The following is a 59,150-nucleotide window of genomic DNA, read 5'->3' as shown; positions in this document are numbered from 1 at the left end:
ACAAATCAGAAGACATTGGGGGCTCATTTTCAGCATCCTTAAAGAAAAGAAATTCCAACCAAGAATTTAATCCTCTATCAAACTAAGCTTCATAAACAAAGAAGAAACAAAATATTTTGCAGACTAATGATCACTAAGGGAATTTGTTACCACTAGACTAACCTTACAGGAAATCTTTAAGGGAGTTCTAAACATGGAAACAAAAGAACAATACCTGGTCCACAAAAACACACTTAAGTACATAGCTTGCAGACCCCATGAAGCAGCTACACAATAGAAACTACAAAGCAGCCAGCTAACAACTTCACAATCAAAACTTCACATATCAATATGTGGGCTTGAGTGTAAATGGTCTACATGCCCAGTTTAAATGGCACAGAATGACAGGTAGGATGAAAAAGCAAGACTCATCCATCTGATGTCTTCAAGAGACCCATCTCAAATGTAATTACAATTATAGGCTCAAAGTAAGGGGTTGGAAAAGGATCTATCATGCAAATGGAAAACAAACAAAGTGGGAGTCAATATTTTTAGATAAAATAGACTTTAAATCAACAAAAACTAAAAAACAAAAACACCAAAGAAGGCAATTACATAAAAATAACACATTCAATTAAACAATAAGATTTGACTATCCTAAATATATATGCATTCAACATTGGGGCACTCCAGTTCATAAAATGAGCACTTCTATGTATATGTAAAGAACTTAGACAGCCACACAATAATAGTGAGGACTACAACACTCCGTTGGCACTGTTAGACAGATCTTCGAGGCAGAAAACTAACAAATTCTGGACTTAAATTGGACACTTGATGAATTGGGCTAAGAAACATCTACAAAGTACTTCACCCATCAATCACAGAATAAATTCTTCTCACCTGCACATGGAACATACTCTAAGATTAACCACATGCTCAAACATAAGGTGAGTCTCAATAAATTTTAAAAAATTGAAATCATACAATTTATACTTTTGAACCATAGAGGAATAAAAACAAAAGTCAATACTAAGGAGATATCTCAAAACCAAACAATTACATGGAAATTAAACAACTTGTTTCTGAATGAATTTGGGGAAAATAACAAAATTAATGCAGAAATAAAAAATTCTTTGAAATAAATGAAAACAGAGATGAAACATCCAAAAAGTTAACAACCTAACATCACACCTAGAGGAACTAGAGAAACAAGAACAAATTAATACCAAAGTTAGAAGAAAAGAAATAACTAAAATCAGAGTAAAACTGAATAAAATTGAGATCCAAAGCCATACAACTTCCCAAGACTAAATCAGGAAGAAACTGAAACCCCGACCAGACCAACATTGAGTTCCAAAATGGAATCAATAATACAAAAAATCTACCAACCAAAAAAAGCCCTAGACCAGATGGATTCATAGCTGAATTCTACCGGAGGTACAAAGAATAGCTAGTACCCGTTCTACTAAAACTATTCTAAAAAATTGAGGAGGAAGGAATCCTCCCTAACTCATTCTATGAGTCCAGCATCATTCTGATACTAAAAATCTGGGAAAGATACAATGAAAAAGGAAAATATAGGTCAATATCTCAGATGAACAGACACAAAAATCCTCAACAAAATACTAGCAAGCTGAATCCAGCAGCACATCAGAAAGTTAATTAACCACAGTTAAGTAGGTCTTATTCCTGGCATTTAGGTTTGGTTCAACATATGCAAATCAATGCGAGTGATTCACCTCATAAACAGAATTGAAAACAAAAACCTTATGATTGTCTCAATAGTGCAGAAAAATCTTTTGATAAAATCCCACATCCTGTCATAATAAAAAACCCTCCACAAACTAGGCAATGAAGGAACATACCTCAAAATAATAAGAGCCATCTATGATGAACTCAAAATCAACATTATACAGAATGTGTAAAATCTGGAAGCATTCCCCTTAAGAACCGGAACAAGACAAGTAGGCTCCTTCTCACCACTCCTGTTAAATCTAGTACTGGAAATTCTAGTCAATCAGGCAAGAGAAAGAAATAAAAGACATCCAAATAGGAAAATAATAAGTCAAATTATCTCTTTTCTCTGATTTTGTACCTAGAAAACCCTAAAGACTCTGCCCTAAGTCTCCTAGAACTGATAAGCGACTTTGGTAAAGTTTCAGGATACAAAATCAACACACAAAAATAAGTAGCACTTCTACTCACCAATTATGTTCAAACTAAGAGTCAAATAAAGAATGCAATCCATTTACAATAGACACAGAAAAATACCTAGGTATACATCTAACCAAGATGGTGAAAGATCTCTATAAGGAAGACCAAAAATCACTACTGAAAGAAATCATAGATGACATAAAGAAATGGGAAAACATTCCAGGCTCTTGGATTGGAAGAATCAATGTCTTTACAATGACCATATCACCCGAAACAATCTACACTTCAACACTATTCCTATCAAACTACCAATATAATTTTTCACAGAATTTTAATAAAAACTACTCTAAATTCAATATGGAACCAAAAATGAGCCAAAATAGTCAAGGCAGTTCTAAACAAAAAGAACAAAGTTGGAAGCATCATATTACCCAACTTACACTATACTGTAAGGCCACTAACCAAAACAGCATGGTACTGGTACAAAAACAGACATATAGACCAAAGAAACAGACACATTACCCAGAAATAAAGTGATACCTCTATAGCCAGCTGATTTTTGACAAAGTTAACAAAAATAAGCAATAGGGAAAGTATTCCTTATTCAATAAATTATGTTGGGATAACTGGCTATTCATATGCAGAAGAATGAATCTGGACCCCTACCATTCATCATATAAAAAATTAACTCAAGGTGAATTAAAAATGTAAATGTAAGACCTCAAATTATAAAAATTCTGGAAGAAAACCAAAGAAATACAATTCTGAACATCAGCCTTGGCAAATAATTTATGATTAAGTCCTCAAAGGCAATTGCAACAACAACAAAAGTCAAGTGGGACCTAATTAAACTAAAGAGCTTCTGCACAGCAAAAGAAACCATCACAGAGTAAACATACAACCTACAGAATAGGAGAAAATATTCACAAACTGTGCATACAACACAGTTCTAATATCCAGAATCTGTAAGGAATTTAAACAATTCAACAGGCAAAACCCCCCCACAAATAACCCCATTAAAAAGTGGGCAAAGGACAATACAGAAACTTTTCAAAAGAAGACATATAAGCGGTCAACAAACATTTGAAAAACATTTGATATCACTAATCCTCAGAGAAATGCAAATCAAAAACCACATGAGATGCCATCTCACACTAGTTAGAATGGCTTTATTAAAAAGTCAAAAGTAACAGATACTGGCAAGGTTGTGCAGAAAAGGAAATGCTTGTACACTGCTGGTGAGAATGTAAATTAGTTCAGCCACTGTGGACAGCAGTTTGGAGATTTCTCAAAGAACTTAAAACAGAAGTGCTATTTGACCTGGCAATCTCATTACTGGGTATATATCCAAAGGAAAATAAACTGTTCCACCAATAATAACAATAATAATAATAACCCATACATTCTTAAGTTAATCACAGCACAATTCACAATAGCAAAGACATGGAATCAGCCTAGATGTCCATCAACAGTGGATTGGAAAATTATAACGTGATACATATACACCATGAAATATTACACAGCCATAGAAAAGAATGAAATCACATCTTTTGCAGCAGTGTAGATCCAACTGGATGCCGTCATCCTAAGAAAATTAATGCAGGAACAGAAAACCAAATATTTCATGTTCTCACTTATAAGTGGGAGCTAAATACTGGATACACATAGACATAATGGTGGCAACAATAGACACTAGACAACTAGAAGGGAAGAGAGGAAAGGACGCAAGGAGTGGAAAACTACTATTGGGTACTATGCTCAGTACCTGAGTGAGGGGATCATTTGTACCCAAACCTGAACATTGTGTAACATACTAATGTAAAAAATCTGCTTGTATACACCTGAATCTAAAATAATAGTTGAAACTGTAAAAACAACATCAAAAAATTCTGTCAAAATGTCATTGGAAGTTTGATAGACATTGCAGTAAATCTGTAGATTGCTTTGGGGAATACGGACAATTTATTCATTTATGTATTTTAATGTATATTGTTTTTAATTGACAAACCAGAATTGTATTACATTTATTGAGTACAATGTGTTGTTTTGATATTTTGTGTAGTGATATATTTGAAATTTGCTCTCTTTATTTTGAACTATACCATACATAATTATTGACTATAGTCATTCTCCTGTGGGAAAGATCCCCAAACATATCCCTGCTGTCTTGTTAAAAATTTTAACTTTTTGATTAACAACTCCCCAAGTCCCTTGGTGCCCTCTCCCTCTAGCCTCTGTTAACCACCATTATACTCTCTGCTTCTATGAATTCAACTATTTTTAGATTCCATATATAAGTGAGATCATGCATTGTCTTTCCATATCTGGCTTATTTCACTTAGTGTAATGTCCTTTAGGTTCATCCTTGTTGTCACAAATGACGGAATTTCCTTCTTTTAAAAGGCTGAGTAGTACTCTGTTGTGTATGTATGCTACATTTACTTTTTCCATTGATAGGCACAGGTTTATTCCATATCTTAAATACTGTAATTAATGCTATAATAAATATGGAAATGTATATATCCCTTTGATACAATGATTTCAATGCCTTGGATATATTTTCAGAAGTGAGATTGCTGAATCATATTTTAGTTCTATTTTTAAATTTTTCAGGAACATCCATGTCATTTTGCATAATGTTTATAATTTACATTCCCACCAACAGTATACAAGTGTTCCCTTTTCTCTGCATTCTCACCAACAGTTTTCTTTGCTTTTTTTTTTTTTAAACATATTAGCCATTCTAACAGGTGTGAGCTCTTATCTCACTATGGTTTTAATTTTCATTTTCTTGATGAGTAGTGATGCTGAGTCTTTATTTTTTCCTAAACCCATTGGTCATCTCTAGATCCTCGTTTGAGAAGTGTCTGTTAAAGTTCTTTCCCTATGTTTAATTTTTTTTTTCTTGCTACTGAGTTGAGTTCATTATATATTTTGGATATTAACCATTTATCAGATATATGGTTTGCAAATTTTTTTTCCACTCTGTGGGTTGTCTGTTCACTTTGTTAATTGGTTGTTTGGCTGTGCAGGTTTTTAGTTTAACTAACAAAAGCAGTCCAATTTGTCTGTTTTTGCTTTTGTTGCCTGAGCTTCCAGGGTCATATTAAAAAAATTATTGCCCCAAGCAATGTCATGGAGCTTTCACCTTATGTTTTCTTCTAATAGCTTTAAAGTTTCAGGTATTATGTTTATGTCTTTAATCCATTTTGAGTTTATTTTTGTGCATGCTGCTAAATAAGGATCTAATTTCACTTTTATGCATGATAACCAGTTTTCCCAGCACTAGTTATTGAAGAGACTGTCCTTTCCCCATTATGTGTTCTTGATACCTTTGTCAAAAGTCAATCAACTGTAAACGCTTAGATTTATTTCCTGGCTTTCTACTCAGTTTTTCCATTTGTCTATGTGTCTGTTTTTATGCAAGCACTGTGCTGTTTTTACTACTGTAGCTTTGTAGTAGATTTCAAAAATAGGTCATGTCATACCCCCAGCTTTGTTATTTTTGCTCAACATTGCTTTGACTATTTGGGGTCTTTTGTGCTTTCACGTGAATTTAAAGATTTTTTTTTCTATTTCTGTGAAAATGACTGGAATTTTGATGGAAATTTTATTGCATCTACAGATCACTTTGAGTAACATGAACATTTTAACAATGCTAATTTTTTCAAACAATGAACATGGGATATTTTTACATGTTTTCTTCAATTTATTTGATCAGTGTTTAATAGTTTTTAGTGTACAAGTTTTTCACCTCCTTAAATTTACACCTGAGTATTTTATTTTCTTTTGTTGCTGATGTAAGTGGGATTGTTTCCTTAGTTTTCTGTTTGAGTAACTCATTATTAGTGTGTAGAACACTACTTATTTTCATATGCTGATTTTGTATCCTGCAACTTTACTGAATTTGTTTATCAGTTCTGACAAGTTTTTGGTGGACTCTTTAGAATTTTCTTTATATGAGGTTATATTGTCAGCAAATAGAGACACTTTCATTAATTCCTTTTGTCTTAGGATTCCTTTTATTTCTTTCTCTTTCCTAATTGCTCTGGTTAGGACTTCCAGAACTACGTTGTAAAGAAGTTGTGAGAGTGGGCCTTCTTCTTTTGTTCCTAATCTTAGAGAAAAAGCCTTCAACTTTTCATGATTAAGTACGATGTTTGCTACAGGTTTGTCAGATATGGCTTTTATTGTTTTGAGGTGTATTTCCTTTATACCTATTCTATTGAGAGTTTTTATCATGAAAGGATATTGAGTTTTGTTATATTCTTTTTCTGTATCTAATGAGTTGATTACATGGCTTTTATTCTTCATTTCATTAGTGGAATGAGTCATATATATTCATTTGTATATTTTGAACCATCCTTGCAGCCCAGGGTTAAATCCCACTTGATCAGGGCAGATGATTTGTTTAACATGTAGTTGCATTTGGTTTGCTAATAGTTTGGTAAGGATTTTTGCATTTAGGCTTTTCAAAGACATTGGCCTGCAATTTTCTTTTCTTGGAGTGTCCTTGTCTGGATTTGGTATCAGAGTAATGTTGTTTGATCAGAGTAATGAGTTTGAAAATACTCCTCTTCTTCAATATTTTGGAAGAGTTTCAGAAGGATTGGTATACAATCTTCTTTAAAAGTTTGGTAGAATTTATTTTTAAAGCCACCCAGTCCTGGACTTTTCTTTGATAGGATAGAACAGGAATTAAAAGAAATTAAATAATGTGTAAGCAAAAACTGAGTTGTATGTAAGAAAACCCAGTTCCCCCTGCAGAAGAGAAGAAGCTAGAGTCCTTTAAAATTAACTGCCTGTTTTTCTGTGACTAGTGAGCCTTATCTCTCCCTTTCCTAGGCATTGTAAAGACCCTGTTTCTCTAGCTGTGCAGCTGCAAGGTCACTAGACAGATAATGTCAAGTCATAAAACATGTTGCTCCTTGAAAATTAAGAAATGATGTAATGTGTGTCTTAATTGAATAACTGTCTTTGTTTCTCGCTTCCGTAATATGCTTCCCCCTGCACAGATCTCCCCCCACCCCACAAAATGCTTTAAAGGTAACTGAACTCTTTGTTCAGGGCTCAGTCCTTTGGGTGTTAATCCGACTGGGTCGATGCACCTAAATAATTAAATAATTCCTCCTCAACCCCTCAGTATCTCTGATTTCTTAATCATCCCGCTGCAAGGAGACTGTTACTGATTTAATCCCTTATTTATTGCCGGTTTAATCCCTTTTCTCACTATTGGTCTGTTAAGGTTTTCTATTTCTTCATGATTCAGCTTTGTTAGGTTGTATGTGTTTAGGAATTTATAAATTTCTTCTAGATATCCAATTATTTGGCATACAATTGTTCATAGTAGCTTCCTATAATCCTTTGTATTTCTGTGGCATCAGTTACAATGTGCCCACTTTCATTTCTGATTTTTATTTCTTTGAGCCTTCTTTTTTTTTTTTTTTCCTGGTTAGTTTAGCTAAGGTTTGTCGATTTTGTTTATCTTTTTAAAAAACCAACTCTTCTTTTCTTTAATTTTTTTCTACTGTTTTCCTAGGCTTTATTTTATGTATTTCTGCTCTGATCTTTGTTATTCTTTTCCTTCTCTTAACTTTGGGCTTAGTTTGTTCTTTTTCTAGTTCCTTGAGGTGTAACATTACACTGTTTATTTGAAATCTTTTGTCTTTTTGATATAGACATTTATTGTTATTATTTTCCCTCTTAGCACTTCTTTTGCTGCATCCCACAAAATTTGTTTTGTTTTGTTTTCATTTTTGTTTATCTCAAGGTGATTTTTGGTTTTCTTTTTTATTTCTTCTGTGACCCATTGGTTGTTTAAGAGCATCTTGCTTGATTTTCACATATTTTTGAATTTTATAAGATTTCTCCTGTTACAGATTTCTAGTTTGATGTCATTGATTGATTGATTGGTATAGTGTTAATCTTCTGAGATTTGTTAAGAATTGTTTTGTGGTCTAACATAGAGTTTATTTTAGAGAATATTCTATGTGCTCCGGAGAAGAAAGTATATTCTGTTGCTGTTGGATTGTATGTTTTATATGTGTCTGTTAGATCTCTTTGGTCTGAGGTGTAATTCAAGTCTAGTGTTCCCTTATTGATCTTCTGCTTAGATGAGCTGTCTATTGTTGAAAGTAGAGTATTGAGATTTTCTGTTGTTATGGTATTGCAGTCTATCACTCCCTTCAGATAATTTAATAATCGCTTTGGTTATATGTGCTCTTATATTGGGTGCATATATATTTACGATTATATTCTTTTGATGGCTTGACACTTTCTATTCTTGTAAAATGACCTTCTCTGTCGTTTTTATAGTTTTTGACTTAAAGAATATTTTATATGCTGTAAGTATAGCTACCATGCTCTTTTCATTTCCATTTTTATGAAGTATCTTTTCCCATCCTTTCACGTTCAGGCTATGTATGTCCTTAGTAGGAAAGTGAGTCTCTTGTAGGCAGCATATGGTTTGATCTTTAAAAAAAAATCTATTGAGCCGCTCTGTCTTTTGATTAGATAACTTAATCCTTTTACATTCAAGATAATTTTTGATAGTTATAAACTTACTACTCTTATTTTCTTAATTGTTTTCTGGTTGTTTTGGAAATCTTTGGTTTCTTTCTTAATTTCTTGCTCTCTTCCTTTGTGGTTGATAGTTTTCTATGGTGGTTTCTTTGAATTTTCTTTTTATATTTTGTTCTACAGGATTTTGCTTTGTGGCTACCGTGGGGCTTATATAAAACATCCTAAATTTTAAACAAGCTATTTTAAGCTAATAGTGACTTTAATCACAAATGAAACTGCACATTAATTCCCTCCTTCCCCTTGTATACTTTTGATATTTACCTAGTTTTAAAATTTGTATTCCTTATTTATTGTAGCTACAGTTATTTTTAATAGTTCTGTCTTTTTAATCCTCATAGGACAGATAAAATTGTTTTATGCTTCACCCTTACAGTTTTAGAATATTCTGAATATGATTACATAGTCATATTACTTATACCATTGAGTGATTTACTTTTGTGTTTTATGTTATTAATTAGCAGCCTTTCGTTTTAGCTTAAGGAACTCCCTTTAGCAATTCCTAAGGAGCAGGCCTAGTGATAATGAACTCCCTTAGCTTTTGTTTGTCTGAGAAAGTTTTTTTCTGCCTGATTTCTGAAGAACAGACTTTACAGGTAATGTATCCTTGGTTAGCACTTTTTTCTTCAGAATTTTGAATATATCATTCTACTCTTTCATGGCCTGAAGAATTTCTGCCAGGAAAGCTGTTAATGGCTGTACTGGGACTGCTTTAAATGTGATATATCTTATCTCTTGGTGCTTTTTTTTTCTTTTTTTGTCTTTAATTTTTGATAGTTTTATTCTAGAATTTTTTGATAATTTTATTCTAGAATTCATCTTTGGGTTGGATTTACTTGGAGACTTTTGAGCTTCCTGTACTTGAATGCTGTCATCTTTCATCAGACTTGGAAAATTTTTAGTCATTATTACCTTAAATGTGCTTTCTGGGCCTTTATCTCGCTCTTGTTCTTCAGAAACTCCTATTATGTGGAGGTTAATTCTCTTAGTAGTGTCCCATAATTTCTGTAGGTCTTTTCTATTCTTTTTTCTTTTTACTCCTCTAACTGGATAATTTCAAATATCCTATCTTCAAGTTATTCTTTCTTCCACGTGATCAAGTCTGCTGTTGAGGCTTTCTATTGAATTTTATAGCTCTGTTATTACATACTTTATCTCTAGGATTTCCATTTTTATTGTTTCTATTTATTTGGCAATATTCTCATTTTGATTTATAAATTATCTTCCACATTTAATTTAGTTTTTTATCTGTATTTTCTTGTAGTCCCCTTTAAGTAATACAACTATGTATCATATTCAGAATATTCTAAAACTGTAAGGGTGAAGTATAAAAAAACTTTATCCCTCCTGTGATGATTAAAAAGACACAACTATTAAAAATAACTGTAGGTACACTAAATTATTAAGGAATACATTTTACAAAACTAGGTGAACTACTGTTTTTTTTTTTTTTGGAGATGGAGTCTTGCTTTGTCACCCAGGCTGGAGTGCAGCGGCACAATCTCAGCTCACTGCAACCTCTGCCTCCTGGGCTCAAGTAATTCTCCTGTCTCAACCTCCCGAATAGCTGGGACTACAGGTGCATGCCACCACACGTGGCTAATATTTCGTATTTTAGTAGAGACGGGGTTTCACTGTGTTTAAGATAATTATTCTGAATTCTTCATCAGTCATTTTATAAATTTTCACTTCTTCAGGGTCCCTTATTGGAGCTTTATTAATTTCTTTATGATAGTAATGTATTTTTTCAGATTTTTCATAATCCTTGTGTCCTTGCATTAGTGCCCAATCATTTGCGGAAATGGCCATCTCTTCTATCTTTGTTTGTGTTATTTGGCCATGGTATACCTTCACTATTTGATCAAACCTGGAATTCTGATTAAGCTAGTTGGTTAAGACCTTGAATGGGAAGACCTTGCTGTCATGCTCTCTAACTGGGCTGAACTACTAACTGTGTTGGTTGAGTAGAATTTCTGACTGTGTTCCATGGTCTGGTGAGAGCACTAACTGGACTCTATAATGAGACAGAGCTGCTGGCTGAAATTGCCTCTGATTGAGCCGTATTGTTTTTTGTCTTCCTTGGATGGCCAGTACTACAGTTTTGAATCTGTAGTTGGGCAAGGCCATGTTCTAGGTGTCAAGGCTGAACAAGGACTCTGAGATTGCTACATATCCACGCAGGGTGACAGGACCAGAGGCTATGCTCCACAGATTTACATGGGCATGGATTCACCTCTAATCCTAGGATGACCTAAAGCAGAGCACCATGGCTTGATATATTAGCCACTTGGAAGCTGGGCCTGGATGGGACAGATGCTCCTTCTACAGTTAATTGCCACCATGCCCCTGTTTTCTGGCCTTGGGAAGCATTAAGGAGCACTGCTGAGATCAGCTGGGTAGGGGAGACCCTAACCCAGCAGCGCTAGAGGAATTAAAGACACACACACAGAAATATAGAGGTGTGAAGTGGGAAATCAGGGATCTCATGGCCTTCAGAGCTGAAAGCCTGGAACAGAGATTTACCCACGTATTTATTAACAGCAAACCATTCATTAGCACTGGTTTTATAGATATTAAATTAACTAAAAATATCCCTTATGGGAAATGAAGGGATGGGCCAAATTAAAGGAATAGGTTGGGCTAGTTAACTGCAGCAGGAGCATGTCCTTAAGGCACAGATCACTCATGCTATTGTTTGTGGCTTAATAATGCCTTTAAGCGGTTTTCCGCCATGGGCAGGCCAGGTGTTCCTTGCCCTCATTCCGGTAAACCCACAACCTTCCAGTGTGGGCGTTGGGGCCATTATGAACATGTTACGGTGCTGCAGAGATTTTGTTCATGGCCAGTGTTGGGGCCAGTTTATGGCCAGATTTTGGGGAGCTTGCTCCCAAGAGAGCACAATGGGTGGGGCTTGACTGGGTGAAAGCTTGGCAGCTGGGAATGAGTGGGGCCAGATGTTCTCTTTGTGGGTAATTGCCATCCTACCCTTATCTCCTGGCCTGGGGAAGTTTCAAGGGGAGCACTGGGGCTGAATGTGGAAGCTGAGCAGAGATTCAAGCCTGGGAGACTAATCAACTGTGCTTCTTGTTGAGCATTGCAAGCCTCTCTGGTAGTGTGCCTCTGCTGGCCAGAATGCAGAGCAACTGTCAAGACCCCTGAACTGGTCACTGTGAGTCTCACCCTGTTCTTAGTTTCTAAATAAACATTGCTAATGTTTCCTGTGAGATAAGACAAGAGAGTTTCTTCTGCAAAGGATCCCAGAATGGTGGGAAAGCTGAAAGTTCGTTCTCAACTCTCTCTTCCCTCTATAAAAGTCATGGGTTCTGGGAATCCTCTTTTTTTTTTTTTTTTTTTTTTTGAGACTGAGTCTCGCTCTGTCGCCCAGGTTGGAATACAGTGGCGCAATCTCGGTGCACTGCAAGCTCCACCTCCTGGGTTCATGCCATTCTCCTGCCTCAGCCTCCTGAGTAGCTGGGACTACAAGTGCCCACCACCACGCCCAGCTAATTTTTTTGTACTTTTAGTAGAGACGGGGTTTCACCGTGTTAGCCAGGATGGTCTTGATCTCCTGACCATGTGATCTGCCCATCTCGGTCTCCCAAAGTGCTGGGATTACAGGCGTGAGCCACCGCGCCCATCCCTGGGAATCCTCTTATGTGTGATGCTGTGCTGGCTTGGGGGAGGGACAGTGTGGTCAAAGTAAAACCTCCTCTTGCCCTATGTGTGTGATTTTTCTCAATACTGTGGTCCAAGGGGATGTCTGTGCCTCATTTCAAGTTCTGAGATATTCACAAGGGTATTCTTGTCTGCTGTTGGTTGCTAGTTGGATTTCTTTGGTGAGACTCTTGGAGTCAGAGAATTCCTATTCTGTTATATTTCTAACGTCTCCCCTAGTATGAACATTTTAGCAATATTCACTTTTCCAGTCTGTGAACATGGAATATCTTTCTACTTGTGTCTTCATTTTTTTCCTCAATGTTTTATAGTTTTTAGTATACAGATCTTTCAACTCTTTGGTTAAATTTCTTCCTAAGTATTTTTTGGATGATATTATAAACGGGATTTTTAACTTCTTTTTTGGATAGTTTTTATGGTATATATAAGTGCTACTGATTTCTGTATGTTAATTTTGTATTAAAGTCTTAAACATAAGACTTGAAATTTTAAAACTACTGGAGTAAAACACAGGGGAAAACTTATTGACATTAGACCTGGGCAAATATTATTTTTGAATTTTGACCCCAAAAGCACAGGCAACAAAATAAAAAAATAGACAAATGTGGTTGCATCAAAGTAAAAAGCTTCTGCAAAATAAAGGAAACGATCAATGGAGTGAAGAGACAACCTGCAGTATGTGATAAAATATATATGAACTGCACATCTGATAAGGAGTTAATATCCAAAAAGTTTTAGAACCTCAAACAACTCAATAGCAAGAAAACACATAAACCAATTAAAAAATGGGCACGGGGGTTTCCCAAAAGAAGCCATACAAATGGCCTACAGTGTATATAAAAAAGTGCTCAATATCACTACTAACCAGGGAAATGAAAGTTAAAAACACAGTATCACCTCACACCTGCTAGAATGGATATTATCAAAAGACAAGAAATAACAAGTATTGGCAAAGACTTGGAGAAAAGGGAACCTTTTTACAGTATTAGTGGGAATATAAAGTAGTATGGCCATTGTGGAAAGCATTATGAAGTTTCCTTAAAAAATTAAAAATGAAACTACCATGTGATTCAACAATCCCACTACTGGGTATATACCTAAAGGAAATGAAATCAGTATTTTCAAGAAATATCTGCACTCCCGTATTTATTGCAGCATTGTTTACTACAGCCAAGATAAGGAATCAACCTAAGTGTCCTTTAGTGGGTAAATGGATAAAAAAACATGATATATAAGCATAATGAAATACAATTCAGCCTTATATAAAAAGGGAAGTTTCTAATTTGTGACAACCTGGATAAACCTGAAAGATATTATGCTAAGTAAAATAAGCCAGATATAGAAAGACAAATATTCCATGATCTCACTTATATGTAGAATCTTAAAAAGTGAAGTGCATAGAAGTAGAAATTATCATTATCGGGGGTTGGGTTGGGGAGTGGGGAAGAACTGGGGAGATGTTGGTCAAAGGATACAAAATTTCAATGAGGCAGGAGTAATAAGTTCAGATTTATTGTACAGCATGATGACTATAACAATGTATTATATTCTTGAAAATTTCTAAAAGAGTAGACTTTGTTCTTACAACAAAAAATGGTGTGTCCAGCTGTCATTCCTGGAGAACACCTGAACACCGTCACCCTTTGGGACCATCAGTGCAATGGAGGACTGACTTACAAACGCTGTAGTCTTAGGCTTGAAGTCTTTTTAAACACTTCCGTGATAGTGCTTATTTCATCAGATCAAATATATTTACTTTTCTGAGTGATAGTCCATTTAGACTGCAAGGTATTCAATGGAAGAAATACGTCCAATACATCTCCATACTACTACTGTTGAAATAAGTGAAACAAACAGAGCCTGTGAATGAACAAGCAGAGGTGGGCAGGAGGTTCAGGGTGGACCAGAGTGGGAAGTACTCACGAGGACATCCTGCTTCCATCTTATTAAATCTTTAGGCATGTGCCCAGGAAGACACATGGGGTCATCTTATTACACCTTCAGGCACATGCTGAGGAAGCAGACAACTGGGAAGTATCTGGTGCTGTCACCTCCCTGGTTGTGAAAGCAGCAGCATACTCAGGTTGTGCATCATGTACACTGCATGGGATAAAAGGGCTCCTACCCTAGGCTTCTCATCCACAGCATCCTTAGGAACAGCCTTCTCCTACCTCCTCTGCATCTGGTGAGTGGCCAGCAAGGGGACAGACCCTCAACTGGGAGTGTTTGGGAAAGAGAGGCCTAGAACTGAAATGGAACCATCAGAAAGAGGCCCACAGTGGGCAGCAGTGGGGGAGGTGATAGTGAATAAGGAGCCTCAAAGGTACATATCAGGAACTCATGAGCTGCAAAAGCCATAGGACCTTAGGATTCCTTCACATTCTTGTTTGGAGCATGTTGTCAGGAATGCACATAGATCCATTTTACATTCTTGAGGATGCTTTATCCAAATGCATGGGTAGGGTTCCCTCTACTACGTTTCCATTTCTCTCGCACAGATCTTGGCTTGGAAAGTGGCTTCATCAAGGGTGTCAGTGTGTGACAAACCCCAGAATAAGGAGATGGTCTGAAGGTTCTGTGCTCAAATGTTTCTATTATTTTGTTCAAGGTAAAATTCCTGCAAAGATGTCCTGCCAGCAGAACCAGCAGCAGTGCCAGTCCCTGCCCAAGTGCCCCTCACCCAAGTGCCCCCCAAAGAGCCCAGCACAGTGTCTGCCTCCAGCCTCTTCTGGCTGTGCTTTAAACTCCAGGGGCTGTGGCCCCAGCTCTGAAGGTGGCTGCTGCCTGAGCCACCACAGACACCGCAGGTCCCATCGATGCCGGCGCCAGAGATCCAACTCCTGTGACAGAGGCAGTGTTCAGAAAGGTGGGGGCTCCTGCTGTGGCCATGGCTCTGGGGGCTGCTGCTGACCTGCATCCTGATGATGAGATGAGTGATCTTTGGAGGAAACAAGAATCCCAAGGGCCCAGGAAAAGCCCCATCTTGATGCATGCTTTTCCAGATACCTTGTTCTGGCTTTCACAAGCTGAGCTGGGGGTGTTCCTGTTGAGTATCCAAGCTGTCCCCAGAAGGTGCTTCCTGTCTGATGTCCAGGAGCTCACAGTTCCCTCATCCCTGCCCCTGCCAAGGATTGGCAGTTCCCTGTGCCTAACGCTGCCAAAAAATAAAGCTTCTTGTTTTCATTACCACTGGTGTCTCACTTGTTAGGAAATTATCCAGGATTTATCCATCCAGGCCAGGTTCTCCTGTCACCTGACCTCCAAGGACCTTAGAAATCCAGAGATTTAAGTGTGTTACCCTCAGTAGAAGTGACCCCAGAGAGCTGACCTCATGCTCTGGGCAAGTAGCTGGACTGTGGTCTCTCAGCCAACCCTCTGCCATCACAGGACGGCTGCACAGCCTCAGACCTGTGTAGTTTTTGCTCTGATGACAGCAGAGCCAGGAATTGGGAGCCCCTCATGGAAGGGAGGAAAGGTTGATGGGCACCATCACCAGGATAAGTATAGAGCCTCCCAAGCCAGGGTTGGGGCTGTGGAGAAAGCCATGTGTGGACATCTGCTGCATTCCATAGGAACAGAAAGGGGCCCCCACTACAGTTCTGGGGTGTACTGAAACCTCAGAACTTACTTCTCTGTTGTTGTATCCCAATGACTACAGATTTTACTCCTAAGAAGCAAAAGTGGCCACTCAGCTATATTCAGCCCCACAATCTGGCTGCCATGAGAAAGTGCTTCGTCCATCTCTTGTAAATGTCTCTTTGCAGGACAGAGGCCATTGAAGGAACCCTTAGCATTATAAGTAAAGTGGCCACTCAAAAGTAGATCAAGGGATAATTCTTGAAAATACTTCCAAGACAGAGACAGGGGTCATGTGCTGGAGGCAGAAAAAGGCTGCTGAGAATATCAATACCTAAATCTACCCTCTCCCCACTCCACATTTGGAGCCACCCTCTTTCCTATGGTCCAGTGCCTTTATGCTCCCACAGGCATCACTATTTCAGTTCACTAGAGTGGACTGTCAGGCAGAATGAGAAGACAAAACTTATAACCCCGACAGTGAACACAATTTAATTTTCATTGACAATTATAATTTAATTTAAATACGGATAAAGTTTGGTTACAGCCTGACTGATTTACCTTGAAAGATATCTAGCAAAAGGTATTTATTTTAATATTAGATATTAATTGAATGAGAAATGTATCTCAAATTAAAATGAAATTCACAGGGAAAATAGCATTCAGTTTGCATCAATTCTCCGTACCCAAAATATAGACATGATCAGGTCAGTTCCATTACATGAGATGTACCCACACTATCATCAACCTCAAAAGCAGCAACACATACCAAAGTCATCTTCATCAAGCCCATTCATTATCATGCATACTTGCAGAACTTCATTTCGAGTCCAAGCAGATGAACGACTCCTCCCTCGATGTTTTCATGGTCTTCAAATAAAGAGCACACATTCTCTGGATTTTGATGGAAGGTCATGCCTTTTGTAATGTGCTTATTGTGACTCTTGGCATTCCAATTGTTGTACTTTCCTTCTCCATATTTGCCCCTCAATCGGGTATTCATTTGGTTCTCCTCCTTTCCTGCCCAGGGCCCTATGTTACTTCCTGGGTACCAGTGAGTCTCTTTCAAGAGTCCTCATCTCCGCTGACTTTACGCTTCCATCTGTTTTACACACAGCCCATTCTGAATGTCCAGCATCCTTAGCTCAGTCACCACCCCAACAGCAAGTGCTGATCACATCTGGTGCTTGATTTTGCTAAGGGAACATTACAAAGAAAAAAGTAGATGGGCAAAGAACCATGGACTTTGTGGGTAGTCATTTACATTGTAGTACTTATCTCATGGAAGCAGGCTCCCTATTTACTTGACTGCCTGTGCAGTTAGACAGTTAATTTCTATAGGTCAGGTGATGTGTCATATGTAACTCTACCTTCCACCACAATGCATGGAGCATGACATATTTTAAGCACACATGTAGGCCTGGGTGGGAGATGTACAAGTGAGGACCAGGGCTTCCTGTGTCAAACATGCCATCCTATTCCTGGGAAGATGGTGAAGGCCTGGACCTGGGCTGTGGTGTTTGGTGCTGTCACCTCCCCGAGCAACCCATTCATGCTGCCCCTCACAATCTAGCAGCTCTGTCTTGGGCTTCCCAGACCATGGACTTCTTTTGAATAAGCTTTCTCTTGCTGCCATGACATCAGATGGATGTCTAGTTGTAGACAGGACCTGGAGCTGGAAGACCTAGGAAGACAAACCCAGGCTTCCATCAGGGGAGAAGGAAGCAGAGGGTCTGGGATGGAGGTAGCAGGAAGAGTGTGGGATTAATGGGTACCCTCCCGGGATGTTTCAGTGTCCTGTGACTGTGAAGGTCATGGGTCTTCAGCACACTCTCATCTTCTTCCTGTATGTGTTCTGAGAGATACACTGATCTCACCAGACATCATCAAGGAAGCTTTACCCAAACAAGTTTATTCTCCTCTGTGATTACATGGAGATAGGACACCTTAGGTGCTCAATTAGAAAAAACCCAGTATCATTTTGTAGCAGATGACCAAAGAGAAAAGAGCATCTTTCCAGGATAAACCAACTCCAAATTGATTTTCATTTCCTCCCTATATTTCCTAGTGCAGAAGTACACCCATCAGAGAAGAGACATTACAAAGATTCATTTGCGTTATTGCATTCTCTCGAGAGTCACTGATGCTTTGTGAGATTTCGTGTCAGCAAAACCAGCAGCAGGGATAGCCTCCAAAGGCTCCCAGATTTCCCCACCCAGTCCGAGCCCCATGTCCACCTCTAGTCTTCTCCTGCTATGGCTACAGCTCCAGGGGTTGCTTTTACTCTTAGGGGGTAGCTGCTGCCTGAGCCACCACAGGTGCTGTCTCTTCCACTGGCACAGGCATTACAGACATGACTGCTCCGAGTTTATCCACTGGCAGCTGCAGCTGTTGCCAGGGCTTTGGCTGCTGCTGCTGACCTTGGCAGTGCATTGAGATAAGCAGTTTTAGAGGAATCAGAGACCCTAAGTGCCTAGGATTAACCTCAGTCTGATGTACCCACTCCTAACCTCCTGCCCACGGTCTGAGCTCCTGAGTTCATCCTGATGAGGGCTGTCAGTGATCTCCAGCAGTCTCCCTGAGTGTCCCTCATGGTTGTCTCCACACTCATGTTCTGGTCAGTGCTTAGCAGCACTTATGTCTCACTCTGTAAAAAATAAAGCTTCTCTTTCCCACTTACATTTCTATATTGCCCCCTCCCAAGGTTGCTCCATTGCTCTCTCACTCCTTATCTCCCAGATTGAATGTTTCACAGGATGAGAAGAATGAGAGACAATACTTCTCTTCACTCATAGGGAGACCATAAGGACTTTATGTGTTGCTGCTAGAAAGAGGTTGCAGAAGGCCACACGGCTGCAGGGAGGAACATTCACCTTATTTCTATATGGAAGATCTGGGTGTTAAGGACGTAGGAAGGGATCCTTGAAAGCTGAATAGTTGATGGGTGCAAGGAGAGAAATGGAGATTGTTGCAGAGGTATACACTGAGAGGAACTTAGGGGAAGTAAGAAAAATAAAAACCTGATCATTGCAGGAGTTGTAAACTGGATATATTCATAGGGTCAATGACTTGTATACTACTCATGATGTGCCGGTGACTTGACATACAGTAAATAATTGAGTCCTCACTGCAGTCCTTCAAGTTAGGTACAACCCTTGTCCCATTTTACAGATGGGAATCATCATGGAATGAGTGTCCAGGGTCTCCCAACAGCTGCCATGAAAACCCTGGCAGTTTTGCTGAGAAGCTTACACTCCTGATGGCTGTGGTGTTCGGAGTTCTTCTAAAATGTTTTAAGAGATGTGAGTAAACAGTGGATTTGTTTTGTAATTATTTTACTCCACAGTATTTTGTTGTTTGAATTATACATCACTAAACCACCAAACCATATAAATCACACTTTTAAGGAGTTTGCCTCCCACAGTTTGGACCCAGAGTGTAGTATTCAGCTGCACCACAGGATTAAAATAATTATTTTTGATGTGCGTTAAAAGAACAATTCACTTTCACTACCAATTTTGAGAATGTTAATGAACTGGAGAAAGACTCGGTAAAAATTCAAGCCTTGGTACTCATCAAGAAAATACTAGCAATCCAAGGAGGTCTCATAAACTGAGCCAAAGTGAAAGAGCAGATCTTAAGAGTAGTTTAGGGCTAGATACAACAGAGAAATTAATGTATCCAGTAATAGGTGAATATATTAAATTTTAGAAGGTTTTTTTTCCCAAGCTCTTGGGAAATAGGGAAATGAAAATTACTCCCCTCTTCTGTGTTCATAGACATTCATTTTCTTAACTCATTGGGATGAAAAAGGTACCCAAAGGGATCCTATGAGGAAGTTGATGTCAGAACTGCTCTGATGAGTTTAGATCAACTGCCCAGCTCAATTCCTCTTACATGCCATGCCTGGGTTTATTGCTCTTGGATGGATACAGGCTCCACATCTTACTCATCCCATTAACTGTCCCAAGTGACAGCAGGTGACACCATCTGAATTTACTCAGGTTGTATTCATCATTTAGTCATTCAACTGGCTAAGAAAGATTTCTTTAAGAAGTTACCACAGCTGTAGGACTTATAAAAGCCTATTATATACACTTTTGATTCACTACTACAACCACTTGCTACTCAAAAATTGAGAAATTCTTGAATAAAATCAGCCTAGGAGACATAAAGAATGTTGTGTTATGACTTCTAGACCAAGTCCAACACCCATTCATTCATAATTTATCTGCTTATAGTTATCTGGCACTGGTCTAGGTGCTTAGATCAGTTTGAAACAAGACGGAGTCCCCTCTCAGGGAGCTTATGTTCCAGTGGGTCCATTAGAGACGTTTTCCGATTTCCTTGCCTGACAGCACGTTTAGACAAAGGTGGTTCTATATTCAGCTGGATTCCCACTCTGGAGCACTTGACAGATGCTGGTAAAGGGTGGCTAAACCCAGTGAAGGTGCCCACCATGGGCAAACTTTTTGAACTGGGTATCATTGTTTGGGTGAATACAAAAAGGGCATTCAATGTCTGGTTGCTGCCACACCGAAGGTAGGAGCTTAGTGAGGCAAGGGGTAGGTGGGTGATTCTAGTGGTGAAATGTTTGTTTACAGTTGAAAAGTCCTTGTCCCTTCCCAGTGCCTTTCTCACTTCCCAGTTCTCAGTGAACAACCCCATTCACCCAGGTATCTTGAAAGTGCTTCTGTTTGGTACTTGGCTATAACATATGGAGCAAATTAAAAAAATGGCCACTCCTATATCCTTCCCTGTATCAGGATACTCAGACACATTTAATGCAATAATAATGTTTTATCAAAACCTTGTAATTTTAGGATATGTTTGAAACTTACTTGTGTATTCCATTTTTATATAATTTTAATATATCATGATTCAGGATAAAATACGTATCTATTGTTATAATAAATGCATTGGGAAAATACTATAGAGTTAATGCTCTCTCTACAACCTTGGTCCACTTCATGTCTGGTGCTCACGGTGATCATATTAACCTCATTATAATCATACCCATCAATTACCATTTCTGTGTGGACAAATCTCTCTTAGTCGTCCCATGCAATTTGAATCACTGTCTTCCCTGGGTCTCTTAGAATCAATACTACAGTCACTAAGATCCTGACACAAGGTTCCTTAAATGTATGTTAATCCATGGTGCATATTACAAAGCCATTGTAGATTTCTTATACTTGTCTCTGAATTTACCTGTGATATCCCTGGGTCATTTTGCCTTCATATAAACAGATTCATTTTGCCTCAGACATCTCTACCTTAACACAGCTCTTAGGAGAGGCAGGGAAAGATTAAAACCTGGAAGTTCCTGTCTCCAAAACAGATGCTCTTAATGAGAAAATTATTCTACCTTTGAGATTGTACATGTCCCCAGTGCTCCCCTCAGCCCTGTTCTACCTCGACCTCAGCATTGTCTCTTTCTCCTGGGCACCTCCTTGATGTTTCTTGGGTCCACAAATTTCTCTTAGTTGCCATGCCTGGGTTTACTGCCCTTGGATGGATACAGGCTCCACATCTTACTCATCCCATCAACAATCCCAAGTGACAGCAGCTGACACCATCTGGATTCATCATTTATTCAGAGTCACTACAGAACCAAAAGGGACTAATGCTCCAAAACCCTGACTTCAGGCCTGGGGACTCCCACACATTGTATTCCAGCACCCTTGCCTAGCTCAGGCTTAGTTTCCTACTTATCTGTCAGTCTCACTACTCCATCAGCCTAAGAGGTAGGGATGGTATCTTCTTCAGTCTTGAATATGCTTTGCCCAGCACAGTGTCACCACCTCAATATAACTTGTTTAAAGAAGGAATGATGTTAATGAATGAAAAATAAAGAATTGCAGACCTACAGAAAGACTGAGGCACAGATATGTGAATAGCCATGGGGTTTCTTGAATCCCCACTCTCCTCAAAACTCTTGACACTTGCCATGGAGATGCAGAGGCCTTGGGGCTACAGAGGCAAAGAAGCTGACTCCTAAACAAGACCCGCACTCTCACCCTCCCAATCCCACCACCCATTTGCTGCCTGCAAAACAAAATAGAAAAAGAGCTCCAAGGTTTGCTCAGTCCTCACTGGAATCAGGATACCTTAACCCAAGCTACTTTCTATTTCCTGCTCTCCTCTGCTCGGGAATTTTTCCTAAGTTGTGGATTCAAAGCCACATATGCTTTGAAATCAATATAAAAAAATCCAATTTAAAAAATTAATACAATTACCTATTATTATCTCTCTTTTTACTTCATCTATAGTCACTATACTTTTCCCAAGACATCCTGGAAGTAAAACTAGGAGGAGCTTCAAGCCTCTCCCAATGTCCCTCAAAGTGGGTACTCAAACATGCTCCTCAGTGTCCACTGCAGTCTCTTCCCACTAAGCCTCAGCTCTGGGGACTGTCATAGCCTCAGCTCTGGAGAACGCTCCATCACAGGCTTTACACATCCCACTAGGCACAGCATCAGCCCTCTGGATGCTGTCACTCATGCAGTGACCAGGGCACTGAAAACCACAGTGGAGCAGGGCTGGATGATCCAGTGAAGCAAAGAGAGAAGCCTCTTCCCAGTGTGGTGCTTTTCCTCCTCCCTCACCTCTGCACCTCCTTGGTGGAGAAGTCCCATGGAACATTAGTAAAGATGATAAGGATGGGAATGCCCTTGTAGAATTTACTCTTAATAGTCTGAAAATTGGGCATGCACCATATATTCTAATCTTTTGTGTTTCAAAGCCATTTGCATCAACAAATGTTTGGTTTCTAACTCAGTGTATCCTTGTCTTAGTAATCCCTTCTTAGGTATTATTTCTAGAAAGATCCTTACTCAACAGAATGCCCAGGTGTAGTTGCAGCCAGAACACTCTTGTTTTGCCCACTCCAGATTTTCTCTGTCAAATATCATTGCGCTCTTTCAATGCTTTCATTCACTTTTCCCCTAACCACTCTGCTGAAGTTTTGCATTCCACAATGAACAAACCTGTGTCCATTCCAAGCCCCTGGAGATGAGACCTCCCTCAGAGTCAAAGTGTATTCATTGAGCACACAGTATCTGTCACTAAAGTGATGCAGCCTCCTGGGACCTAGCACAGATCCTTCATGCCTCTAGTGTGTCCAATCCTCTCCCTACATTCAGGATAGGCAGAATATTGAGAGAAAACATGGTAAAAGATAATTGTAGCAAAGAATTGGCAAAAGAGATGGAAGTTGTTGAGGAAAAGGAATTTGGCAAGGGTCATATTGGTCAGGGTCTTCTATTGCCTCCCAGAGAGTTTTCCTTTTTCCCCATGGACTACAGGAAAGTAGCACATGAATATTCTCACCATCCAACACCCAGCTCCCTGTCCTCCCTCTTGATCTTCCAAGATACTCCTATTCCTGAAAGACTTCCTCCCTGACTTTCCAAACCCCATCACATCTCCAGTAACTACCCAGTTTCTACTTCCAATTGCCTTTACAGTACCTTTGTGTGGTCATTATGAAGCTTCCTCCCAACATTCCTGAACTTGCTTCTCGTTTGCCCTTGGGGACCTGGAATCTTGGCACTTATTGATTTGATTGATGCTAGAAAGGGTGGGAGCATCCAAAACTGCCCCCTTCTTATAAAAACCCAAGAGCCTACGAACTTGTGTATTGAACAGTCTAAAGTCAGTACAACAAAAACAGGAAGCATTGTCTTTTCTGGTCATTGTTTTTTCCTATGCTGTGTTGAATCTCTCTTAAAAGTACCTCAGGGAAATTTTACATTTCATCAGTCACTTCTATGGATATTAAAGTCCAGATCAGCTAAATTTCATTCTGAACAAAACTTGAAACTCAAATTCTCCCTTGCACACAAGCATTGCCCAGGTATCTCCCAGGAGACTGGAGTTGGAAGGGGAATATGATGGGCTCTTTCTCTCATTCATTACCACCTCTCCATCTTTTTCCTGAGTACCCCTTCCTCCTCCTTTGTATTGGGAGATGGAAAAGGGGAGGGGAAATCAGTATACATGTGACTGTACCACTAGCTTCCTCTATTGGCAGGTTCTGCAGGAGGGCTGTCTTATAGGGTGCTTTTGTGAGTGCTTCTGGAGCATCTTCAAGGATTTTCCTCACAGCATGATTTCCAGACATGGGATGAGCAGTCAGATTTAACCCTTCAGGTACTGCCTAAGCTCCTACCTTCATTGTCACCGGCCATAGCTTCTCGATATTGAGGTCTCTCTGCCCAACAGAAAACCATCCTAAGCACAATACTAGCAAGACTGTGGAAGCTGGTATTCCTTCTTAGATGTCATCTGCTGTTATGTCTCAACGTCCTGTTCTATTTCTTCAGTTCCTTTTCATTATTCAACAATAGGCTCAGAGGTTAGAACATCAAGTCTACTACCATAGCAGACATTCTGCTGAGGGATAAAGGAATAAAGATTTCTTGAAGGAATCTCTAACATCTACAAGCTCTCATTGTGAATCCTGTCCTTTCAACTGACTTCTGTTGTAGGAGGACAACCAGTTTCCCTCCCCCGTACAAGAGTAGGGGGAGATTACAACATTGTCTTTCAGGACAATAACTTCCCTATCTAAAAAATTCTCACCAAAGTTCAGCCTTCCAAATATATAGCTGAACCAGAGAAATAGAGTTCCATTTTTTTTTCTTAGCAAGTCCTGCAGAGATTTTCAGCAGCTTATCCTAAGGTGACTTTAGTATATGGGGATAAGAGACATCTATTATTTTCATCTTTTGACTTCAGCCAACATCCTAATACAAGAAGAAAATTTGAGTCCAACATCTTCTTATACACTGGGTCCTACCAGAGCTTTCTCAGGAAAATAGAGAGAGGTGTAAATATCTCAAAATACCACTTAATCTGAGGGGAAAATTCAAATCCATATAAGAAACTTAGGTATGTTGGAGATATGTGACACTTTCTGGCTACTGCTTCCCATTTTCCTTAAGAATGACTTAGCTGCTTGCCATGGAATGTAATAGTCACAGTCATAGCAGGAACAGAATGGAGAAGGAACTGTGAGTTGTAAGCAAAGGGAGAAGAATTCTGTTTGTTTACTCATCCTTCATTGCTGATGTGGAATGTCCAAAATGCACTCCAGGGAGCTAAACCTGAGGTCCTGCAGTGCCTGTTCCCATAGTACCAGTTGGAATGACTAAGTCATGAAATTCTTCATGGATTCATCCAGCCAGAGCAGTCTCTGTATTTCCTTGCTGTCTTTGGACCACAGGAAGCCAAGGCTTCTCAGGATGGGACTCCTGGGACTTGTCATTCTCAGGGAGGTGGCCTTGTGCTGTAGGGGAAGTGACCAGATCATGATCTTATAGCTACTGTTTGTCAGCACAGGACAAATCCTGTGCGTGTGAGGACTGTGGACACCTGATCTCAGAAGGAGAACAGTGAGTGACAGGAGGAATCACTACAGTAGAAGGGAGATTAATGTGCTCTCCAGGTCTTGTGGGGTGGCTTTCAAGACAGGCAGTCAAGAATGGGGCTGGAGGAAAGCCTAACTGTCATCCACTGTGTTTTATAAAACAGAGGTAACACGATATATTGAATGTCATTGGCAAGGATACTTTGTTCCTTTGAAACTTGCCCAAAATGTGTGATTTATGTTTCTTTCTCAATTAATGCTTCCACCTCCTACCTCTCCCAGCTGCCAATGACTCAGGGTTGCAACCCATGCAGGAAAATGGCTATCATGCTTTCTCTGTTGGGAGGACAAGCCTTGCTTATGATAAACACAAGATACAGAGAAATGAATGTTCAGATTTGCAGCAAAGTCTAAACCCCAGTAACTTTTTAACTGAATTTTTCAAAAGATTGTGCCCCTCTTCAGCTTCACCAGTATGGAATGAGAAAGTACCCATTTCAACCATCATGAGTAATTCCTTCCAATGCACTAGCAATTGGTGGGTTCTAAAGAATGTAAAAGAAATGGACACCTAGTGTAGCCCTGGAGCTAAGCCCAAAAATATCCCTTCAGCAAGAGGCCTCTGCAGACAGAAGAATATCAGAGAGGAGAATCAATCCTATTCCTCCTCCTCCATTCCCAAGCCACATTCCTAGAGACAATTCATTTTCTCTTAAATATCTCAAAATAAATCATGGAATTCTGCCCCCGACCTCCCACTGTGTTTTAAAGAGGGTAAGTTGTAAAGTGCATGCTCTGATAGGGAGTTTGTTGTCTAAAAGCCATAAACTATCAAGTACAGGGAACAATAACAGGCATTTACCATAAACATGTATTATTTAAATTGCCATTTAACTTAGATATAATGTTCTGTTATACTTCTGACTTTAATTTTTTAGAAACAAATAGCAAAGTACTGGTATTATGATAATAGAGATGAATTCAGTGAAAAATTCATGTCTAAAACTATTACAAAATTGAATGGGAAAAATAAGAATCAGACTTTATATTTCATCCTACAGAAACCTTAGAATGTATGAGGTTTGTTCCATTAAATGTGATGCACATGATGTCACTACCATCACTAACCTCATCATCCACAATTCATTGAACAAATCATCTTCATGACTCTCACCAATTATCTTATATATTTTTGCTCATGGACCATTTTATTTGCTTACCATCAGTATCATACATCCCATGGGAAGCTACATATGGGCCAACCTACGTTTTTCATATTAAGTATGAGTCTTGTGATCTCAACTGTTGCACATTCCTTAATGATTTCATTTGCTTATTCATATAATCCTACCTTAATTCTCTTTTGGGCTCCAACTGCCCCAGACAGGGTCTGGGTCCCATCCTCCATTCATTACCTAATACATCTCACTCCCAGGGTCCAGTGGTCTCAGATCACCCAACATCCCCAAGAGTCAGGAGCCAATTACATCTCAACAAACCATACTCCTGGGGAATATGCAGAGGAATAGGGAACTGATGTCCAAAAAAAAAGATGTTTGTATCCCAGGACGCACCACATGATACCATATCAGACACATATGTTTTCATCTCTGATATAAGTCCAGTTAACTTTGAAAGGCTCAAGGTCAGGAAATGTGTCATATGCATCTATACATTCTCACTGCAAAATGCAAGGGACAGAGCTCAGACTAAAACATCTGAGCTGAATGAGTGAAAGGAGAAAAAATGACAGGTCCCCAACACACGTGGAGATCTGTCATCAAGACTTCCTGGTTTCCTCTTGACAGGCATCTTGGCAAGCGTGAAGGAAGATGCTGGATGCCTGGGATGGGAGTGTTTGGCTCTGCCACCTCCCCTTGTTGTGAAAGCAGCATGCCTGGGCTGTGCATCAGTAACCCTGCACAAGATAAAAAGGCTCTTATTTTGGGCTCCTCATCCACAGCCTCCTAAAGAACAGCCTTCTCCTCCTTAGTATCTTCTGTACCGGGTAAGTATCTAGAGGGGACCCACAGCTGGGGATGTCTGGGGAAGATAAGCCCAGATTTTACTAGGGAAGGGGGAAGAAGAGGTGTCAGATGTACACAGATGTACACACAGCAGGAAGAGGACTTCAGAGGGCAATTGAGGGTAGGGGAAGGGGCAGTGAGCAAGGAACCTCTTTGGGGTGCATGGAAGTCTGTGACACACCAGAGCCCTGGCTCTCAGCATTCTCTCTACTCTTCCTAAGAGATGCATACATGTCCAGTGATATTCTCTGAGAATCATTACTCAATTTGGTGTTTTTGCACCAGTGTTTCTATGAAGACAGAAGGACTTGGGGCCCAGTTAGAAGACACCAGTATTCTTTTCTGGAAGGGGGAAAAGTAGAAGGAAACGTCTTACCAGGCCAGTTTTACTTGAGACGAGTTTCTGTTTTTATTCATGAAGTGTATATCTCAGGAAGCAACTGGTCTTAGGACTTCATAAAACCATTCGTAGAGGAGACACTAGCCTGGAGCTTTTGCATTGAGCTTTTCCTTTTATCTATCCAGGCTCTCACCTCCTGCCAAGATGTCCTGCCAGCAGAACCAGCAGCAGTGCCAGCCTCCGCCCAAGTGCCCCTCACCCAAATGCCCCCCAAAGAGCTCAGCACAGTGTCTGCCTCCAGCCTCCTCCTGCTGTGCTCCAAGCCCTGGGGTCTGCGGTGGCCCCAGCTCTGAGGGCGGCTGCTGCCTGAGCCACCACAGGCATGGCAGGTCCCACCGATGCCGGCGCCAGAGCTCCAACTCCTGTGACAGGGGCTGTGGTCGGCAAGATGGTGCCTCCAGCTGTGGCTATGGCTCTGGAGGCTGCTGCTGACCTAATTCCCGATGTGGAGACAAGTGACTTTAGAGGACAGAAGTATCTCAAGGACCAAGGAAAAGTCCTAACTTGACAGATCCTTTCTTAGACATCCTTATTAATCATTCATTCATGGGGAAGGATTATGCTTTTTCCAAAAGGCTCCACCCATGTGTTTTCCTAGATTGTGGAAGCCTCCTTTTCTCCTGACAATGTTATCACTTGTGTCTGATTATACAGAGAAATAAAGCTTCTGAACAGCACCTGCATCTCACTTGTCTTTCACTCTGCTACACAGAAGGCTGCTCAGTGGGTCTCCCCTCCCTCAGCTCCTTAAGGTCTAGCACACCCTGCATCCAGAATAATACCGGCTTGTGGCTGGAAAATCAATGGGTCAGATTTTTCTTCATGCAGGGGGTCCCTGTGGGAGATTTGAGGATAGAAGTATAGGAGAAAGGGGAGGTGTTGAGAGAGGTTGATGAAAATCTCTTAGAAAAGGCCTGACTTTTCTTGTGTGATACCGTGGGAGGAGTAATTTGATCTTGGAGCCCACAGTTTCTCTTGAGGGTGGCATAGGGAATCAGAAAATCGACAAGAATGAGACCAAAGAGGATGGAAGGTGTGGAGGCAGAAAGGTCTGAAGGATGAAGATCAAATCAAGCTGCACATAATGGACTTTAGGGAGGGAGGTGAGTTGAAGTTAGTAAATTCTGAAGCAATTGGAATTGAAGTTTTCTCTGATGGGAATGCCAATGAGAGGCTCTGTGCTCTGAGAAAACAGAAAAAAGAGACAGGATTAATGTTTCTGGGGGTACAGATTACATATCTGTAAATTTCTTTTAAGAGATTTGAGATAGAATTGAACTCATTATTATTATTATTTTCTGTCATGTGTTACTTTGTGAACTCAACAATAATGAGACACAGCCATATTATAGTTGGACTCTAATTGAGGAGCTCCTTTCCCAACATTGGAATATGGCAGTGTTTTATCTCTACTCCAAACCAAAGTGATTGATGTGAATCACCAGTGCTGTTTCATTTTGATAGCTGGATTTTGGAAATAATATTGCAAAAAAGGGGGTTGTTTAACCCAAGCCATAATGGCTCTCAAGATAACTTCAGAAAGATGAAAATAAATCATATAGCTGTGGCTAAGTCAAAGTAGAAAGTTTTGAGGGAAATCAGAGGTTGAGCGTGGACATTTTAGACAGAGAATAAGACCTATATGATACTTTGGAAATACTGATTATAATACTTTCTTTAAATTTTCATTTTTAAAAAGTGGCAAACTAGGAATCAGTTTTGCTCCAATATACTTGGACACATTATTTCTTAAGAAACTGGAATGAAAAGTGTCAAAAGGAACCATGACTGAAAGTTGAAGTCAAATCTGCTCTGCTAGTCAAATCACTTAACTGGCTAAGAAGGGTTCTCTGAGAAAGTGAACAGAGATATGAAACTTACAATTGGGTAGACTTGAATCAATGTAATAGGCTTCTTGCCCTGGTACACTTAAGACATGCTTGGGAAGTACTCTTTAAAAGTCAGAATTAAAACACATAATGGATAAAAAAGAAAAAGGATGGGCAAGCTCCTTATGGGAATACCTGAGTCCCACACTAAGCTATGTTGTACATGCAAAGCCTCAAGCATTGATGAAGCTAGTTGGCCTAAAATTCATTGTGTGCATTTCAGGGTTCATAGAGACTGAGATTGCACAAACATTTGATGAGTGTTGGGGTGATCAGACCCAACACCAGCCTGCTGGGGGTGGGGAGGGGCTACGGAGTCCAGTGGAGTCAAAGGAATGAGAAAAGACAAGAGAGAAAGTGGGACCAGGGGGCCAATGCTAGTATGGAGGCTGCAAAGGCCCTGAGCTCTGGGAGCCCACACTATTTATTGGTGATCAAACAAAGAAACAGGTTGTGAGGATGTGGGGGTTGAAAGGAAGCTATGTATCAAGCAAATGAGCTACAGCTGTGATGGTTATCATTTTCTTTGAAACATATGGCTATTTGAGATAATGGGAGTGCTAGACACAAGGAGCCAGCAAGTCTAGACACATTCCAGAAGCCGTGACAGGTTTTAGACCCTGGACCCCAGACATATTCCAAGCCCTGCCTCAGCTTCTCTCCTAACACTCAGCTTTTCTGCCAATAATGAGTGTATCTCCAATGCCAGGTGCCACTCTAGGCATTGTAGGTACAATGGGAACAGATGAAGTTTCTTTTTACTTGGAGCAGACATCGATTGAGCATATTGCAGGCTGACATTTTCCTTGCTCTGCATTCAGTTGGATTCTCATACCCTGTGTGTCATGAGCGTCAATGTAGGTGAGGTAAACCTAGCCTTGGAAAAACATTAAGGCATGAAAGCGGTGAATTTTGTGGGGACTAAGAAAGCTATCTAGTGGCTATTGGCACCTCAGCAGAGCCAACAACTTTAGAAGGAAGAAGGTAAGTTGCTGATGGCAGAAAATCAGTGGATGTCCTATTGTTACAAAACAAATCACCCCAAAACTTAGTGATGTGAAACAACACACTAAGTGATGTGGAATGACAGCCATCTTGGTTTTCTCACAATTTTATGGGTCAGAAATTCAGAAAGGAGTCAGCAGGGCAATTCTCATTTCATACATTTGTCATCAGATGTTGATTGGAGCTGTGGTCACCTGAAGGCTGACTGGGCTGGACATCTGAGAAGGCTCACTCGGATTGTTGGCTCTTGATGCCGAATGCCAGCTGGGACCTCTTCTGGGGTTGTCACCTGGAGGACCTACATCTGGCCTCTCTTGCATGATGGTCTTAGAATAGCCAGACTTTTTACATGGTACTGGCTTCCCCAGAGACAGCCTCCTAAGAGGACCAGATGGAATCTGCATGACCTTTTGTGACCCAGCCTTTGAAGTCACATATTTCAACCATATTCATTTGGTTAAAGGAGTCACAAGCCTGCTTAGATTCAAGGTAAGTGGACATAGGCCTAACTTCTCAATGAAAGGAATGTCAAAAAACTTTGAACCATGCCTTAAAACCACCACAAATAGGTATTAGCCATATCCTCACCCTCTTGTCAGTTCACTGTATGTATTGCTGAAGCCCTAGTATAAAATTAATGTTCCCACAGTGTTTTGAAAAGACTCATATTTTGGTCACGGTTGTAACATATTCAAGCTTTGAAGAGGTTATGGAACTAGAATGTTCCATATAACCTTTATGGAACTAGAATGTTCAGAACTATTGCTGCAATAATGATGTCTTACCAAAAGATATCAAAGTTATTTACATATGCCAAATAATTATCTAATTCCTGGCCAACATGATGAAACCCCATCTCTACTAAAAATACAAAAATTAACCAGGCATGGTGGCTTGTGCCTGTAGTTCCAGCTACTCAGGAGGCTGAGGCAGGAGAATCAGTTGAACCTGGGAGGTTGCAGTGAGCAGAGATCGCGCCACTGCACTCCAGCCCTGGAGACAGAGTAAGACTCCACCTAAAAAAAAAAAAAAAAAAAAAAAAAAAAATTAAATGCAATGGGAAAATATTAAAAAGCTGTTATTTATATTCAGCAGAAACACTGGTGAAATAAACTTAATTACCACTGTTATCAATCACTTTATTATTCCTCCCATCAATTATCATTCAATCCCTCCTTTTTCCTAGAGCGTTCTGCCTGATGTGATATGAGCTTCCCTTTGTCTGAACCATTCCTATCTCTTTGATCAATAGTGCAGTCAAGTAAATGCTGAAGCAATGTCTGTCATGTCACAGATCTAGACTGCTAGATTTGCAGGTCTGTCATATCAAAGATCTAGACTGCTAATTGGTGTCTCTGCTTTTAATTCCAGCATTTCTGGTTCATTTTGCCTTTATTTTTTGGTTTGTTTTTCCCTAGACACCTCTAGGTTTCTCCCGGTATTTAAAAGAGGGAGGCAATGGAGTCTGACTCCAGTGCTCATATTCTTGGTCTGCACACTATTCTGCCTCACATTATCTTAGCTTGCTTCCCTTTCAGATCCAACTTCTCTCAAAGGGCAGCTTCATTTCTTCCTTCTGCCAGGAAACCTTCTGACCAGGGACTCCTGGCTCTTGGGTCCCATTATTCTTCTTAGTCACTTTAGCTAGGCCACCACAGGACCATCACAGGTCATTTTGCAGGGCAGAAACCTCACCCAACACCCACAAACGATACTAGTGACAATGTCTGAACACTTCACTCTTGTCAAGGAAACTGGGAGTTACCATCCAAAGAATAAGTCCCATGGACTTCCCACACACTTATGTAATAGTCCATATCATTCCAGCTCATACGTGGATTGCTGACTTGTCACTCAGCATCTCAAGATGAGAATCATATTTTACACATTTCTGAGTCCTTTGTGTCAACATATATCTGAACTGTGTCCTCATCTTCTGTTGTTTGAATGAATTAATTAATGAATAAAATAGTATGGACAATTAGTTTTCAACAGTCCTGATAATCAAGGCCAGATTTTTGGGTGTTATAGGGACTTCCTGTTTCCCTTCTATCAGAAAACATCTCGGCACCTACTGAATAATTGTTGAATTTCCTACTGAAGGGTTAGATTTTGAAGAGCTGTTACTTGGAGTAGAACCCCCCACCATCATCACTCTCCATGTCCCATCTCCTTTTTTCTGATTCTAAATCAAAGTAGGAAGAGAGAACACCTTCATCAGCAAACACCCTGAGCCAATTCATTCCTGCCCAAGGCCCTGTTTCCCTGCTGCCCTTAGGTTAGCAAAACTGTGAGCTTAGGGTCATTGGGTCAGGGTTTGAGAAAGATGGTGAGGGACAAAGGGAGATAGATAGATAGACAGATAGAAAGAAAGAAAACAATGATTTACTTTTTCAGTTCTTCCAGGGATCACTGAGCTGAGATGTCCTGAAAGGAAAAACTAACAGCTCTGTCAGCCCCCTCCCAAGTGCCTAATCCTCAAGTATCCTTTTGGTTGTTTGCTGCCAGTCTATTTCTGTGGTGGTTCCAGCTCTGCAGGAAGCTGCTACCAGAGTCACCATGGGCCTACAGATCCCACTGACATGCCCACCAGAGCATTCTGGAGGCTCCAGTTGCTGCCACAGCTCTGGGGGCTGCTGTGGTCCTGGGTCATGAAGACTACACAGTATCGGAGTTGGAGGAACCAGAGGACCAAGGACCTGCTCCCGTCTGGAGCCTCTCCTCCTCTCTGCCATGCCTAGGGCTGAGCTACCAAAGTGTTTTCTGAAGTAAGCTAATTCCCTTTGCTTTCCAGAGCTCTGTGTTTATTCCCAACTCATGCTTCTGTCCTTGACCTTGTGACAGACTGCTCACCTCATTCCCATACTAACATACAACCCCACTAAAAGGGTTTTGTGAGTTGAGGGGTGTATGATCCACTTGTGTCTGTTCCTAAGATAGGCCTATGTACCCAATGTGGGGCAGCCTCCCATAGGGCAGAGAGGAACGCACTGGACAGAGGGTGCAACAAGAAAGCATAGCTTTATTCTTCACAACACAGGGATATTAAAGAAGGAGGGGAAACACTGAGACCAGCAGGATAAACCCCCTGGGGGAGTACTTGAAACTTATGAAGGAACATCTCAGTAGGAAAGAGGGGACAGGAGCAAAGAAGCACCAGGCTAGGGCTGGTTCCAGTCATTTTGGCACTTTCTTTTCTCAGATATTTTCACTTAATCTCGTGGCTCAGGTCAGCAGCAGCCCCCAGAACTGTGACCACAGCTGGAGCCCCCGCCTTGCTGACCACTTCCCCTGTCACAGGAGTTGGAGCTCTGGCGCCGGCAACGGTGGGACCTGTGGCATCTGTGGTGACTCAGGCAGCAGCCACCCTCGGAGCTGGGGCCACAGCCCCCAGAGCTTGGGGCACAGCCAGAGGAAGCTGGAGGCAGACACTGTGCTGGGCTCTTTACAGGGCACTTGGGCGGAGGCTGGTACTGCTGCTGGTTCTGCTGGCAGAACATCTGGGCAGGAGGTCGGGGAGCCTGGGCAAAATAAAAGCAAAGCAAAATACGTGTCAATGCAGGTTTCAGGCCAGGGCCTCTTCATGCTTTGCTTTAATTGTGGATCCCTTTCCCTAAACTCAGTCTGCCCTCCAGCCAAGACCTGGGGAAGGGGAATGCAAAGGGATCTGAAGTTAAACCGGCCTGATACTGCTCCTTCCTCCGGCCCTCTCCCCTGCCTGGGAGGCAGCTGACACTCCTGGGTGGGCCTCTGGGGCTCCTGCGCACGCCTTGCGGGGCCTGTCACACCTCCGGGTCCGACGCGAACAGCGCCTCCTGCAGGCGTCCCGTGAACACAACGCCCATGACCCTCCAGGGTGGCGTCTCTCTGGACGCCTGTGAGCGGAGGGTGTGAGGAGGCAATGCATCTCTGGGCACATGAGGAAAGGAGGGTCCAGAGGTCGCAGCATCGCGGAGCCCCTGAAGTGGCTCGCAGACTCGTCTGTCTTCCTCACAACGCCGCCCATTTCCCATCCCAGTCACAGCTGGCCGCCCACCACAGCCTCTCTGCCGCCTCCACCCTGTCTGCCTCCTCCCCTCTCCTTGCTGAAGCACAGGCGTGTTTGTGCAGCCCTTTCAGCCCAGTTCCTCTCGCCAGCTGGACGCTCACCTAGTTTGGTGGAGGCAGGCGAAGGTTCTTCCTGAGGTGATTGTGGACTGACGAACCTAGGGCCTCAGCCCTTTTATCCTGGGTGTTACGATGCACAGCTCAACCATGTGTCCTCCTTCGCTCCCCAAAGGGAGGGGAAGCACCACACGCTCCCAAGGACCAGGCTTTCAGCATATACTTAAGGCGCATATTTTGAGGAATGACAAAAGGGAAGCAGGAAATTCCGATGACTGTCCAATTATCCACCGTTCAGGCCCCCTGGCTGCTGTTCCACTTTTTTTTTCTTCATTCAGCTCACATGCTCCGAAGCCAGGGTACGTCCTTTGTGGGCCCTGGTAATATAGGGACAGACAGAACACATTTCTCTCCTTGACTAGCTCACAGCTTCTCAGAAGGCCAGATAGACGACTGAGCAATTAAATCAGATCCTATGTGCTAAGCGACGCAGCACAAGTGTGCGCAAACACGGCAGGCCTGGGGTCACTGCCTTTGGGTGTCAGTCCCCATTGCTTTGTGGATTCCTTTGCATGGGTGATGGAATCAGCCGCTGTCCTGAGGTGTTGGTTGCACTGAGCTCACTGGAATTGGATTGAGTAAGGGATGGAAGAATGGAGCTGGGGCCATGGCTTGAGAGGTAGTGCCTTCAGGGAATATAATGGCATCTTATAGGTGGCATAGGGCACTGTGAGGGGAGAGGAGTAGAGTGGAGGGAGGAGCTGATGGTATAAAAATGTGACCTCCATCTGTGGGGTCAACAGAAATCTCACTTAATGGGAAAAAAGGGGTATCCGTTTTTGGCTGTCTGTGTTTAATCCTATACATTATGTTAGTAATTCATTAAAATTTCATTGAATTTGTTGATAATGATGAGGTTGATGGGGTTGTATGCATTTCACTTGATGAAAATCTGTGATAATGCTTGAAGTTTGTATATGATGAATTCATATAAATGGAATATTATTTCCCATTTGGTTTTACTTATATCTGTGATAAATTTATCAATTAATTCATCTCTAATAATACAATACAATATGCTATAGCCTCTAAATAAAAACCACTATCATGAATTTTAAAATAATCTTTATTATACTTTATATTCTTCCAAGGAAAATCATCACAATTCAGACCATATTGAGTTTCTAATAATAATGAAATTAAATTATATTGTAATTTTAAGCAAAATGTTATTTTGATCAGAGAATATGAAAGCTTGAAGATACTTGTTTTTGGCACAAAATACACTGCTAGAGGATATTAGTTCCTTCTTGCCCTTTGCCTGTCACTCCGCTTTGAACAATTGCAATATCATGCATTCTTTTTTTTTTTTTTTGAGACAGAGTCTCGCTCTGTTGCCCAGGCTGGAGTGCAGTGGTGCAATCTCATCTCACTGCAAGCTCTGCCTCCCAGGTTCACACCATTCTCCTGCCTCAGCCTCCCGAATAGCTGGGACTACAGGCGCCCACCACCACGCCCAGCTAATTTTTTGTATTTTTTTTAGTAGAGATGGAGTTTCACCGTGTTAGCCAGGATGGTCTTGATCTCCAGACCTTGACCCACCTGCCTCGGCCTCCCAAAGTGCTGAGATTACAGGTGTGAGCCACTGCACCCAGCCAATACCATGCATTCTTTTAAGAGTTCTATGAGGTCAGGAGTTCAAGACCAGATGGTCCAACATGGCAAAACCCCGTCTCTACTAAAAATACAAAAATTAGCTGGGTGTGGTGGCGGGCATCTGTAATCCCAGCTACTTGGGAGGCTGAGGCAGGAGAATCACTTGAACAAGGAAGACAGAGGTTGCAATGAGCTGAGATCGTGCAACTGCACTCCAGCTTGGATGACAGAGAGAGACTCTGTCTCAAAAATTAAATAAATAAATAAATAAATAAATAAATAAAGAGTTCTGTAGAATTATGAATGGAAGAGTGGGAATTCCGGGTGGAAAGCTGGTGAAAAGCTAGGACAGTTGTATCAGGAGCACAAACTACCAATGACATTCTTCACGAACTAGAAAAACTCTTTTAAAATTTAACTGGAACCAAAAAGGAGCCCAAATAGCCAAGGTAATCCTAAGCAAAAAGAACAAAGCTGGAGGTATCACGTTACCCAATTTCAAACTACACTACAGAGCTACAGTAATCAAAACAGCATATTACCGGTACAAAAACAGACACATAGACAAATGGAACAGAGTAGAGAGCCCAGGAATAAGGCTGCACACCTATAGCTATCTGATCTTCAACAAAATTGACAGAAATAAGCAATGGGGAAAGAACTATCTATTCAATAAATTGTGCTGAGATAATTGTCTAATCACACAGAGAAGACAGAAACTGGACCCTTTCCTTGCACCATATACAAAATTCAACTCAAGATGGATAAAAGACTTAAGTGTAAAATCTAAAACTATAAAAACCTTGGAAGACAACCTAGGCAATACCATTCTGGATGTAGGAATGGGCAAAGATTTCATGATGAAGATGCCAAAAACAATCACAACAAAAGCAAAAATTGACAAGTAGGATCTAATTAAATTTAAGAGTTTCTGAACAATAAAAGAAACTGTAACAGAGTAAACAGACAACCTACAAAATGGGAGAAAATTTTTGCAAATTATGCATCTGACAAAGATCTAATATCCAGCATCTATAACAAACTTAAACAAATTTACAAGAAAAAAAAAACATTAAAAAGTGGGCAAAGTACACGAACAGACACTTTTCAAAAAATTATATACATGCAGCCAACAATCATATGAAAAAAAGTTCAGTATCATTGACCATTACAGAAATACAAATCAAAACCACAATGAGATGTCATCTCACACCAGTTGAAATGGCTACTATTAAAAAGCCAAAAAATAACAGGTGCTGGCAAGGTTGCAGAGAAAAAAAATGCTTATATTCTGTTGATGGGCGTGTGAGTTAGTTTAACCATTGTGGATAACAGTGTGGTAATTCCTAAAAAAGCTAAAAACAGAACTACCATTCAATGTAGCAATCCCATTACTGGGTATATACCCAAAGGAATATAAATTGTTCTACCATAAAGACACACGCACACGTATATTCACTGCAGCACTATTCACAATAGCAAAGACATGGATTCAACCTAAATGCCCATCAATGACAGATTGGATAAAGAAAATGTGCTCCATATATACCATGGAATACAACGCAGCTATAAGAAATAATGAGATTATGTCTTTTGCAGGAACATAAACGAAGCTGGAAACCATTATCCTTAGCAAACTAATGCAGGAACAGAAAACTGAATTTCACACATTCTCACTTATAAGTGTGAGCTAAGTGATGAGAACACAAGGAGGGGAACAACAGACACTGGGGCTTACTTGAGGTTGGAGGGTAGAGGAGGGAGGGGATCAGAAAAGGTAACTATTGTGTACTAGGCTTAGTACCATGGTGATGAAATAATCTGTACAATAAACCCCTATGGCATGAGTTTACCTATATAACAAACCTGCACATATTGCCCCGAATCCAAAATAAAAGATAAAAAGTAAAAAACTGGAGGAATCACATTATTTGACTTCAGTTACAGAGCTATAGTAACCAAAACTGTATGGTATTGGCATAAAAACAGACATATAGATCAATGGAATCAAATAGAAAATCCAGAAATAAATTCATATATCTACAGTAAACTCATTTTTTGACTAAGGTGCCAAGAATATACACTGAGGAAAGGACAGTCTCTTCAATCAGTGGTGCTGGAAAAACTGGATATCCATATGCAGAAGAATGAAACTCAACCACTATCTATGGCCATATAAAAAATCAAATCAAAATGGACTAAGACTTGATGGACTTAGACCTGAAAATGTGAAACCACTATAAGGAAACATTGGGGGAAACTCTCTAGGACATTGATCTGGGCAAAGATTTCTTCAGTAATATCCCAAAGCACAGGCAACAAAAGCAAAATGAACAAATTGGATCACATCAAATTAAAAAGCTTCTGCACAGCAAAGAAACAATCAATGAAGTGAAGAGACAACCCACAGAATGGGAGAATATATTTGCAAACTATGCATCTGACAAGAGATTAGTGACAATATATAAGGAACTCAACTCTATAGGGAAAAAGTCTAATAATCTGATTTTATTTCATTTATTTATTTTTTATTTTTGTCTTGCTCTGTCACCCAGGCTGGAGTGTAGTGTCACGATCTAGGCTCATTGCAACCTCAGCCTCCTGGCTTCAAGTGATTCTCCTGCCTTAGCCTCCCCAGTAGCTGGGATTATAGGCCCATGCCAACATACCCAGCTAACTTTTGTATTTTTAGTAGAGATAGGATTTCACCATATTGGCCAGGCTGGTCTCAAACTCCTGACCTCAGGTGATCCACCTGCCTGTGCCTCCCAAAGTGCTAGGATTACAGGAGTGAGCCACCATGCCTGGCCTAATAATCTGTTTTTAAAAATGGGCAAAAGACCTGAATAGGCATTTCTCAAAAGAGGATACACGGCCGGGCGCGGTGGCTCAAGCCTGTAATCCCAGCACTTTGGGAGGCCGAGACGGGCGGATCACGAGGTCAGGAGATCAAGACCATCCTGGCTAACACGGTGAAACCCCGTCTCTACTAAAAAATACAAAAAACTAGCCGGGCGAGGTGGCGGGCGCCTGTAGTCCCAGCTACTCGGGAGGCTGAGGCAGGAGAATGGCCGGAACCCGGGAGGTGGAGCTTGCAGTGAGCCGAGATCCGGCCACTGCACTCCAGCCTTGGCGACAGAGTGAGACTCCGTCTCAAAAAAAAAAAAAAAAAAAAAAAAAAAGAGGATACACAAATGTCAAACAGGCAAATGAAACGGTACTACTCATTGGTGCTTGTTAGAGAAATGCAAATTAAAACTGCAATGAGGTATAATCTCACCCCAGTAAAAATGACTTTTATCCAAAAGACAGGCAATAATGAATGCTGGAGAGGATGTGGAGAAAAGGGAACGCTACTGTTGGGAATGTAAATTAGTACAGCCACTATGGAGAACAATATGGAGGTTCCTCAAAAAACTAAAGATATGACTACCATACGATCCAGCAATCCGACTGCTAGGTATTTCTCCAATGGAAATGAAATCAGCATGCTGAAGATATGCTGGTGCTTTTATATTTATTGCAGTACTAATCACAATAGCCAAAAATTGGAAGCAACCTAAGTGTCCATCAACAGATGAATGGATAAAGAAAATGTGGTACATATATACAATGGAGTATTATTCAGTCATAAAAAGAATGATATCCTGTCATTTACAACAACATGGATGGAACTGGAAGACATTATGTTAAGTGAAATAAGCCAGGCACAGCAAGACAAACTTCTCATGTTTTCACCATTTGTGGAATGTAAAAATTCAAGCAATTGAATTCACGGACATTTATATACCCTTAGATGTAAAAGAAGAGAAGACTTGCTTTTGGAAATGGAAGAGTAGGTTACTTTATACAAAATTTCCACAGAGAATAACTGTAAAAGCTAGAAAAGACAAAATAAAATACCTGTCTAAATATGTCATCAACCTATCAATTCAGTGAAGATTTTTGGAACCAAATTCTAAAAAGCAGAGAAGCCAAAAGACAGCCTAGAATGTAACACAACTTTTCTCTTGACATATTTGCCATTTCTGAAAAGCTGTAGCTGGAAGTTGAGAATGTGAGTACATCTTTCAGAAAATTCATCGGGGTCAGGGAGGAGGGAGGACAAAAATTAGAACTCAGGGCTGTCAAGACGGAGGGGTTCTGGTAAACACTCCAGGATTTGGTTGGAGCCAGAAGGGCTATAAAGTATGAATGAGGAGAATCAGAAATAGAGCATCCTGGCAGGGTGCAGTAGCTTATGCCTGTAATCCCAGCACTTTGGAGGCAAAGGTGAGAGGGTCACTTGAGCGCGGGAGTTGGAGTCTAGCAACATGGTGAAACCCCGTTTCTACTAAAAACACAAGAATTGGCTGCAAAAATTAGCCGGGTGTGGTGATGCGTCCCTGTGGTCCCAGCTACTTGGGAGGCTGAGGCAGGAGAATCATTTGAGCCTGGGAGGTGGAGGTTACAGTGAGCCGAGATCACACCACTGCACTCCAGCCTGGGTGACAGAGCAAGACTCTGTCTCAAAATAAATAAATAAATTAATTAATTAAAAAAAAATCCTGCAATTCTGCAAAGAGACTGAAGCCAGCCTTTGAATGATCTTAGTCCCCGATCAGATTAATATTACCTGGGAGTGTTAGTGCTCCTAGCCTAGATACTTGCTAGAAAGAAAATAAAATCAACATTTAGAGACTAAATGACTTCTACAAATTTTTCACATAGAGCTCTATAATTAATGAAAAAAATAACCAAATATGTTTTTTAAAATTTGACTACGAAAAATAAGAGAAAACAAGCAAAGCAAACAGACCACAGGATATCTAGCTAGTATAGTTATGAGATACAGATTTGAAAATATCTGTGATTTGTATGCTGAATAAATTTAAAGGCAAGGTGGAAAACTTGCACAGAGATCTAGAAATTCTAAAGGTAATAACATGGAAGTCTAGACCTGAAAAATTAATAACCAAAATTAAGAACTGGGTAGAGAGGTTAAATAACAGACTGAGCACTACAGAAGAGATAATTAGCAGCTGTTAGATTGGACAGAAGAAAATATTGAAGCAAGGGAACACAAACACTGGAAAATACAAAAAAAGCATACAAAATATATATGGACTATAGTGAAAGGTCTAATATCTAGATAATAATGCTTGGAATCCCAGAAGAAGAGAGACAACAGAAATAAGCAGTATATGAAGAGATAATCCCTCTGAATTTTGACAAACTGACAAAAAATATCAAACCACAGGTTCAAGAATGATTAGGCATCCCATGCACAAATTTCTTCTACTATTAGTGCTTGGGGATCCACCTGAGGCCTGGTATTTCTTGTATTCCTTCTTGTCAAGCTCTGAACTCCTTCCTGGTGAGATGCTGAAATCTTGATTTGGCCTCTTAGCTTCTTAGCCACTGCTTTCAATTTCAGCATTCACAAATGGCTGCATGTCCCAAATACCTGGCCCACCCTGCTTGAATCCCCTCTGTTTCCAGGTCTTGCCATCAATCTTTTTTCACTGCCTTGGAATAGGCTTGTGAGATAAAATATAAGATGCCCAGTTAAATTTAAACAAAAGATAAACAACAAATACATTTTTAGTGTAAGCATATACTATATAGTATTGGAGATTTATACTAAAAAGCTATTGTTTATCTGAAATTTACATTTAATTGGGTGTCTTGTATGTTTATTTGCTAAATCCAGCAATCTACTTTAGTGTCTCTTCTGTGCCTTCAAAGGAGTTTAGAAACATATTGTCCACATTTTTTAGCTGTTCTTATTGGGAAGCTAAAACAACCTTGTTGGCTATTGCTGGGAGATAAATTGCTGAGTTTTAAAAGATAACTTAATTGAAGTGTTACGTGCATAAAGCAAAGCACACAATCATTGTATACAGTTTGATGCTTTTTTCAAAAAGGTAACACACTTATGTAACAACACCCAGATCAAGAAAGAAATGATTACCAGCATCTTAGAAGCTCTCCTTGCTCCTCTTTCAAATTACCATGATTCCCATCCACACCAAAGGTAACTGTTATCCTGATTTTTAACAGTATAGCTTAATTTTGCTTGTTTTCGAACTTTATAGAAATGAAACCATATGCTAAGTGCTCTTTTGCACCTGGTTTCTTTGCTCAGCATTATGTTTATGAGACTCATCCATAGTATTGTGTGAAGTTATAGTTTGTCAGTTTTTATAGTGATATAGTGTTTAATTGGGTAAGCATTCCACACTTAATTCTCTGATTAAAGGACATTTGGTCAGGTTTCAGTTTTTTGTTTATTACAAGTAGTTCTGCCATGACCATTCTTATATATGCCTTTGGTACACATACGTGTGGATTTTGGAGGACTATATGGTGGAATAGGTCACAAGTTGTGCATATGCTCAGTTTTAGTAGATACTACCAAGTAATTTTTTAGAGAGTCTGTATGAGAGTTATTGCTCTGTATTCTTGGAAATACTTGGCATCATTTGTGTCATCATGTTACCCATTCTTAGTGTTTGTCTCAATGGCAGCCAGAATCTGCCTTGTGTCCGTGATGGGTCTTGGGCAGGAGAGAGGTGGTGTAGGCTGTTCTCATTGAGAAAGTACTCTTATTAGCCAACTTCCTTCAGTCCTACATAGACTATCTTGGGTTATCTTACTATTTACTCCCACAGTCCACATTTTGTAGTAATTTCTTGCATAATTGGCTGCTTTAGACATGAGTTTATTACCTCCATGAGCATAGAGACTAAAATTGTTTTGTTTATCTGCAATAGTTTAAATGTTCCCTCCAATACTCATGTTGAAATTTGGTTGCCATTGTAACAGTGTTGAAAATTTGGGCCTTTCAGAGGTGATTGGGCCATGAGGGCTCCACCGTCATGAGTGGATTGGTGCCACTGTCATGGGAGTGGGCTAGTTGTTGCAGGAGTGGGTTCCTGATAAAGGAATAAATTCAGTCCCCATTTTCTCTCTGTCTCATATATTCACTTGGCCTTCTGCTTTCTGCCACAGAATAACCCTTACCAGATACTAGCTCCATGCTCTTGGACTTCCCAGCCTCCAGAACTGTAAGCCAAATAAACTATTGTGTTTAAATTATCCAGTCTTTTTTTTTTTTTTTTTTCCTAACTTTTATTTTAGGTTTAGGAGTACATGTGCAGGATTGTTATATAGGCAGATTGCATGTTGTGGGGGTTTGGTATACAGATTATTTAGTCACCCAAGTAATAAGTGTAGTAGCTGAGAGGTACTTTTTTTGATTCTCTCTCTTCTCCCAGTCTCCATCCTCAAGTGGGCTCTTGTGTCTGTTGTTGCCCTCTTTGTGTCCATGTGTTCTCATTGTTTAGCTCCCACTTACAAGTGAGACACACAAAAAATTAACTAGGGCTTGGTACTCTGTCATGGCAGCAGAAAATAGACTAAGAAATCACTTAATAATTTCTGGCATAAATTTGGCACTCAATAAGTAACTATCAATGAACAAATGGATGATATTTTGTTGTGAATCCCCCCCTAAAATTTTTTAGAAATATATTTACTATTTAAAGCAGCTGCCCCCTTACGTTGATGATATTTAAGATGACAAAGGTGGTGATATTGACAAAAACCCTGTGTCTAGGCCATCTTATGATGTGGTTGTGGGATTAGAGTGTTTAATTGGCAATCTTAACCATAGAAATGTCCATTTTCCTTTATATCTTCCTTTTTTTTTGCCCCACTAGCAAAACACTAACAATTAGTATGAGTGTCTCCCCTGTATGGTCCACTGTACATTACTGGAGAGAAGCTTCTGAAGGGACTCATGGCAACCAATTGACCAACCAGCATATCTTCTCCTTGGCTCTGTACTCAGGTCTGTGCTAGAGCTGGGTGACAGAAACAGTTTAGTGGGTCTTGATTTCTGCCCTCAGTGAGCTTTGACTAATTGGAGACAGTAAATTTTTATTTAATTAAAATTAAAAGGGAGGAAGGTTTTCAAGGTCCAAGGATAGCATGAGTTTGTACCTGAAGGCAGTAGGATGAAAGGTGTGCTCTGGTACCAATAAGCAGGGGTGTCAATAATAGTATCTGGGTGGCAGGATATGTGGGGGTGATTATTAATCTATTCTTTCTATATTCCCATAGTTTCTAAATTATTTTTACGATTTTAAAGTTGATTGAAAAAGAATCCTAAATGGTTACTGTTGCAGTATGGAAGGTTTTTTTTTTATTTTGGTTGGAGTAAGCTCATATGCAGAATGGCCACCCAACCAGTTATTTCTCTAGTTCAGGAGATAGGCAAAGGCCAGTCTGTGGCATGTGCAGTAGCATAGGGAGGAGCAGATAGCTGTATCACATGCAGAGTCACTCTGTTATCAGAATCTCAGTCCAATCTGGGTCTGGAATTTTCTCTACATAGACTCTTCTCAGTTTGACACTAGGGAAAGCTGTCTTTATTTCCCTGTTGGTACTTGAGCCATTTCCCCAACATTTTCCTGAGTCATAGGCCCTCTGATGGCCAGAGGATTAAGCTTGGAAAGGAAGCAGATATTCTGATTGGATCTTGAGGGCTGTGGGTGTTCTAAAAATGTATTCTCAGCTCTCACCTGTTATTGGACTCTGGCAAGCAAGAAAAGCAACAAGGGTGATGACCTTCAGCTATGGCCTCCTGTGGTGGGTATGATTGTTGAGTAAGTCCAAATGGAAACAAGACATTGGTTCAGCTTCCTAGTCTAGACTTTCTGGCAACCCAGATTCGCTTTTCACAGCAAAACACCAGCAGCAAGAACAACAAATAATTATACAGGCTTCATTTTAGGACAGTCTCTGCTGTTAGCATGTTACATATATTAACCCATTTAACTCACAACAACTCTTCAAGGAAGACATTATTATTATCTTTTCCATTTTACAGATGAGTAATCTCAGGCTCAGCGAGGTTCACACAGCTACTAAGTGGCAGGACTGGAATTCAAACCCAAGAAGTTCAAAGTCTATGCTCTTAACCACCAGGTAATAGGCCAGACTAGACAGAGACACATAGGCATCTGGATGAACTCATTTTACGGGTAATTTCAATCTGGTCTTGTGTAAATATATATTCAACAGAGATTGAGAAGAGAGATTGAGCTCTGTAATAGGAGAAGGTTTAAGCAAAAAGATGTATCACCAGTTGGCAAAATAAAATTCTACAGTTAACTGGATTTACTCTATAGGCATATTTCGAAGACACTGTGGGTTCAGTTCCAGACCACCGCAATAAAGCAAATATTGCAATAAACCAAGTCAAATGAATTTTTTGGCTTCTCAGTGCATGTGAAAGTTATGTTCACACTATACTACAGTCTATTAAGTGTGCAATAGCATTACATTTAAGAAATAATGTGGATATCTTAATTAAAAATACTTCATTTCTAAAAAACCACTATAACGTGAGCCTTCAGTGAGTTATAATATTTTTGCTGATGAAGAGTCTTGTCTTGATGTTGATGGCTTCTGACTGATCAGGGTGGTGGCTGCCAAAGGTGGGGTGGTTGTGACAATTTTCTAAAATAAGACAACAATGACATTTGCTGCATTGATTGACTCTTCTTTCACAAAAGATTTCTCTGTAGCATGTGATGCTGTTTGATAACATTTTACTTACAGTGGAACTTCTTTCAAAATTTGGATCAAACCTCTCAAACCTTGCTGCTGCTTTATCACAAAGTTCATGTAATATTTTAAATCCTTTGTTGTCATTCAGTAATGTTCACAGTATCTTCACCAGGAGTAGATTCCATGTCAAGAAACCACTTTATTTGTTCATCCATAAGAAGCAACTCCACATCCATTCAAGTTTTGTCATAAGATTGCAGCAATTCAGTCCCATCTTCTGACTCCACTTGTTTTTCTCTTTCTATTTCCATCATGTATACAGTTACTTTCTCCACTGAAGTCTTGAATCCCTCAAAGTTATCCATGAGGGTTGGAATCAACTTCTTCCAAACTCTTGTTCATGTTGTTATTTTGACATTGTCCTATGAATCATGAATTTTCTTAATGGTATCTAGAATGGAGCATCCTTTCTAGAAGGTTTTCAATTGATTTAGCTCAGACCCATCAGAGAAATCGCTGTCTATGGTAGCTATAGCCTTACAAAATATGTTTCTTATGTAATAATGATGCTTAAAAACTGAAATTACTTCTTGATTCATGGACTTCATAACAGTTGTTCTCTTAGCAGGCATTAAAACAAGATTAATCTTGTACATCTCTATCAGAGCTCTTTGGTGGATAAGTGCATTGTGAATGAGCAGTAATATTTTGAAAGGTATTCTTTGTTCTGAGCAGTAGGCCTCAAAAGTGGGCTTAAAATATTCGGTAAACCATGCTGTAAACACATGTGCTGCCATCCAGGCTTTGTTGTTCCATTTTATAGAGCACAGATATATTAGATTTAGCATAATTCTTAAGGGCCCCAGGATTTTTGGAATTAAAAATGAGCATTGACTTAGACTTAATGTCAACAGCTGCATTAGTTCCTACCACAAGAGTCAGCCTTTCTTTGAGACTTAGCATTGATTTCTCCTCTCTAGCTATCAACGTCCTAGATGGCATCTTCTTCCAATATAAGGCTGTTTCATCTACATTAAAAATCTGTTGCTTAGTGTATCAATTATCTTAGTTACATCTTCTGGATCACTTGCTGCAGCTTCTGCATCAGCCCTTGCTGCTTCACCTTGCACTTTAGGTTTTGAAGATGGCTTCTTTCTTTAAACGTCATGAACCAACCTCTGTTAGCTTCCAACTTTTCTTCTGCAGCTTCCTCACATTTCTCAGCCATCATGGAATTGAAGAGAGTTAGGGCTTTGCTCTGGAATAGGTTTTGGCTTAAAGAAATCTTGTGGCTGCTTTGATCTATTATCCAGACCACGAGTTATTTATTTATTTATTTATTTATTTTTTTTTTTTACCATATCAGCAATAAGGCAGTTTTGCTTTCTTACACTTATGTATTCACTGGAGTAGCACTTTTAATTTCCTACAAGAACTTTTCCTTTGCAATCACAACTTGGCTAACTGTTTGGACCAAAAGGCATAGCTTGACTTTCCACATGCCTTTCTCATTAAGCTTAATTATTTCTAGCTTTTATTTAATATGAGAGATTTGTGACTCTTCATTTCACTTGAATGCCTAGAGACCATTGTAGGGTTATAAACTAGCCTGATTTCAATACTGTTATGTCTCAAGGAATAGGAATACCCCAGGAGACAGAGAGACAGGAGAATGGCCAATAGGTTGGGCAGTCAGAACCCACACAACACTTACTGATTAGGATTGCTGTAGTAAATGAATGCAGTTCATAGTGCTCCCAAAACAATTGCAGTCATTGCTTCAAAGGTCACTGATCACAGATCGCCATGACACATATAATAATAATGAAAAAGTTGAAATATATTGAGAACTTCCAAAATGTGACAAAACGGCACAAAGACCACATGCTCCTAGAGAAATGGCACCGACAGACTTGCTGGATGCAGGGTTTCTGCAGATCTCAATTGTAAAAAAAGCAGTATCTGTGACAAACACTAAAGCTATTTGCAATGACAGGTATGTCTATACTTAGAAGACTGATTATGAAGCTACACTGCCATCAAATAGCATATTTTTACTTTTTCTCTGCTTTCCATTTCTTCTGTTACGTAAGCTCATTCCTCCAAACAAGCTCTGCCGAGTACATATTCTTCAGTTTCACTACACTTCTGGTGATATTTTCTTATATTTTATATTAAACACACACACACACACACACACACACACACACACACCCCCTTGGGAAGCTGCCCAATTACCCACCCCTTAGTCAAGCTCTGCCTTGGCCTCAGGCTCTCTGAAGAAGGGCTCACTGATGATTCTGGTCTACACAGGGCTGAGAGAGTGACCAGGACATACTTTAAGTAGGAAACAGGAACTTTATTTTTGCAAAGAAAATGGAAGATAAGCAGAATGTTCTATGTGTGGAAATGCCTGAGTTAGCTTTGAGATCTACCATCCCCAGGATGTCAAAATGAGGGAATGGAAGAATGAGAAGCAAATTGATGCTTTGGCCCATGTGTACTTCAGAGGTCCTCAGGACCCAAGTCACCAGCAGCTCCCAGAGCTGTGGCAGCAGCTGGAGCCCCGTGAAGGCTCACATTCACAGCAATTGGAGCTCTGGGGTCTGTGGCAGTGGGACCTGTGGCACCTGTAGTGGCTCAGGCAGCAGCTACCACCTCCCGAGCTGCAGCAGCCCCCAGAGCTGGAACTGCAGCAGGAAGAAACTGGGCATAGTGCTGTGCACTGGGATGGACACTTTGGGGGGCATTTCAGAGTACACTTGGAAGGGCATTTGGCAGGGGGCTGACACTGCTGCTGGTTCTGCTGGCAGGACATCTGGGCAGGTGTTTAATCAACCTGGAAGAGCATAATGACATAGTATGGATTAGTTAAATCAAGGGGCATGTTTTTTTTTTTACCTCATCTAGAATCACTATGAAGGGCGATAGTAAATGATATTTAGAAAACATGAATAAGCATCCAGAGGAAACATATAAATCTTTCCTCTAATTAAAAGTACATAGATTTAAAATGCAGATATAGTAAACAACGTCTTATTCTCCTCTATAAAAGGACACAAGGATTTCTCAGTCTTCATAGTCCTGCATGCAGTATTCAAAACTCTCTAAAGTGCCACCATATTATTATAAAAACAAGCTCCTAAAATAGATGAGGTTGGCACAACTGCCTTTCGGCCCAGGTCAGTTTCCAGAGTGGCAAAGTGCCACTGACATCTTAAACCACAGCACAATAGTTTTCGCTCCCTCTGAATTTTATTCCTATTCAGTGTCAAATACTTAACTGTTTTTCCTAAGACTCTTTACTTCCTCCAATCTCTCTGTTCTTCTCCAACCCCTCTGGTCTCCCGGGTTCTCATTCATCCTGGTCACACACAGGAGCGCAGACATGTCCCTAGGGAGTCAGAGCAGATGAGGTGCTGGAGCTGGGTATGTGTCTTTTATAGACCCAGGCTTGGCTCTAGTAAGAGCAGGAAGTGGCTCTTGCCCAACCAGGCACGTTCTGGGTGATTTGTGACGTTCTCTTCTCTCCTTGTCCCTGCAATTCAAGGAGGCCTTGGGAACTCCCAGGGCCCCTGTCTGGGGCTAGGGTCTAGATAGGCTTTATCCAGTTGCACCCCCTTCTAGGCTGGAACTCTGAAGAGTTAGGTTGGGATGCACAAGGAGCCAATGTCTGGATAAATATGCTATTTGTTCTTTGGGAAAACTCAGGTTAAAGTCACAGGCTGTTTTATTTTTTATTTTTATTTTTCGTTGTGGAAACATTCCATTCTGATTTTCCCTACACTTGGGGTTTGCCTTTGAGGTCCTGCTTTAGGTACCAGCCATTCCTAGGCTGGTTGTTCTGGAGTTTTGAATTAGGAAGAACCCTCCCCACCCAGCCATCCTTCCTGAGACCTGTCCTTCAGGGTGGACTCTGGGTCTCCGCTTCTCCCTCAACTGTCCTCTGAAGAGCAGCTGTGCTGTTCTGATTTATTTCAGTTGTGAGGATAGTGATGATTGAGCCGATTTAATCAAAACAATTAACTCTTTCTTAATTTGGCCAGAGGAAGGCAGGTTATAGAGGTTAGGTCTCTGTAACTACACTCAGGGAACCTGGTGTCAATTCTAGCTCTAACTCATGACCTTTGAAATATCACTCATGTTTCCTAGGCATCTGTGTTCTTTTTAAAATGATCAATGAGTATCCTAATACTCATTGATTTGAACATTAAGAAATGAAAATATGTAGCATATGTTTGGTATGTAGAAGATGCTCAATAATGCAAGCTAAAATAAATGAACAGCGTCTAGGCCTTATGGGGGCTCTAGAGATGGTCACTTATGGTTGCTACTTTTAAGGAGCTTATTCCTAAACTCTAACAAGTGGCCTGAGAAGGGCTTGCCATGCTGGGGAGCTTCTAAACCTGGAGTCCAGTTATCCCTGGGAATGAGGAACGGGAGGTGACATTGACTGAGGGATTGAGTACAGCTTGACATTGAATAATCAAGGAAGAGTTTGGATTAGTCAGATTTTTTCGTTGATTGAAGCCTATCATTCTACCATTCATTGTTTAGGGAGCAGAATACAGCTGTGAACTAAATGGCAGTGGCCACTCCCTCAGTGAGGTTCCCAAATAAGGAGAAACGTATGACCTCTAAGTCTCTGTTAGAGGTGCTCCATTCTCAATTTATTTATTACCTATTTTCAGACAAGGTCCCTACCCTCCACAAGCTTTCAGGACAAATGTAAAATAGATCAAAAAATGAACAAAGTATTTGGTTAAATGGACATTCATTTAGCACACCAGATGAGGTCTGTGGACATCAGTCTGGAATTTGGGATTCGGAGGTGAATCAGACACAACCTCTGACCTTGAGAAGCTCACAGTCCATTAGAATCTCTGAAGCAGTTCTTTGCCTGAGAAAAGCCCATGAGGTCCAAAGCAGGTGGCTCTGAATCTCATCTCCTGAATCATTACTTTGCAATGAGATATGTGGGATACTTCGATTAGTCCAACTTTTTCTTTGGTGTTATCAGCCTGAGTTTCCTCATTCTCTGTGAAGAGATGTTTATAGCAACCATGATGGAGTGAGAGGCAGGATTGAAGTGTATGGGTATTTACATGTGGTGTGTGTGTGTGCATCCATGCATGTACACACACACACACACACACACACACACACACACACACACACACACATACTTAATTGGCGGTAGGGTACAAAAGCACAAAAAAGCCAATTCCCCTGGTTTTTGGTGACTGGGGGACAGAGAAGCACTTCATTACACCCACTGGTGTCCAATTTTTTTTTTTTTAGTGTGCCTTCTCAATGTTCCATGAACGCAACGCGTATGAAACAGCATACTATTTCACAAAGTTGTCCCTACTCCATAAGATTTCTTACTAGTATTGTAAAACATTATAAGATATGTGTGTTTATCTCTACAATTCTGATCCTATCAGAATGTGAGAGCTGCTGAGTAAAGAAACCCTGTTCTCATTCTCTTGGGTCCCCGTAAAATACCCCACACATTTTGGTTGTTCAAATAAATAAATAATCATGTTAGATGTATGAATAAATAATGATTAATGCCAGGGTGATGATTTCAGAAGTTTATCTCAAAGTCCCTTTAGACCAGGAATCGATAATCTCCAAGGTGGTATCTCTAAATGTCTCCAGAACCTCTTCATTCATCAGAAGGTCTGGCTAAGACCTCAAATCTACACCCCTCCCAACATTTGTTCTCTTTCCACCATATGATCATTTCTTTGGTCAAGACATTTGATATGTTGGTACAATCTTTGATCTATCCCGTTTCTCCATCATATATACACAAAGGGACATCAAGTCTTATAGATTCTTCTGAAAAAACTCTCTTAAAGTTTTCTATCCTCTCTTTCCTATTTGTCTCATCTAAGCCCCACCTCACAAAGCCTGGCAAGAAAGATGTGACCACCTATTTCATGAGAAGGGACTGGCACGTAGTGACCCGGGCCTTAGAGCCTCAGCCCAGTGACCAGGTTCTTGGGATATCAGGCCATCTGAGGCTTATATTTGAGAAAGGGTGTGATTTGTTGAAGGCCCACAGGTCTTGGGCCCCAGTGAGAGGCCAGAGTGCTCCTACAACTCTTTTGGAAGGAGAACGTCAGGAATGGCCCTACATGTTCCTTGGTTGTGAGAGATTTTCTCCTGCTCCTTCCACAGACAAGGCTCATCTCTGAGCCCGGCCTGGGGACTCCTCCTATGAAAGGTATCCCTGGTTCTTCTTCCTCATCATTTTGGACACCTCTGCAGCCTGAGCTAATTCTGAGACTCATCCTGGTAAGTGTGTCTGTGCAAGACCAAAGGACATCTCTGGATTTGGCAGTTTTGTGGTTTTCAGATGTTTATTCTTGTACATGTCTTCTAGGAGCAGAATTGCTGAATCTTGGTGTATTTAGTAGCTAAGAATTTAAATTTATAATAGAGTGCTAATCTGTTTTTCAAAATGATTGAATTTTTATGCCCAATATCCTTAAATAAATTTGAAACGATCTCCTCCTTTATAGTTTTGCACTGTTTGCCTAGAAAACAATTTTGGCCATTGTTTTCTATGTCTCTTAATAGTACTTTAGTTTCTTAACTAGTTATAAGAGAATTCATGCTTTTTGTCTCTTCTTGAGTTTATTTTACTAGATTATACTTTTTCATGTATGCTTCCCATTTTGTCTAAGCTTTCAGCGTTGGCAGTGTATAGTTACTGACAGTCTTTTATTTTTATATTTTATTCTCTGCTTTATTATTGTTATGAAGATACATAAATTTTTAATTTATAATATTTGATGATAATTTATAATATTTTCTCTTTTTTTTTAACCTAGATTACTCTTGCCACGGTGGGTTTTCTGGGTATTTATTGTTGTTGTTTGTTCGTTTGCCTATTCTGGTATTGGAACTCCTCTATTTAAAAATATTTCTCATCCTTAAGGATGAAAGTTCCTGCCAAATTTTCATTTTAACTCTTTTCAGACCCCAGGATATGGTGGTCAGGGAGCTACCGAGGAGGCTTAAGTCCCCTCTTGAGTAAAGCCAGGGAAACATAGGGAAACCCTGCTCCTGTGAAGAACTCAGGAATATGGGTGGGGATAAACTTAATTTGAGTTTTCACATCCTCATCCCTCCTTCTCTGACCCCCTAGAAGGTGGTCAGATTACAATAGAAAAAGTAGGTAATATTTTTTGCTGGGGTGGGGGAAGGAGAAGTACTGAGGTAAAGTCTTCACCTGATGAGCTGGTTTCCTGGTGCTTGGACTATAAAGTGGGGCCTTGACCTCACTGGGGCCTTGACATAGACACTGGAGTATTTCCCTCGTAATTATTTCCAGTCAGAATCTCTAATATTCCCTAGCAGAATATGAATTCACAGGCCTAAATGGTAAGATATGTAAAGTCACAAGCATTTAAAAAGATTCCATTAGCATCAGAGGTATTAGATATAATTCACCATTTTTTAAAATGAATGCATAAGATTATTTGAGATTCTATGAAGTAACTTCTTAATTCATCAGCACTTTTTGCCTGACCAATACTTTTAAAAAATATATTATAAATGCAATGGATATGAAAATAAATTGAATCAAAAGACACAGAAAAAGAAATTGAATCAAAAGACAAAACTCCTTATGAGATATCCCAGGAATAATAAATACAACTAAATATACAATAAGGGACACACAAGTTAGAAAATATAAAAGAATAACAACAACAACAAAAACCCCTAAAGGATAAGACAGAAAGTAATGAATATAGAAGATACACAATGGAGATCTAATTTATACAGAAGTTGTATACCTGAAGAAGGAAAGGAAGACAATGAATTAGAATAAATACTTCACATTACAATTCAGGGGCTTTTATTCTGTGTATGATGGAGTAAAATTATCTTTCCTCCACTCAATGCAACCATAAAAACCTAGGAAAACTGACAGGAGCTAGCTAGCTAGGAGCTAGAAATAGCAGCAGACAGATAGCGGAAGGACATGAGAATTCAAAAAGTAGATCTGAAAAGGTGCATAGCTTCCCTTTTCCTCCTTTGGTTTCTCCTGGCCTGAACTTAATGCATTTGGAAACCTGGAAATGAGTGCTGTGGGGCACATAGAGAGGTTTTGAAGAAGTCAGCTAGTTCTGGCTTAAGGAGCAAAAGGGTAAGCCCATAGAGGGTGTGGGAGTCCCCCATTTCAATCTCCTTGTTCTTTCTTACCCCATATCTCAGGCAACTCCATGGTGGATGGCAGTGGCAACAGCTGATAAGGGACCTAGCAGGGGCATAAAATGTGAGAAGGGGAACTTCCTTCTCCATTTTGTGGAGCTATAATCTCAAAGGGATGGGGCCAACCCCTATTGCTTTCTGTCTCTCGCTGTCTTCCCAATTCTTGGTCTTAGACATGGGTCTAGTCATATAAATGTGTGGCAGAGAAGGGTAACTAGAGGCTCAATTTCTGGCAAGAAGACCATGAAGGTGAGCCTCGCTGAACCTGAAAGTACTGAGGAGATTGCAGAGGAAGAGACAGAAGCTCAGGTAAGAGACCCCATAAAATTGTTTATGAATTCCAGAGTTTGCTGCAAGGACACATGTGCAAGGATCTGATCCTAATTAGCAAACAAAAACATATGATGACTCATTAATACAGGTTCTACTTCCCACACCTCAGGCTGATGCTGGCTGGCACTCACTCTGGACAGTTATGAATAGCACTACAAAAACTTCAAAAACTTAACTGATAATTGGAATAGTTTTACATGGAAGATTGCCTGTTAAAACAAAAAAATCAACATTTTCCATCAAATTTAAACAAGATCTGGAGTCTTGTTTAAAATGTTAAAAGTGTCCAACATACAAACCATAATTACTTGGCAAAAGAAGAACCATGAAAATGTCACTCACATAGGAAAAAATAATAAACAGAAACCAATGCTCAGACAACACAAATATTGAAATTATCTGGCAAAGACTTTAAATCAGCTATTATATGAATGCTCAAATGAGCAATTATAAACAATATTGAAACAATGTTAAAATAAAAAGTCTCAGCAAAATAATAAGAGATATAAAGAAGAACCAAATAGAAATGTTAAAACTAAAAAATGCAATAATTAAATTTTCAAAAAGCCATTGAGTAAATTTAATAGCAGAATGGAGATGACAAAGAAAGAGTCAGTAGACTTGAAAATGGATCAAGATAAATAATCTAATCTAAAAAACAGAGAGAAAAACAAACAAAAACTTAGCAGAGCATCAGGGATCTGTGAGAGAATAACAAAACCTATCATTCATGCCATTGAAATCCCAGAAAGACAGAAGAATGAATGTGGAACTGAAAAAAAAATGTGTGAAGAAATAACTGTTGAAACTTTTCAAGTTTAGTAAAAGAAATACACATACAGATTCAAGAATCAAAGGGAATCCAAAACTCATGAGATCACCAAAAGTGATCCCAAGCTAAGCTCAAAAAACCCTGGTAACATCAGCTGAAAACCAAAGACAAAGGAGTAATCCTGAAAACAGCCAGAAAAAACGATGCATCACTAAAACCGGAGCAAAGATTCAAATCGTTGCAGATTTCTTATCAGAAATCACAGAGGCCAGAAGAAGGCAGCTTATGATTTTTAAAGTACTGAAGGAAAACAACAAAAATGACAATTGTCAATCAGATATTTATATGCAGCAAAGAATTTTCTGTCTTTCAGCAATGAAAGTTTTATAAAGACATTCTCAGATGGGAGAAAACTAAGGGAATTTAGGACCTGCCCACCTGGACATCCCTGGTACTTCCAGCTCTCTGCATGTGTGGGCAAAGTGGCTCCAGAACTCAAGGGCAGCCCAGCTACTGATGAAGAGCTGCAGGTGCTGGCTATTGAAGCTGGGAAAACATCAGAAGGTGGGGAGTGGGGTGGGCAGCGTGCGCAAGAGCAATAAAAAGGGACAAGAGATAATCCAGGCAGTACATGCATGCTGACTGCCAAAGTTTCCCCTGCAGTATGCTTTTTATATTTTAAGAATCATAACAGAGGACTTACATTGCTCATTTCTATTCTTCATTTAGACTTATTATGCATACACATCAAAGTTCATTTGTTCACAATTAGTTTTCATTCATATACATTTTTGTTTTATTTATGGTAAAATTTTTCACATTGTGTGCCATCTCATTTTTATTTCCTTGTTTTATGGGTATACACATTTATGTTTTCATTAATTTTAAATATTTAAATTATTTTTCCACTCAGATAACATGTAATACATATTTGCTTTATTTTTTCTAAATAAAGATATATGCTTTTCTTCTCCTTTCAAGTCTTCGATAAATCTAGAATTTGTCTGAAGTATTTGGTGATGCCTCCCCTCCCTTGGTTTCCCATGGTAGAGATAGATTGCATTGTTGCCAGTATTCATGCCTTTATGCCTTGTGACTTTGCAGTTCCCCTCACTGAGGAGCAAAATATATTTCCTAATCCCTTGACCTCGAGTTTGGCCTTCTGGCTTTCTTTGATTAATAGAATAAGGCAGCAGCGATGGTATCCCATGCCCACAAGAAAACATGTCCTAGATAGCCTACAGGCCCCAAAAGGAGGAATGAAAGACCTATGGAGCAGAGCTGAGCCACCCAGCTGAGCCCAGCCTAGGTCAGATTTGACCTCTATCACCCTGAAGACCTGCACTCTCACAAACTAAAGAAATAATTGTTCTATGCATTTTGTTTATTACGTTGTTGTTGTGCACTATAATTGAGGCCATAGTTAACAGATATATTCCTGAACTGTAATCTTTGTCTCATAAACCACGAAAAGCTTTGCAACATTCTAGAAACTTCCCACTTAGGTTTTAGCTTATTGTCCTGCATCTCCCCGAACTTGTCAAATACCTTAGGAGAAAACTAGGTGTGCACTTGAGGGTCCCCATGTTTCTGCTACAGGCTCAGCTGATTTCTTTGTCTCCCAGCTATGTTCTTTCCATGCTTAAAATAATCTGGATTCTCAGTGTTTTACCTGCCCAGAATTGACAGATGCTCTCGGGATTAAAAGTGGTTGCAGAAGTCAGCTCCTCTCCCTGGAGTCTTAGCTTCTCCAGTTCACACTACCTCAGCACTTCTCTGCTGCCTTCCAAAATACAATTTCTGGTTTAATCTGAGTTTTATAGTTGTGTTAGTAAGGAGAACTGGTCTCCCAATAACTATTTCATCCTATCCAATGAGGAAAGTTTGCAAGGAAAGGTATGTTTTGTAACTAGAAAATCTACCAATGTAATTCAGTGTATTTACAGATTAAAGAAAAAAACAAAAAGATCATCTTAATAGATGTAGAGAAAAACATTTAACAAACTTTAATACCATTCACAATACAGACCTCTGAAAACCTGTAATCAAGGAGAATATTCTTATTCCACTAAACAGTAATTAGCAAAAGTCTGCAGCATGTATTCAGTCAGCCTTCTTGAACTGGAACTCACAAGTTTAGGGTTTTTTTTTTCTTCATTTTGACTGACACTAGAATTTTATTAAACTTTTTTGTTATCAAACACATTTTAAAATCTATTAGAGCCAGGCATGGTGGTGTGTGCCTGTAGTCCGAGCTACTCAGGAGACTGAGGGGGGAGGATTGCTTGAGACCAGAAGTTTGAGACCAGCCTAGGTGACATAACAATATCTCTTAAAAAAGAAAATATATTTGGATATTCGTGCTTCTTCCCCTTGTTGGAGCTGCAGATAGGCACTTTTAAAAAATATATAAAACTGCTTTTATTATGTTGCCATTACATTTTTAAAGTCACATGGATCTTAGATGGAGAAACTGATGCTCGTAGAGGTGAAGTGACTGATCCCCAGTCACAAATGAAAATGCAGGCAAAGCCAAAGCTAGAGGGTTTTTTTTTTTTTTTTAAATTCCCAATCTACTGTTGGACAGTAAACACTTTGAGGCTTGCACAAAACCTTGCACTGTCTCCTTACCCCTGATAGAAGGAAGTCAATTAAGTAAAAATTTTTCTCCTAATTTTCAACTTCATCTGCTGACTACAACTTGGCTTTTTTTTTCTTTTTTTAAAATTATTATTATACTTTAAGTTCTAGGGTACATGAGCATATCGTGCAGGTTTGTTACATATGTATACTTGTGCCATGTTGGTGTGCTGCACCCATCAACTCGTCAGCACCCATCAACTCGTCATTTACATCAGGTATAACTCCCAATGCAATCCCTCCCCCCTCCCTCCTCCCCATGATAGGCCCTGGTGTGTGATGTTCCCCTTCCCAAGTCCAAGTGATCTCATTGTTCAGTTCCCACCTATAAGTGAGAACATGCAGTGTTTGGTTTTCTGTTCTTGTGATAGTTTGCTAAGAATGATGGTTTCCAGCTGCATCCATGTCCCTACAAAGGACACAAACTCATCCTTTTTTATGGCTGCGTAGTATTCCATGGTGTATATGTGCCACATTTTCTTAATCCAGTCTGTCACTGATGGACATTTGGGTTGATTCCAAGTCTTTGCTATTGTGAATAGTGCCGCAATAAACATACGTGTGCATGTGTCTTTATAGCTGCATGATTTATAATCCTTTGGGTATATACCCAGTAATGGGATGGCTGGGTCATATGGTACATCTAGTTCTAGATCCCTGAGGAATCGCCATACTGTTTTCCATAATGGTTGAACTAGTTTACAATCCCACCAACAGTGTAAAAGTGTTCCTATTTCTCCACATCCTCTCCAGCACCTGTTGTTTCCTGACTTTTTAATGATCGCCATTCTAACTGGTGTGAGATGGTATCTCATTGTGGTTTTGATTTGCATTTCTCTGATGGCCAGCGACGATGAGCATTTTTTCTTGTGTCTGTTGGCTGTATGAATGTCTTCTTTTGAGAAATGTCTGTTCATATCCTTTGCCCACTTTTTGATGGGGTTGTTTGTTTTTTTCTTGTAAATTTGTTTGAGTTCTTTTTCAGCAATACAAACCCTCAATTGGAGTCACATAGATCTACTTACTCTGCGTTTACTGACTTTAGTTGCACTTTTAAAGTGTGGAATCATGCACGCATCCCTGCTTGAAACATGCTTCTCTGTTTTCTCCATCTACCCCAGCAGCTCTCTGTGGACTCATAAACTCACGTCTGTCAGCTCCAAACCTACCCTTCTGGGCTCTACTTTGTGATGTT

The 59,150-nt window shown here is 40.1% G+C and overlaps 4 protein-coding genes across 4 annotated transcripts; 2 read left to right on the top strand and 2 right to left on the bottom strand.

Annotated features, from left to right (window-relative positions):
- The first annotated feature begins 15,004 nt into the window (after positions 1–15,004).
- Positions 15,005–15,503, top strand: LOC100423543 (late cornified envelope protein 3C). The gene has a single exon (XM_002801783.4). The coding sequence runs from the start codon at positions 15,016–15,018 to the stop codon at positions 15,298–15,300; it is 285 nt and encodes a 94-aa protein (XP_002801829.2). The 5' UTR covers positions 15,005–15,015; the 3' UTR covers positions 15,301–15,503.
- A 12,407-nt stretch (positions 15,504–27,910) lies between these two features.
- On the top strand, positions 27,911–28,198 carry LOC100423647 (late cornified envelope protein 3B). Its single transcript, XM_002801784.3, has one exon. It carries the CDS (start codon positions 27,911–27,913, stop codon positions 28,196–28,198), a length of 288 nt encoding a protein of 95 aa, XP_002801830.3.
- A 5,692-nt stretch (positions 28,199–33,890) lies between these two features.
- Positions 33,891–34,160, bottom strand: LCE3A (late cornified envelope 3A). The gene has a single exon (XM_002801785.4). It carries the CDS (start codon positions 34,158–34,160, stop codon positions 33,891–33,893), a length of 270 nt encoding a protein of 89 aa, XP_002801831.1.
- Positions 34,161–48,505: 14,345 nt separating this feature from the next.
- LOC114677346 (late cornified envelope protein 2A-like) lies at positions 48,506–48,796 on the bottom strand. Its single transcript, XM_028846687.1, has one exon. It carries the CDS (start codon positions 48,794–48,796, stop codon positions 48,506–48,508), a length of 291 nt encoding a protein of 96 aa, XP_028702520.1.
- Between the last annotated feature and the right edge of the window lie 10,354 nt (positions 48,797–59,150).

Source organism: Macaca mulatta, chromosome 1, assembly GCF_049350105.2.
Source record: "Macaca mulatta isolate MMU2019108-1 chromosome 1, T2T-MMU8v2.0, whole genome shotgun sequence".
NCBI classification, from domain to species: domain Eukaryota; kingdom Metazoa; phylum Chordata; class Mammalia; order Primates; family Cercopithecidae; genus Macaca; species Macaca mulatta.
Note: the sequence above shows the minus strand (reverse complement) of the source record. Positions and strands in the feature narration are given on the sequence as shown.

What these genes read in the sequence shown, in the direction of transcription:
- LOC100423543 (XM_002801783.4), top strand. Translation starts at nt 15,016, where the DNA reads ATGTCCTGCCAGCAGAACCAGCAGCAGTGCCAGTCCCTGCCCAAGTGC.
- LOC100423647 (XM_002801784.3), top strand. Translation starts at nt 27,911, where the DNA reads ATGTCCTGCCAGCAGAACCAGCAGCAGTGCCAGCCTCCGCCCAAGTGC.
- LCE3A (XM_002801785.4), bottom strand. Translation starts at nt 34,160, where the DNA reads ATGTTCTGCCAGCAGAACCAGCAGCAGTACCAGCCTCCGCCCAAGTGC.
- LOC114677346 (XM_028846687.1), bottom strand. Translation starts at nt 48,796, where the DNA reads ATGTCCTGCCAGCAGAACCAGCAGCAGTGTCAGCCCCCTGCCAAATGC.